The sequence below is a fragment of the Ipomoea nil genome, unplaced genomic scaffold (genome assembly GCF_001879475.1).
Source record: "Ipomoea nil cultivar Tokyo-kokei standard unplaced genomic scaffold, Asagao_1.1 scaffold0480, whole genome shotgun sequence".
Classification (NCBI taxonomy): Eukaryota; Viridiplantae; Streptophyta; class Magnoliopsida; order Solanales; family Convolvulaceae; genus Ipomoea; species Ipomoea nil.
The window spans coordinates 3,017,583-3,089,671 of record NW_017616908.1 but is presented as its reverse complement, the minus strand read 5'-3'; the positions used below and the strand labels follow the sequence as shown (position 1 = coordinate 3,089,671).

Below are 72,089 nucleotides of genomic sequence, written 5' to 3'. Positions count from 1 at the left end.
AACAAGAAAACAGTCAAGGTCCCCACAATCCTCGCAGAAAGAATCCGAACCTTCAACAAAATCCTCGGGTTAATGGAATGCCCAGGGGAGCACCACGTAGAGATAGCCTCGTTCAAAGACACGAGGCTGATCTTTGATAAATCCAAAAGGACCCACTTATGGGTAACAACCGGGGGTCCAACTAGGAGTGCCTAGGGGCACGACTACAAGGACGATCCCACCCCGCGCCTGCGTGGGCAACCAAGTACAAGAAATCCCCCACCGCCTCCTTCGAACGCAAAACGCAGACTTCGCCCGACAAGTCTCTAACCATCGACCACCCACATCCTCAGGAGAAGAGGATCCCGTAATCCTGGGAGAATGGATCCGAACCCTCGACAAAATCCTCGAGTTAGTAGGACGCCCAGAGGAACGCCGCATGGAGGTAGCCTCGTTCTACTTCGGACACGAGGCCGATCTCTGGTAGATCCACGAGGGTCCCACTTACCAACAAGAACCGGGGTTCAACTGGGAACACCTCAAGGCGCGACTTCGAGAGCGGTTTTATCCAACACACGTAAAAGCATCCATATACGAAGAGTTCCTCCATCTAAGACAAGGGACAACTACCATCACGGAATACCAACAAACGATTCCTTGAACTAGCACCCTTCACACTAGAACTAGTCCCACCGAGGTAACCGGAGTAGAGAGATTCGTATAGGGCCTCAACTTTGAAGCCCGAAAAGCACTAGTGGTAAGCAGACTTCGGACTCTCGACGAGGCTTACTCCAGTGCCTCTAATCTCTACCAAATCCAACTACTCCAAACACGGAATCCAGGAACAAACCCGAAAGAAGAAGTAACAGAAGTGGGAAGCCGCTCCCTCCAGCATGAGCGAACCCCTTCGGAACTAGTCACGAATGGGCGCAACTATCCCAGCCCGGAGACTGGGAACGCCAATTAGAATGCAAGGAAGAAATGTAGTACGACAACGACACCCATTCCTAATTGTTGGCACGAATCGCCGAAAGGAGCTCGATATGACAAGAAGAGGCAACGAACACATGGAAGGTATCATACAACTAGAACCTCCCAGCAATAAGGATCTTACCCTGAAACAAGGACCTTGATGGTTTTAAGGCACCATGAGAAGTACGTGAGACACGCAAAGTCGCCATTACACCATGCGACGTCAAGAGCAGTCAATCAAATGCATCCCAAGGAAGGGAAATGCATCACCGAGCACTCGGTCACCAAAGGATTGAACAAAGAGTGGGCGACAAGCCGAACTCCAAGAAGAACCAAGAGGGCTTACCCTTAATCAAGCAAGGAGAAGACGAAGTTGGGTTATAACCAAACTACCCAGTGAAGATGACGAGGTTGCTGATTGGAAATCGGACCCGACCTACTAAGCGGAACGAACATGCAAGAGTCTTGACTCATCTAGAACTCGTGCTTAAGGATCAATAAACATTGTACAATGGGTCATCCTATGTATTCAAACCCCTTTTAGTGCACAAGGACATGGGACTTGTCAGGACATGAATCGGTGCCTTTTTGGGGTCTTTCCCGAGGGAATTGACTCTTCCTAGTCATTTTCCCGCGGGTCCCCAACAGGTCCTTGACAGGACCTTGGCGGGTCCTTGGCAGGAGCTTGGCAGGCGGACGACCGCCCACCCCGCGCCCACTGGTACAATGTGCTGATTTCTTAACCCTCATTTTATTGATTTGCGGCGCACTTGTGTGCCTCGATTGATGAATGTGAGTCTCGGATAAGAAACCATGGACCACCCAAACATAGTATCCTACGTAAAAGACCTTGACGCACGAGGCACCATCGGAAATCAAAATCAATTACTTTGCACGAGTAATTGAAGTTGGATCCTACAATACAACCGACTAGGGATGTTTGGCATAAAGGATTGCGCAAACCAAGGAGGCGAGTTGGGAACTCGTGCCAAGAACCCACGAAGACCTTAAAAGTCAAAATGCTAAACCGGGACTCCTCCAAACCATGGACGTCGTTCGAGCAAATCAGAGGACTTCTTACAAGTTGTATGGAATCAAGAACTACGTAGTCCATGGTGCTAAGCAAAAGGGGAAAGAGCACATTCGTGCCAAGACTTCAAGGGTCATTAAGGACCCACAAGGAAATGAGATGACTCGTAAGGTCACCGAGTCATCCCACAACGAGATTTGGTAACCGACTGCGCTTTAAAAAGAAAAAAGGGGCACGCAAGGACACCTTCATCATTAAAAATAACACAAAAGGGCACAACAAGCCGAACCCCGGGTAAGACATGAAGTCTTACTAAGAATTTCATCCACTAAAGAGGAGATGAGATTCAATGGAAAGAGAAATTCAACCCAAAGTCCAACGACTCCCAAGAGACTTTGGGAAAAATTTGGGAAATACGCCTTAAGAAATTGGCTTGGTTGACCCAACGTGGTCAAGACCTTGGGCGCATTAAAGAAGTAAGTGTTAAATCACCACGGGAAGCTCCCTCAAGATAGAAGAAAGGGATGAAACCTTAGCCTGGGAAGCAAGGTCTAACAAGGATCTTAAAGTCAAGCAAGCGCCAACACCAAGGAAGGAGGATCAACGGCTCGTCGACGCATCGTGATCAAAGTATCAAACCAGATTATTCACTTGCGACCAAGAACCCTTAACCCATCCTAGCCGAATTCCTTTCCTCCCTCGGAAAATCGGCCCCCTCCTTATTTCAAAACCCTTTCTACCCTTCAAACCACATACTTGATTCCATGTTTTAACGACTCCGCACCAGGCGACAACCTCACAACCTAAGTTGCGACCTTGAAAACCTTGATCCTAATCATTGAATTCAATTTGTCCTCGAGTTGAAACCCGCCCTCTTAGTCTTGTAAACCTAATCGCTCCCAAAAACCCAACACAGATAGACATACAATACTACAGTTTCCCCGTAGAATACCTTCTCTATAGGACCACCGTTCTACTCTTGACTCGTTAACCCTGCAATGATTTCTAAGCTTCGGGGACGAAGCTTCTCGTAAGGGGGGGAGAGTGTAACACCCCGTGTTACGGCCTTCAATCCTGGATTAATTATTTAATTAATCCCGCTAATAATAATTAAATATGATTTAATTATGTTAGGTTCCCCTTTAATTAATTAACATGGTCCACCATGAACCGTGGACCCTTGCCTAAATTAGAGGCTTAAGCCTATTAGGAATAAAGAAAGTAAACCTTTTATTATTCGAATTCTAACCAGGAATCCTAGACCTAGTCATCTATTAGGAATAAAAGAAGTAGGCCTCTTACTATTTAGATTACGATTAGGACCCGCTTTAATTAATATGGTCCAATGAGGATCATGGACTCTTAGTCCTATAAGAATTAATAAACCCATATTATTCAGACCCTAATTAGGAGTCTTAAATATATAAATAGGGAACTTAGAAGGCACCTAGAATTCCCACCACAATAATCTCTCACCACCGAAAGAGCTCCAAGAATTCCCCTAGGAGAAATCAAGAAATCAAGAAAGCTTAAAGAAAGATCCTTCATAGCTAAGGAATTAATTAAGGCTAAGAGGTAACCCATGTCTCAACAAAACCTATTTTCATAGTTATGATTTCCCCTTAGGGTTTCCCTCGTTTATGATGAATGGCGTGATTATGATGTTTATTACTATTGGTGTTGAATTGATGATTCCATGGGGAATCTTGATAATCTTGATATTGGGAGTTTCTTGATAATTATGAGGTTCTTGATAATTAATTGGTATTCTTGATGATTGTGTGTTGTTCTTGATGATTATGATGTTCTTGATGATTGATTGGCATCCTTGACGATTATGTGTTGTTCTTACCGAATCTTGCAATTAGAAGACGAATCGTATTCTTGTTAACATAAAAGTGATTAGAACCCTAGGTTATATCGTATGATGTTATTCTTGGATTATCGGGTGGGAAATCGCATGTTTGGGAGTTGATTGTGTTTAGAAAAGCATGATAGGATAAGTGTTGCTCGTTTCTCGTATTCGATCCGTTTATTGTCTACGTGTTGCCGTTAATTACGTTGTAAAGTGTCTAAGCATGGTTTCGGGTTCCACATCGGTTCCCGGGACGGAAAAATTGTGAAAGGAGTCAGTGGGGGGTAGGGGACCCGCCACCTACCCACGGCCGGTTTTACTGTTCCGGCAGCGGGCAGCCGGCGGGCGGGCAGCTGCCCACCGGCAACCCGCTGCCCGGAAACACTGTTCCGGCGGGCAGCCGGCGGGTGACCCCCACCCACCGGCTACCCGCTGGAGTACCCCCCCCCCCCTCGGGACCCCGGCTACCCCGTTTGATGTTTCCCCGATCCCCGTGGTGTCCCATCGGACCCCGTTTGTCGTGCCGATGTCTAGTTTGATATTTCGGGTACCGTTCGTAGGTTTGTGAGTCGAGTATAATGCATGCTAGTGAATTGGTACCCCGTTGACCTAGGTGGAAGAAGTATGAACCCCGTAAGGCAATTCCTAGTTAGTGATGGATCACGCATAGGTTTATTTTATACGTCGTATTCCCCTCCCAACGTGTAATGTGGGTTGCATGTGCTTGCTATGTGTTATGTGTGTGTGTTGCCAATTCGGTAAAGGATCGGATTGGTTGTCCCGAACAGAGGGTTCGGAGGCTGGCTGTAGTCATATGGGTTTCCTGGCTGCAGTCAGATGACGTTATCCTGGGCAGCGGCCCAGAAGCTGGTTGTAGTCAGATGGGAATTCCTGGCTGCAATCAGACGACACCTCCTGAACAGAGGGTTCGGAGGCCGGCTGTAGTCAGATGGGTTTCCTGGCTACAGTCAGAGTGCACGTTCTTATGGGCTTTGGTTCATTGGGAGCCAAAGCGATGATTCCTCCGTGTGGATACGGGGCAGGGTGCTGCGGGGCCGTGTCAGAGCTATATGCGCTGACCCTCATGTATGGGCATGCGATTGGTCCTGTGGCGCCAACAAAGTGTGCTACGTGTTGAGAGGTGGAAGAGTTGTGGTTATGGCTATCTTGACAGATGTGACTGGGAGATTTATGTTAAGACTGTTTATGTTGAGTTATGATCATCGGTTATGCTTGCCTTAATTGCCTTATCTATTGTAAACTGCTTATGACTGTTATAACAATGCTTGCGTCTGGCTTTAACTGTCGAGTCGTCCCCGGTTTTAAAGCTAGAGTTCGTAGGATATATCTTCATGCTCAAATGGTTTCTTTATATATCTATATATATTTGCTATATGTATTGTATTTCAACGCGTTGGAGTGGGTTACCAGCATCTCTCGCTGAACAGATATATTTGGCTTTCAGGCACAGGAGATTAAGGCACTGGAGCGCGCTAGAACTCGGAGTGTAGAAATAGATAGTTTCCCTTTCGGCCTGCGTGCCATGTTTATACATTTATGCTTTTGAGGATATTAGTTAGTTAGCCTGTGCATCTGGGTTCTCTAGCCCAGGTGTGGCATAGCACCCCGAACACTTGTATTATATTCTGGGATTTAATAAGATTCTACCTTTATTATAAGCTTTAAAAAGTCTTAAAAATCTGGGGTGTTACAAAGCACATGCAACCCACGTTACACATTGGGAAGGGGGTAAAGCGTGTAACAAACCTATGCGTGATCCGTCACATACTAAGAATAGTCCTAAGGGGTTCATACTTCTTTCACTTAGGTCAACGGGATACCAATTCAACTAGCATGCGATATAACAGACTCATAAACCTACGAACGGTACCCGAAACACCAAACTAGACATAGGCACGACAAACGGGGTCCGTTGGGACACCACGGGGGTCGGGGAAACATCAAACGGGGAAGCCGGGATCCCGAGTGGGGTGAGATTCCAGCGGGTAGCCGGTGGGTGGGGGCCACCCGCCGGCTGCCCGCCGGAGTTACTGTTCCGGGCAGCGGGTCGCCGGCGGGCAGCTGCCCGCCCGCCGGCCGCCCGCTGCCGGAACACTGTTCCGGCAGTGGGTAGGTGGCGGGTCCCCTACCCCCCCACCTACCCCCCACTGACTCCTTTATCACATTTACGTCTCGGGAACCACCGTGGAACCCGAAACCATGCTTAGACACTTTGCAACGTAATTAACGACAACGCGTAGGCGATAAACGGATCAAATACGAGAAACGAACGACACATAACCTATCATGCTTTTCTAAACATAATCAACACCCAAACATGCGATTTCCCGCCCGATGATCCAAGAATCAAGGCATACGGTACAACCTAGGATTCTAATCACTTTTATATTAACAAGAATACGATTCGTCTTCTAATTGCAAGATTCGGTAGGAACAACACATAATCATCAAGGATACCAATTAATCATCAAGAACATCATAATCATCAAGAACAACACATAATCATCAAGAATCCCAATTAATCATCAAGGACATCATATTTATCAAGAAACTCCCCATATCAAGATTATCAAGATTCCTCATGGAATCATTATATCAATATCAACAATAATCATCATAAATCGCCATTTACAACAATATGGGGGAAACCCTAAGGGGAAACCATAGCTATGAAAATAGGTTTTGTTGAGACATTGGTTACCTCTTAGCCTTAATTAAATTCCTTGGCTATGAAGGATCTTTCTTTAAGCTTTCTTGATTTCTTGATTTCTCCTAGGGGAATTCTTGGAGCTCCTTGGGTGGTGGGAGATTATTGTGGTGGGGGTTCTAAATGCCTTCTAAGTTCCCTATTTATATGCTATGGGGTTTAATCTTCCTAGGATTAGGTATTGGGCTTTAGGGATGGGGGTCCACGGACTATGGTGGGCCTTTATCCCAACTTAATCATAATAACTTATTCTTTCTCATGGGTTATAGATTAATTAATTAAGTGGTCTTAAGGGGCCGTAACACGGGGTGTTACACTACCCTATGGGATGATCCTAAGTTGGATCATGGAGAAAAAGGGGGTAGACCTAAGCCACACCGAGGTCAAAACCGCCAATGGCATGGTTTTCAATGTCCAAAACCTCCGCCGCAACGGCATCTACTACACCGAGGGAGGGCACTATCTCACTCTCGAAGAAATTTGCCAAAAACCCGAGGAGGAACGTAGGGAGTTGGTTGATAGGTTGGACATCTCCAACAAAAAGCTCAAGCGAGCCATGCAAGATTGCGGAGGTGCGGAGGAAAATGAGGGACAAGAAGAGGAGGACAAACCTAACCCGTCAGTACACCCACAGCCAGGAGGGAACCCGAGGGGACAAGGCGAGGATTCGGTCAACGAACTCATACTCGCACAGCTCAACTGGCAGAATCAAATCATGGAAGAAGGGTTCTCATCCTTGATACGCACCACGCGCGCCCTCGATCAAAGGGTGGAAGCGATCGAGGCCGCCCTGGGCACTCGCGGTGCATCCAGTTCCAGCACAGGAAACCGAGGTACAACCGAAAACTTCTCTATCACAACACCATCAAAAGTCCAGCCTACCCCAAGCCAAAACAAATGTGAGGCCACAACCCTAATCAGGAGGCCGAGCTACGAGGTGTCTAGGGGTGAAAGGATGGACTATAACACCGGGCTTCGGGGACGAAGCCCCTTGTAAGGGGGGGAGAGTGTAACACCCCGTGTTACGGCCCCTAAAACCAATTAGTTAATTAATCAATAGCCCAAGAGAAAGAATAAATTATAATGATCAATTAGGGAAAAAGGCCCACCATAGTCCGTGGGCCCTCATGTCTAAACCCAACCCCCAATCCCAATAGGATTAGACTCTAAATAAGATCCCTAGATCTATAAATAGGGAACTTGGGAGGCACCTAGAATCCCCACCACAATAATCTCTCACCACCCAAAGAGTTCCAAGAATTCCCCTAGGAGAAATCAAGAAATCAAGAAAGCTTAAAGAAAGATCCTTCATAGCCAAGGAATTAATTAAGGCTAAGAGGTAACCCATGTCTCAACAAAATCTATTTTTATAGTTATGAATTCCCCTTAGGGTTTACCCCCATGTTATTGTGATTGGCGAGATTGAGGATGGATATTGATGTTGATGTGATGATCCCATGAGGGATCTTGATAATCTTGATATTGGGAGTTTCTTGATAATTATGATGTTCTTGATGATTATTTGGGATTCTTGATAATTATGTGTTGTTCTAGATAATTGGGTGATGTTCTTGATGCTTATGTGTTATTCTTACCGAATCTTGTAATTAGAAGGCGAATCGTATTCTCGTTGATATAAAAACGATTAGAACCCTAGGTTGTATCGTGTGCTATGATTCTTGGATTATCGGGTGGGAAATCGCATGTTTGGGTGTTGATTATGTTTAGAAAAGCATGATAGGTTATGTGCCGTTCGTTTCTCGTATTTGATCCGTTAATTGTCTACGTGATGTCGTTAATTGCGTTGTGAAGTGTCTAAGCATGGTTTCGGGTTCCACACTGGTTCCCGGGGCGTAAAAGTGATGAAAAGAGTCAGTGGGGGGTAGGTGGGGGGTAGGGGACCCGCCACCTACCACGGCCGTACAGTGTTTCCGGCAGCGGGCAGCCGGCGGGCGGGCAGCTGCCCGCCGGTGACCCGCTGCCCGGAATAGTGAAATCCGGCGGGCAGCCGGCGGGTGACCCCCCACCCACCGGCTACCCGCTGGAAACTTGTCCCACCCGGGACCCCGGCTTCCCCGTTTTATGTTTCCCCGACCCCCGTGGTGTCCCGACGGACTCCGTTTATCGCGCCTATGTCTAGTTTGATATTTCGGGTACCGTTCGTAGGTTTATGAGTCTATTATATTGCATGCTAGTTGAATTGGGATCCCGTCGACCTAGGTGGAAGGAGTATGAACCCCTTAGGACTATTCTTAGTATGTGATGGATCACGCATAGGTTATGATATACGCTTTCTCCCCCTTCCCAATGTGTAATGTGGGTTGCATGTGCTTGCTATGTGTTATGTGTGTGTGTTACCCCAATTCGGTTGCGATCGGATTGGTTATCCTGAGCTGCGGTTCAGAAGCTGGCTGCGGTCAGATTGATATCCTTGGGCTGCGGTCCACCGTTTGGTTGCGATCAAACGTTTCTATACGAGCTGCGATTCGTCCTCTTTCCTGGCTGCGGTCAGATGACATTCTCTTGGGCTGCGGTCCACTGTTTGGTTGCGATCAAACACTATGATGAGCTGCGGTTCATCGGTCGGTTGCGATCGACCCCTCCGTGTTGCGATACGGGGCAGGGTGCTGCGGGGCCGTGTCAGAGCTATATGCGCTGACCCTCATGTATGGGCATGCGATTGGTCCTGTGGCGCCAACAAAGTGTGTTATGTGTTGTGTTATGGATGAATTGCGATTATGAGTATCTTTGGGGATGTGACTATGGGATTTATGTTGGGGATTGTTTATGTTGGGTTATAATTATTGTTTATGCTTTGCCTTATCTGGTTGCCCGTTGTGAACTGCATACGCTTGTTATAACTATTGCTTGTGTCTAGCCTTATCTGTCGAGTCATTCTCGGTTTTACAAGCTAGAGTTCGTAGGATATATCTTCATGCTCAAAATGGTTTTCGTATATCTATATATATCTCTATATGTATTGTATTTCAACGCGTTGGAGTGGGTTACCGGCATCTCTCGCTGAACAGATATATTTGTCTTTCAGGCACAGAGGATTAGAGCACTGGAGCGCGCTAGGACTGGAGCTTAGCAGTAGATTAGTTTCTCCTTTCGGCCTGCGTGCCATCTTATGCATTATATTCCAGTGGATATTAGTTAGACAGCCTGTGCACCTGGGTTCTCTAGCTCAGGTGTGGCATAGCACCCCGTACTCTTATGAAATACTTTGGGATGTAATGAGAAACTACCTTTAATATATAAGTTTTAAATGTCTTGAAAATCTGGGGTGTTACAGCAAATCCTATTCGGCGAAAAAGTGGTCTTACGCGGACCCCACGGCAAGCGGGTATCTTACCACGGGACCCACAAGGATCCAGACATCAAAGTGGTGAACATGATGAAAATGAAGAAATACCTCACACATGGAACGAGGCCTTCCTATGCTCAGTCAAAGATCTCAACACTAAGGTAGCCGAGCCCCAAACCATTCCAGTAGTAAATGAATTCACCGATGTCTTCCCGGACGAGATCCCCGGGGCACCCTCAGCCAGAGAAGTCGAATTCACTATAGATCTAATGCCTGGCGCCGCCCCCATTTCAAAACCACCCTACAGACGGGCACCAAAGGAAATGAAGGAACTAAAAACACAACTCTATGAATTACTAGAAAAAGGATACATATGCCCCAGCACCTCCCCGTGGGGAGCACCAGTACTATTTGTCAAGAAAAATGACGGAAGCATGCGACTATGCATCGACTACAGAGAATTAAACCAAGTCACAATAAAGAATAAGTACCCTCTTCCCCGAATCGATGATTTGTTCGACCAACTCAAAGGAGCAGGGGTATTCTCAAAAATCGATCTAAGGTCCGGGTACCATCAGATAAAGGTAGCCAATCCAGATATCCAGAAAACATCATTTCGTACGTGCTACGGTCACTACGAGTTCACAATAATGCCCTTCGGACTCACCAACGCACCCGCAATATTCATGGACCTCATGAACCGAGTATTCCGACCTTACCTCGATGACTTCGTCATCGTGTTCATTGACGACATTCTAGTCTACTCCCAAAACAAAGAAGAACGCGAAAGACACCTCCGCACAACCTTGCAAACTCTAAGGGAACACCAACTATACGCCAAATTCTCTAAGTGCGAGTTTTGGAAAGACAACGTGACATTCCTAGGCCACGTGATCACCAAAGAAGGAATCAGGGTGGACCCAACCAAAATCCATACTGTCATGGAGTGGCCCACACCAAAATCACTCTCGGAAGTTAGAAGCTTCCTAGGGTTAGCAGGCTACTATTGAAGGTTCGTACCGGATTTCACCAAAATAGCTCAACCCCTCACCAGACTCACGAGAAAGGAAGCCCCCTTTCATTGGGACGACAGCTGCATCGCCGCCTTTCAAGGACTAAAGGAAAATCTAACCACAGCACCCATACTAGCCCTTCCCTCTGGAGTGGAAGGATTCGAGGTTTTCAGCGACGCCTCCAAGAAAGGACTAGGATGCGTACTAATGAAAAAAGGCAAAGTAATAGCATATGCATCCAGACAGCTCAAAACTCACGAGGAAAACTACCCCACCCATGACCTCGAGCTAGCAGCCATTGTGTTCGCCCTAAAAATATGGAGACATTATCTATACGGAGTACAATGCAAAATTTATACGGATCATAAAAGTTTGAAATACATCTTCACCCAAAAAGACCTCAACATGCGATAACAAAGATGGTTGGAACTTATTAAGGATTACGACCTAGACATCCAATACCACGAAGGAAGAGCTAACGTGGTGGCAGACGCCCTAAGCCGGAAGACCAACCATTCCCTCAACACCACTTGGATCTTGTCAAACGAGATATGCAGGGAATTCCAAAGGTTAAACCTGGAGGTAGTAAAACAAGGACAGACAGATTCTGAGATCCATCTATTCAATATCAAGATCCTACCCACACTACTCGAGGAAATCAAGCTCGGGCAACGACGAGACCCGGAACTGGAGAAAATACGACTCCACCTAACTCCATGAAAAGACGGACCTTTCAAGATATGGGAAGATGATAGCCCCCACTACCAAGGGAGGTGGTGCATACCCTCAACGCACCCCCACCTAAAACAACAAATCCTGGAAGAGGGACACAATTCACCATACTCAGTACACCCTGGAGGCGACAAATTATACCAAGACACGAAGAAGATGTTTTGGTGGCCCAACATGAAGAAGGAAATCGCAGACTTCGTAAGCAAATGCCTAAACTGCCAAAGAGTGAAGGCCGAACGGTGCAAGCCTAAAGGACTCGTACAGCCCCTCGAGATACAACAAGGAAAATGGGACTCTATATCCATGGATTTCGTTGGAGGATTACCCACAACACCAACAGGCAAGGATAAAATCTGGGTAATAGTAGACCGGTTAACCAAGACAGCACGATTCATTGCCATGAAGGAAACGTGGACAATGACTCAGTTAGCCAAGGCATACATGAAGCAAGTAGTGAAGTACCATGGGGTTCCCCGAAACATCGTGTCCGATAGGGATTCCAGATTCCTCTCCCAATTTTGGAAGTCCCTCCAAAAAGCCTTGGGAACACGACTAAGCCTGAGCATGGCCTTCCACCCCACCACCAACGGGCAGACTGAGATAACCATCCAAACACTCGAAGACATGCTAAGGGCCTACATGATAGACTTCCGAGGGAGCTGGGAAGAACACTTAGACCTCATCGAATTCTCATACAACAATAGCTATCACGCAAGCATCCACATGGCACCCTACGAAGCACTATACGGCCAAAAATGCAGAACCCCTTTATGTTGGGAAGATATGGTTAACCCAATGACACTTGGACCTCAGTATCTACAAGACACCATAACCAAGGTCAAACACATACAAGAGAAAATGAAGGCCGCCCAAGACCGTCAGAAATCTTACGCCGACCTAGGGAGGAAACAAGTCAAATTCTCCGCGGGGGAGAAGGTATGGCTAAAAATCTCACCCACACGAGGGGTGATGCGTTTCGGGAGAAAAGGGAAGCTTAACCCCCGGTTCATCGGCCCCTACGAAATCGCGGAAAGAGTCGGGAACCTAGCCTACTGCCTCGCCCTACCCATTGAACTAGAACGAGTACATAACGTGTTCCACGTGTCCCAACTAAAGAAATATATACATGATCCAAGCCACGTACTACAACCCGAGGTCGTGGACCTAGACGACACCTTAACTTACGAAGAAAAACCAGTGAGGATCCTGGACACCAAGGCCAGAGTCACCCAGCAACGAACCATAGAAATGGTGAAAGTCCTCTGGACCAACCACGGGGCCGAAGAGGCCACATGGGAACTCAAGGACACAATAAAGGAACGCTACCCCCAGCTCTTCACGCAAGGTAACCAAGACGAGAGCATGGGATAAGGAAGGGAGCCAATACAAACAAACCAAAGCTTCGGGGATGAAGCTTCCCGTTAAGGGGGGAGTGTGTAACACCCCGTGTTACGATCCCTAACTATTTAAGACATTTACCCAAAAAGAAAGAATTAAATCCTACTAATTAATTAAGAAAGGTGCACCATGAGCCATGAACCCTATCCCTAGAACCAATTCCCCAATTCCATAGGAAATAGGAGTAAACTAATCCATACTATTTAGACCCCAATTAGGACTCTTGGAATAGATATATAAATATATAGGATTTTAGGAGGCACCTAGATCTTACACCACAATAATCTCTCACCACGCAAGGAGTTCCAAGAATCCCCTTAGGAGAAATCAAGAAAGAGGAAAGCTTAAAGAAAAACCCTTCATAGCCAAGGAAATTAATTAAGGCTAAGAGGTAACCCATGTCTCAACAAAACCTATTTTCTTAGCTATGATTTCCCTTTTAGGCCTCCCTCTATATTCTCGTGTCTTGATGAATTCTTCTATGATATTTTGTTATGATCTTGATGATGGATAAGATGATTTATATGCTTTCTTGATAATCTTGGTGATCTTGATGTTGGAAAGAAGTTCTTGATTTTGATGTGATGATTCGTGACGAATCTTGATATGTCGTGATGTTTAAGATGAAATATGTTCTTGATGATTTGGGTGGGATTAGAGCCCTAGGATGGATTGGGAATTTGTATTGTGATGTTCTTGATTAATATTTGGGTGGGATTAGAGCCCTAGGATGGATTGGGAATTTGTATTGTGATGTTCTTGATTAATATTTGGGTGGGAATTCGCATGTTCGGGTGTTGTTTATATTTAGAAGTCGTGATAGGACGAGGCATATGTGATACTTGCTTTTGATCCATTATTTGACTATGTGGTGTCGTTAATTGCGTTTAAAAGTGTCCAAACATGGTTTCAGGTTCCACGAAGGTTCCCGGGACGAATTATGGTTGAATGAGTTAGTGGGGGGTAGGTGGGGGTAGGGGTACCCGCCACCTACCCGCTGCCCAAAGATCGCCGCCGGGCAGCGGGCAGGTGCCGGGCAGGCGTCCGCCCACCGGCAACCCGCTACCGGGCAGCGATCTCCGGCGGGTAGCCGGCGGGTGATCCCTCACCCACCAGCCACCCGCTGGTTTGTAACCCACCCCGGGTCCCCGACTTCCCCGTTTGATGTTCCCCATTCCCCGTGGCGTCCCAACGGACCCCGTTTATCGTGTCTGAGTCTAGTTTGATGTTTTGGGTACCGTTCGTAGGTTAGGTAAATCTTAAGACTTGCGTGCTAGTTGAATCGGTAGCCCGTTGGCCTAGGTGGAAGTTGAATGAACCCTTACGACTATTCTTAGTATGTGTATGATCACACGTAAGTTTATTTATATGTCTTTCCCCTCCGAATGTGTTACTACGTGCTCCTATGTGTTATGTGTTGCATGATCCCCCATTTTGGCTATAGGCCAATTGCGTGGTTCCCGGACTGAGGTTCGGAAGTCGGTTGAAGACCGAATGGATATTTTCCGGACTAAGGTTCGGAAGTCGGTTGAAGACCGAATGGATTGTTCCCGGACTGAAGGTTCGGAAGTGGCTAAAGGCCAATGGATTGTCCTGGGTTAAGATCCAGAAGTGGCTAAGGCCAAATTGATTTACTTCTTGGACTACAGGTCCAACTATGGGCCTCGGTGCTATGACCCACCAGACCTGAACGCGCCAGGACGGTGTGTAGGGCCAATAAGCCGAGGAAGGCTGTAGTCAACCGACCTGAGTAATCAGGCGGTGTGTAGGGCTACGGCTGGCTGCGATCCACCAAACGATGGGACAGCGGTGTGTAGGGCCATAGTCTCCGTGGATCTTCGCCCACCTGCTGAGTACAGCTCAGGGGTGAGCCGGGCTTAGATCCGCTATGGTCCACCGACTGTGCGCATCGACGGTGTGTAGGGTCGTAAGTCCCCCCTTGTATAGGGGATCGCGGTCCACCGACTGGGTGCGTCAGCGGTGAGCCGGATCGTGATCCGACGTTGAGTTCGTCAACAGTTTTCAAAGGGTTGGTTGCGATCAACTCCCCTCATACCGCGGTATTGAGGTAGGGTGTTGCGGGGCCGTGTTAATGCTATACGCATTAACCCTCATGTTCGGGGCATGCGATTGGTCCCGTGGTGCCATCAATGATTATGTGTTGAGAATGATGATTGAATGATGATGTGATGGAATTGAAAAGTGAATTGTGACCTCTGATGCATATTCCTTATAATGTTATCTCTGCTTAACTACCTATTACTGTTTGATGTGTTTATCCCTACTTGTTGAGTCTATTCCCGGTTTTGAAAGCTAGTGTCTCCTAAGTATAACTTCTTGCTTCAAAATGAGTTTTCCTATATCTATAACTATATCTTATCTATATGGTATTTCAATGCGGTTGAGTGGGTTACCAGCATCTCTCGCTGAACATATATATTTGGCTTTCAGGCACAAACGAGTAGACACTGGAGCGCGCTAGAGACGTGAAGCGTAGAGTAGATAGTTTCCCTTCGACCTGCGTGCCATATTTATGTATTGACATCATTGAGGATCTTAGTTAGTTTGCCTGTGCACCTGGGTTCTCTAGCCCAGGTGTGGCATAGCACCACATACTCTTATGTTATGTTTCCAGGATGTAATGAGGATTACCTTTATTATATAAGTTTTAAATGTTCTAAAATTTTGGGGTGTTACAGGTTATACCTCTTGTAGTCTAGACTTCTTGTTGGATCTCTTCTTCCTCTTGGGCTAGCTTGAGCCTCCTTCACCACTTACACTTCCCAACACACCTTCTATCGTTTTGCCTAAAACCTTAAAGACTAGAGAAAACTAGAAGAGAAATGATGCTAGAAAGGAGGATGAACAAGCTTACTAGGTTGAAGCTTTTCTCCTTGGATGTTGGCAGACAAATGTGAGGAAGAGGCAATGAAAATGAGATCAGGAAAATGTGATGGAATGAAGGGTTTATATAGGGTCCAAAACCCTAGGATTATTCACAATGATTGGTTGAGGGCAAAGGGGTAATTTCCCCAAGCTAAAAGATGACTTTATAAGGGATTTTTGGATGTCTTGTGGTCCACCATGTATTATGAACCATGGGCTAAAAATGTTATTTCTTTATTACTTTGGGGTTCAAAATGAATTTTCCCAAAAGCTATATGGATGAACACTTGTTCAAAATTCCCTTTTAAATTCTCCCGGTCTCACTCGGATAAAATTCTCGATTTAAATCTTGGTACGCGAAGTACCCGATAACTTTGGAATTTTCGAAAGAAATACTCTTCTTCGGTGTCGAATTGTTTTCAAAATGTGATGAAAATTATTTTATTCACACACCGATTGATCGTAAAAAATTTTAATGGAGTCAGAAAACTATTTTGAAATTTCTTAATACCGGGTTTATAGTTTTGAAATTTTGGGTTGTTACAATCACACAGTTTAAAAGTTTGAAAAATTTTCAGCAATAAGCGTTTCTTCAATATTAATTTCTTAGCTTTCACGGCTATTGGCTAATAATCTTAAAAGAGTTCATTACCGAAATGGTCCTTGAATATAGCGATATTATTAATTTGGTTCTTGACTATTTTTTTGATCAATTAAATCCTTCAACTTTAAAATTTTTAACCAATTTGGTCTTCTGTTTGTTTTGTCGTTAAACATCCGTTAACTCGAGACAAAATTGGTAATTTTACTATAGTCAAGGGGCCATTTCGGTAAATAAATTTTCAGATGAAATGGTGCATGTGATGACCAAAATGATCCTTTAATTATAACAAAATTATCAATTTAGTTCCCCTTAATTTTGATCTATTGATTATCTCAAATAGACTGATATATATATATATATATATATATATATATATATATATATATATATATATATATATATATATATATATATATATATATATATAGAAAAGCGCTCAAATGTGGCAGTGTAGTTAGGTGTGGGAGTGTGGTTATATTTGAACCATTGGATCAAGGCAATCTAACGGCAGAGGCGTATTTTTTAAAATAAGGAAGAGTTGCTCGCGTTTTGGTAAGTGGGGGTAGTTATGTAATTTCGTTTACATGGTTACGGGAATGTATATAAGGTAATTTCTATTCTGTTCTGTTCTATATATGCAAAATCGGAGAGAATCGGCAACTTGGTGAAGAGAAGATCAAGATAGCGATCACATCGCAATTTCGGGAAGTTCAAGACCGCGATCGGTTCGCAAGTCGGAGAAGGTCGCCGGAGATCAGTTGGTAGGGCAATCTGAGTATACCGGGCAGTGTGTGCGATGGAGAATGGTATGTATTGATTTATTGGCGTTTGTAGTTTTATTTTGATCATAATAATATGCGTTTGTTATGTCATGGATGTGTTATATCGGTTTTATATGGATTGATATTGTTCTTGGGGGTGAGATAAGTCGATGTTGATGCACGACGTTGCGTGTTAATGCGTGAACACAGTGCGAAATTTGAATCAGTGTGGTGCATATTAATGTAGTATAGCGTTTTTTTATCTGGTTTGATATTTTTCTGGTGGTGAGATAAGTCACTGTTGTTGTTACGACGTTGTGTGTTATTATATTAGTATAGTGTGTAAGTTGAATGATTGTGGTGTATATTAAGTAGTATAGTATTTTATGTGTTTTGTAGTTACCAAATGTCATGCATTGGTTATTTTAGTGTGTTATTATATATACATGGTGTGCAGCTATTATTATGGACCCGATGGGCTTCGTTTGTGATAAAGATACGTCAATTGATGCTGGTGTAGAAGGCAGTGGTGGTGTATGCAATACAGAGCATTCCACTGATGGTGGTCATGTTGATGGTTGCGTAGAAGGAAGTGGGAGTCAGTGTGATGAAGGGAATTCAACTGATGTTGTTGTAGAGACTAGTGGGCAGGGTGGCAGTGAACATTATTTGACTGACGTTGAGGCGGAAGACAATGCATGTGTTTTGGAAACGTCTCCTGGGTTGACTAAGTATTGGCGTCCAGTTTGCACTGATAGTTTGAAGCCTGTGGTGGGGCAAACATTTGATTCATTGGATTGTGCTATTGCTTTTTATAAACAGTATGCTGGGTATGTTGGTTTTGATTGTAGACAGGGTACAATTCGGAGGAGGAGGGATGGTGTTGTTGTGGAGAGACAGGTTTTTTGTAGTCGAGAGGGGTTTAAACAGAGTAGTTATAGTACCCAATCTACGTGTGTTGGTGATGGTAAGCCTGTTGTTGTGAAGAGACGGAGGGTGACAAATAGGGTTGGCTGCAAGGCTAGAGTGGTGTTTAAGCGTAAGTCTAATGGACTGTTTGTTGTGCATTTTTTGGAGGAACGACACACTCATGTGATGTGTTCAATTATTGCTAAGCAGTTTTTAAAGGTGAATCGTAGTCTTGATACTGGCCATCAAATGTTCATTGCAAGTTGTGTTCGGGCAAATATTGGGTATGTTCGGTCGTATAAGCTGTTTAAGGAGATTGTTGGTGAGTATTCCAATGTTGGTGCTACTGGGGTGGATTTTAAGAATTTCAAGTGTGATTTGATGGCATACATATTGAATGGTGATGCTCAACTATTCATAGATACTCTTTTTAAAAGGCGTGAATTGTGTGAGGCTTTCGAGTTTGAATACGACGTTGATGACGTTGATCAGCTTACAAGGGTTTTTTGGGCAGATGCAGTATCAAGGAAGAACTTTGCATTGTTTGGTGATGTTGTTTTATTCGATGCTACATACCGATCTAACAGGTTAGTAATTTATAGTTATTGTGTATTCTGTATAATATATTGGTGCATATTTTGATTTCAAATAGTGTGTTTTGTTATATCTAGTATATTTAGTAGTTATCTGGGTTGTGCATTATGTAGGTATAATTTGGTGTTTGTCCCATTTACTGGAATTGATAACCATAAGAGATCCATCACATTTGGTGCTGGATTACTTACGAGGGAAGACGTAGACTCATACGTTTGGCTTTTGGAGAGATTTAAGAAAACCATGCGTCATGAACCTATATGTGTCGTTACTAACCAAGATCCAGCTGTCAAGATTGCAGTTGCTCGTGTGTTTGGTACATCAAAACATAGATTCTGCATGTGGCATATAATGTGCAAGGTTGGCGAGAAGGTTGGACCGGTTTTAGCTAAGGACGAGGTGTTTAGGAGGAAGTTGAATGGCATTGTTTGGAACAAATCTATAGATTCCAAAACTTTTGAGGATTTATGGAGTTGTATTATAGAGGAATATGGTTTGGGTGATAATGGTTGGTTTCGTTACTTGTTTGAGTCTCGTACATTTTGGGCATCTCCATACTTTCATGATGAGTTTATGTCGGGATTTGTTAGGACAACATCTCGATCAGAGTCTCAAAATAGTTTTTTTTGGCAGTTTCTCCAATGGTCATTCCAGTTTGGTTGAGTTTTTGGTGCATTTTGATAGTGCTATTAGTGCACAACGACATGCACAAGCAAAATTGACTGCTGATTCTGAATCATGCTTTCCTGTTTTGAAGACTCCATTGGCACTGGAGAAACATGCAATGGATGTCTATACCATTTCTGTATTTTATGATGTGCAAGTAGAGATTTGTGAAGGTTGTTTTTCTTGTCGAGTGGTGTCTTTGTGTGAGTGCGAGGGTAAGGTGTGCTATGGGATAAAATATGGTGATAAGAAGGCATGGTCTGTGGAGTTTTTGTTGGCTGACTGTAGTGCTATATGTTCATGCAAGATGTTTGAGCGGATAGGGTTGGTGTTTAGGCATATGTTTTTTGTGTTTAAAGATCGTGGACTTGAGAGAATTCCTTCTATGTATTTGGTGTCTCGGTGGACAAAAGGTGCTAGTTTGAAGCCAATATTTGATATTGATGATACGGTTGTTGACCAATCGGCTAAAGTGGACAATGTTAGGGTGCTTACTAATCTATTGTGGTCTGAAATTTATGCTTGCGTGGGATTGGCTGATGGTAATGTAGAACGGTTGGAAAAACTAAGACGTGTTATTTGTGAGCAAAGGGAGTTTTTTATCAAAGACGGGCGTGAGGATAACAATGGGGTAGCTGGTAGTAGCAAAGAAAGTGTGATTAAATCATTTTGTGGTGATGTGTCTCAGGGGTCAACAGTGGAGGTGCGTGATCCAATTAAAGCTAAGAACAAGGGCGGCGGGAAGCGGATGAAGAGTGCAAGGGAGAAAGCTGTGAACAAGTGCGTAAAGCAATCAAGGAAATGTCATACTTGTGATGAATATGGCCATAATAGTAGGACGTGCCCATTAAATGGCTAGAGTTTTGTGTTGTTTTCTTAGTTGGTTTGTATTGTTGAATTTGATGTTTTTTACAGTTGTGTAGAGATTTTATAACACAAAGAATTCGGATTTTGTAGACATTGTGGAATTATGCGGTTTACAATACATAACGGTGCGTTTTGACACACAATTTGGTGTATTTTATAGTGTATTATGAATTACATGTGTGATTGTGGTGTGTTTTATATGTGTGAGTGGTGTATTTAAAGGTATGCAGATGATTCATAACACAGAATCAGATTGTGGAGTGTGGTTGGTATTGTGCATTTTATAATAGACAGTGGTGCGTTTTCAGTCATATAATGGTGCATATTTAAATATATTCAACCATGTATTATGGTTTTGAATGTAGTGTATATTACAGTTAGAATAGTGTATACTGAATCATGTAAATTGATTATAATAAATATCAATGGTGTGTGTTTACTTGTGCGGTTGGTGTATTTTACAGGTATGCAGACGTTTTATAACACAGAAATATTTGTGCATGTTAGAATATATCATGGTGCGTTTTACTATAGCATATGGTGCATTGTTATAGCGCAAAAAAGAGCACATGTAGTTGTCAGATTAGATGTCTGGCATCACAAAAATTAACTGCTGGTCATCAAAAACCACAAAAAAACATGTCAAGTCAGAGAGATTCACAGTGTCTTTCTTCCACACCAATGTCATCCTCAAAGCCGGAACTCTACTGCCTGCTGAATGTTTCTATGTTTGTGTTCATTTAAGTCTGACATGATTAGGGCAGCCATGTATCGAACTCGTAGCTTGTTCAACTGATCCTTGTTGTCCTTCTGAAGTCCACACTGTCACTGATCATATGTCTGCCCTCGGAAAGTCTCCAAATGTCGCATGAGAAAGATCCCACAATCTACCTTGTTGTGTGCATCTCTCCAAGGCATTTTCATTATCTTAGATTTCACCTTGTTCACTTTCTCAGCCTTGTATGAGGATTTCAGGTCAGACAAGAACCTTGACAAGAATTTTTGTTGCATCAAGTAATACAATCTGAGCATTTTTTGTTGTAGTTGTGCAGTAATTATATGTAATGAGACAGGGTTTAGTGCGTTACCATATTTGAAAGCACAGTCCCATACTTGTTTTCTTTCTTCACAGTGACAGAAGAGTTGTCAATAATGTCAAATCTTTCCATTAGTGGGCAAATGGAAAGCAGGTAGTAGTGGTTGCATGATACAATTGGAAACAAAAACTTTTATAGAAAAAAGATATGTTTTTTACGGGGGTTAGTACGAATCTTGGTAATGCACCACAAATAGATAAACAGTAGGATGCATCAAATGTATATTAACATCTTACGTATAGAATGTTGTTCCACCTAACGTCGCCAGCGATGACTTTGTCTTCAAGGTACTTTGATTTGAATCTTGCAAATCTAACGTCCTCATCTCCCTGTGGGTCCACAACGGTGTACAACTGCAAATTGTAAGGGTATTTTTGTTAGAACTGTAAGCTGGTTAAAGTTGAAGCTAGGTTCATATGTTCAACTCACTGTTGTCCACAACGAAGCAATGAACTTCGTACATCCTCTTTCTGACTCACGGATGTTGATTATGGCTGCCCAAGCATCAATTATAGAGACTGGGATCTGTGAATCTGGCTTCATTGACAGCATATCTTCCCAATGGATTACCCTTCCTTCATACTTGAACAGTTCTTGGGTTCTATTGAGAACAAAAGAAATATGTTAGGTATAAAACACAATCAGTCACTAATCATTTAGTATAAACACACCATTAGTTAACATAGTATACACTAATATCACATAGAATAACACATCAATGTGTAACACCCCGTGTTACGAGTCCTAAAACCAATTAATTAATTAGACATCTAACCAGGGAGAATAGAAATAAATCACAATGATTAATTAGTATTAAGCCCACCATGGTCCGTGGACCCCCATCCCTTAAGCCCAATACCTAATCCTAGGAGAATTAAACCCCATAGCATATAAATAGGGAACTTAAAAGGCATTTAGAATTCCCACCACAATAATCTCCCACCACCCAAGGAGCTCCAAGAATCCCCCTAGGAGGAATCAAGAAAGCTTAAAGAAAGATCCTTCATAGCCAAGGAATTAATTAAGGCTAAGAGGTAACCCATGTCTCAACAAAACCTATTTTTATAGTTATGATTTCCCCTTAGGGTTTCCCCCATGAGCTTGTGAATGGCGAGATTTTGGATTATTATTATTGATGTTGATTTGATGATTCTACGGTGAATCTTGATAATCTTGATATTGGGAGTTTCTTGATAATTATGATGTTCTTGATGATTAATTGGTATTCTTGATGATTATGTGTCGTTCTTGATGATTATGATGTTCTTGATGAATAATTGGTATCCTTGATGATTATGTGTTGTTCTTACCGAATCTTGCAATTAGAAGACGAATCGTATTCTTGTTAACATAAAAGTGATTAGAACCCTAGGTTTTATCGTATGATATTATTCTTGGATTATCGGGCGGGAAATCGCATGTTTGGGAGTTGATTATGTTTAGAAAAGCATGATAGGATAAGTGTCGTTCGTTTCTCGTATTTGATCCGTTAATTGTCTACGTGTTGCCGTAAATTACGTTGTAAGGTGTCTAAGCATGGTTTCGGGTTCCACAACGATTCCCGGGGCGAAAAGCGATGAAAAGAGTCAGTGGGGGTAGGTGGGGGTAGGGGACCCACCACCTACCCGCGGCAAATTTCGGGCAGCTCCGGCAGCGGGCAGCCGGCGGGCGGGCAGCTGCCCGCCGGCGACCCGCTGCCCGGAACAGTGTTTCCTGCGGGCAGCCGGCGGGTGACCCCCCCACCCACCGGCTACCCGCTGGAATATTCCCCCCCCCTCGGGACCCCGGCTTCCCCGTTTGATGTTTTCCCGATCCCCGTGGTGTCCCAACGGACCCCGTTTGTCGTGCCTATGTCTAGTTTGATATTTCGGGTACCGTTCGTAGGTTTGTGAGTCGATTGTATTGCATGCTAGTTGAATTGGTACCCCGTTGACCTAGGTGGAAGAAGTATGAACCCCGTAGGGCTACTCCTAGTTGGTGATGGATCACGCATAGGTTTATTTATACGTTGTATTCCCCTCCCAACGTGTAATGTGGGTTGCATGTGCTTGCTATGTGTTATGTGTGTGTGTTGCCCAATTCGGTTGCGATCGGATTGGTTTCCTGAGCTGCGGTTCAGAAGCCGGCTACAGTCAGATGGGAATTCCTGGCTGCAGTCGGATGACGGTATCCTGGGCTGCGGTCCAGAAGCTGGTTGTAGTCAGATGGGAATTCTTGGCTGCAATCAGATGACATTCTCCCGAGCTGCGGTTCGGAGGCTGGCTGTAGTCAAATGGGAATTCCTGGCTACAGTCAGATCACACATTCTTTTGAGCTGCGGTTCATTGGTCGGTTGCGATCGACCCCTCCGTGTGGCGATACGGGGCAGGGTGCTGCGGGGCCGTGTCAGAGCTATATGCGCTGACCCTCATGTATGGGCATGCGATTGGTCCTGTGGCGCCAACAAAATGTGCTATGTGTTGAGATATGGAAGAGTTGTGGTTATGAATATCTTGGTGGATGTGACTGCGAGATTTATGTTGGGGACTGTTTATGTTGAGCTATGATTGCTGTTTATGCCTTGCCTTATCTATTGTGAACTGCTTATGACTGTTATAACTATTGCTTGTGTCTGGCTTTATCTGTCGAGTCATTCCCGGTTTTAAAACTAGAGTTCGTAGGATATATCTTCATGCTCAAAATGGTTTTTATATATCTATATATATTGCTATATGTATTGTATTTCAACGCGTTGGAGTGGGTTACCAGCATCTCTCGCTGAACAGATATATTTGGCTTTCAGGCACAGAAGATTTAGTCACTGGAGCGCGCTAGAACTCGGAATGTAGAAGTAGATAGCTTTCCTTTTGGCCTGCGTGCCACGTTTATGTATTTACTCTTCGAGGATATTAGTTAGTTAGCCTGTGCACTTGGGTTCTCTAGCCCAGGTGTGGCATAGCACCCCGTACGCTTGTATTTACATCTTGGGTTTTAATAAGATTCTTCCTTTACTATAAGTTTAAAAAAAGTCTTAAAATTCTGGGGTGTTACACAATGTGCATAGGATATTTATACACCAACATCATTATATAATGCACCATATATATATAAACATCACACCATTGTTTCTAGAATGTGTTGTGCTTACAGATTTGGATTAGGATTTTCCAACACCCACTACCTGATAGCTTCCTCTGTCGCAGATAATGGTGTGTCAATGTCAAGCACGTATGTGATCGGTCTTCGTGCAATTGGGCTGTGCAGTCTAGCTGGGCATTTTCCCTTGTCTGCTGGTTGGGGTGGGGGGGTGGACTCGATGCAGGGGCTGGCTGCCCTTGGCATTCTGGTGTGACCTGTAATATTTAAAGGTGAGAGCATCAGGTTTTATAGTGTGTTAATTTTGGATTTATTACAGTTTATTACCTCAGTATTAGTGTCAGCTGCGCGAGTCTCATGCAAGGCCTGTTTATGGTGGTCAGAGAGGGGTTCTTGTTGAGCTGTCTCAGGGCATTCTTGGTGCCTGTCTACTTCTTGATCATCATCCACACCCAACTGAACTTCAGCAGGCTCATCAGCTTCATTTACATCCTGGTAGTCACGTGCAATTTCACTCACATCTGCCCAGCTTTTATTTGGTTTATCCTGTGACAACCCCAGGCTGAAAGAGGGTATATCATTTAGGAAGTTCCTTTTGTTCACCGCACGTACAATCTCATCAACTGCTTTCAGAAACTCAGGATCACTCCAGTAGGCGTCTTCGCTTTGGGTAAATGTCATTTGTCCATCTTCCTGTGCTTTGAATCCTAGCATTTGTCTAGCAGACTCAAAAACTTGCTTGAATGTATGATGTTCCAAAACAGCAGCAGGTGCATTTTCAATCAGTCTGGATATTCTCAGCAAACTTGTTGCAATTGTCCTTGTGTTGCTAGTAATCTCATCAACAAACTCCTGCATATGCACATCAAGGATATAATTAAACACACCAATGTATATCAAAATATACACTAAATACTATTAAGAAACACACCATTAGAGTACAGTATCTTATTCACACAAACTGATTAAGGTACCGTATTGTAAGATGCACAAAAGTCAATAGGTTTAAAAACAGTAAAAGAGATATAAGGGAGTACACCATGAATGTGACTCAAGTGGTCTGTTTTACCTGTAACGCAGTGGGAAGTGGTGCATTACTTTCAATAGCCAGTGGTTGGGGTCGAACATCAGATTGTATCAATGGGGGGGGGGGGGGACTTCCTTCTTTGAACTGTGTGTTGTCCAATGGCAAGGCATCTTCAAGACGGCCATATCCAAAGCCACCAGATTTTATTTCTGCTTGTTCTCGTTGATTGAGCAGCTTAAATGTCCAGCTCTTCATGGCAGGGAAGCTTCTCGGGACTGTCCTCCGGTAGAGCACCACACGGTCAACATAGAATATCTGCATTTTGCATTTTAGAGTATTAATTGATCAGTGGGTAATAAATTAGATGCATCTTGCTGGTAGTATATTTACCATCAGGAAAATAATTGGTCCTCCGTATCTCCCATCAACACTGTCCAGCCATGACTGCTTGCTGGTGATGAGCGAATTGATGACCATTCTACACCAATTTAGATTCTTGATGTTGTCAACATTTTGGAAGTTGTCAATGTAGCTTTGGTTGACATAACCATTGACTTGGGGCTCAACCAATACACTCATTACAAGCATTGCAAACTGTCTTTTGAACCAAGGATCAGTAGCATCTAATGTCAACATATGCTCAGACATAACATGGGGGGTGATGTAGCCGTTACTCTTTCCCAACATTTCTCTCCAGCCAGCCAGTAGTGTAGACACTTCCTTGGATGCCCTTTTAACAATTTCAATGCCTCCCATCGGCAGCCCCATTGTGGCAGCAACATCATGTTCTGTGATGGTTAGTCGTTCACCAGTTGGCAGGTTTAACGTGTTGCTCCTAGCGTCATAGTGTTGAACAAGCCAGAGCCCCAACTTCCTCGGGACATTGGTAATATTCAGGTCAAGAAGTCTCCCTAGTCCAATATCTTGTACACTTCTGCGTTGGGGATCAGTTAGGTCTGCAATTGGGTTCATTAATTGGGTGGGAAGGGGTCGTATCTTCAGGCCAGCTTCTGTGTCTTCAACTTCCAGTACATCTTCCTCATCACTTGAGCTGGACTCATCTTGATTTTGTTGCTCGGAATCTTCATTTTGCAGCTCAGACTCGATTCTTTCAATGAGGTCAAGGGCTTGTTGCCTCTTTATTTGTTTTGCTGTCCGGGGGTCTTCTAGTTCTAATGTTTTCCTCTTTGTGTCTGCATGATATAAGCTCAATGTTGAAAAATACACCAATATCAAACTAAAACACACAACAATGTTTTTCAATATATTCAAGTAATGTAGTCCAGAATACACTATTATTTATTGAAATATACACTACAATCAACAACACAAACACAAGAAATAATACACCAATATAAAACTAAAACACACAACAATGTTTTTTATTATATTCAAGTGATGTAATCCAGAATACACTATTACTTAGTGAAATATACACTATTACTTAGTGAAATATACACCAATATCAAAATAAAACACACAACAATGTTGGTTACCATACTCAACTTAGGTAGGTCAAAATACACCAGTAGGTATTCAAATGTACACTACAGTCAACACACAAGCACAATGAAAAAATACACCAACATCAAAGAAAAACACACAACAATGTTGGCTACAATACTCAACTGAGGTATGTCAGAATACACACAGTAGGTATTGAAATGTACACTACAGTCAACACACAAGCACAATGAAAAAATACACCATTACACCAGTATTTATTGAAATATATTACACGATGCCATTGCTAATGCACAGAACAAAAACGATATGGATGAGTGGAAGCATGTAGGGCACTGAAAATACTCTAATTACATATTTAGTATACACCGATCATCAATCAAAACACAAAAAAAGGTCTATTTCGAGTATATATTACAGAATGCAGTGAGTTCATACCCATGCGCGCCGGTTCCTTGCCTTTTTTGACCATTATTCGCCGTCTTCCGTGGAGTAAGGAGAGCACGTCGTCGCCGGGAGAGTGAGAGAAGTGGAGCGGTTCTCTTGTGCTTTGGGATTGTGAATCAATACGACTTGTAGAAGGAACCTTTTACACAGTGTTTGAATTGAATGAAATGACAGATCTACCCCTCTCTGCTACGCTAAACATAAATAGGCGCGCCATAAAATTATACTCTTGTCCGTTGGATTGAAATGATCATACGGCTCTTATTTGACCACACTGCCACACCTAAGGTATATGCCATACGTGATCACGCCTATATATATATATATATATATATATATATATATATATATATATATATATATATATATATATATATATATAATTAGGTTCTGGTGCGGTTAGGGTGCCCAGGTGCGGTTGTTCGGTTTCCTGGACCATTCATCTCGCTTAAATCAACGTCCAGGATTGTCAAAATTTTAAAATAAAATAAAAAACGCGGTGACAATTTTGTAATTTTTGCATCTAGGCCAAAATTAAGGTGAGCGGATCTGTGATTAATGTGCGTGAGTTTTGTATATAAGATGCGTGAGGTTTGTGTGTAAAATGCGTGAGTTTTGTGCTTAATGTGCGTGTGGTTGTGCTTAACGTGAGTAGTTGTTAAAACTTAAAGTGTGGACTTTGGTGCTTAAGTGCGTGAGATTTGTTCTTAATGTGAGTGGAGTTTGTGCTTAATGTGCGTAGGGTTTGTGCTTAATGTGCATGAGGTTGTGCTTAATGTGCGTGAGTTTTGTACTTAATGTTCGTGAGATTTGTTCTTAATGTGAGTGGAGTTAATACTTAAAGTGCATAGGATTTGTGCTTAATGTGCGTGGGTTTTGTACTTAATGTGGGTGAGTTTGTGCTTAATGCCAGTAGATGTTGAAACTTAAAGTCTGTGAGTTAATATTTAAAGTGCGTGAGGTTGTGCTTAATGTGTGTGAGTTTTGTATTTAATGTGCGTGAGTTTGTGCTTAAGATCTAACACTTAAGGTGCGTGTTTCTATCACTTAAGGTGCGCCATTTTTAGCTTATGCTTCTTTCTTCCAGACACGCGTGGGTTTTTTTTTTTTATTATTATTTTCATTGATTTGAGTCGTTGATCTAAATTTGATCAACTGCTCAGATCTAACCGTTATACCCGTACCTGAACCCTTCCATATATATATATATATATATATATATATATATATATATATATATATATATATATATAAGTTTCTAATTTAGAAACAAGTTAAGAAATTAAAGTAAGAGGTATGAAAGAATTTTATTATTTAATGAAGAGGTATCAAAGAATTTTGTCAAATATTATGTGTACATAAAATATTATTCAGTAATCGAAATAAGAATGACGCTATTTATATGAGGATGTACACTGGATCGGATAAATTCTGTTTTGTGACTCTTGAATATAAAAAATTTTATTGCCACATCAAGATGTAAAGTTGAAGAGAATTAGGAGTAACTTTAACCAAGTTGGTAAAGTTACATTGTTAGCTCGGTAATTACAATGTTCTAAGTTTAGTTTCTAGTAGAGCAACATATTAACTTTCTTGGTTTGAGCCGAGTCAATTATGGATAATTTATGTTAATTTGTCTTCTTATAAGTCATTTGTTAGCTAGGGTCACAAAGTGTAGGAAAAAATAATATATATTTCTTGGAATAATTATGATCCACTTCCATTTTCCTAACAGTTTGGTCTAAATATATGCACGTTAGGCATTAACTTTTAACATGTGTGCGTAGAATGTTACGTGGTAATATGGAAATTGTCCCTAAATTCCTTAATTTTTAAGAGGGGATTTCATTTTATAATTATTACAAATTTAAAAGTTTAATAATAGTAAGATCATAGCGTTTGACTTTTCAAAATAGAAATAAATAAATATATATATATATATATATATATATATATATATATATATATATATATTAAAAACTTCAGTTAACCGTTCGGTTAATTCGGTTAATCGACCCTTCTGAACCGAATTAACCGTTAACTGAAGTTTTGAAATTCATTTAACCATTAAACGAACTGAAAAAGTTCGGTTACCATATATATATATATATATATATATATATATATATATATATATATATATATATATATAGTAATTGTGTAATACTAATACAAATATATAATGGACTATGGATGTTATGGATGAATTTATTATGATATGTATTGTATTTTAATTGGATTTATTATTTTAGGTGATTTTTAAGATTTTAAATTTTAGCTTTAAAAAGTTCGGTCAATAGGTTAACTGATCGATTAACCGAAAAAAATTTCTGTTCGGTTAATTCGGTAACACAAAATTTGGTTCGGTTAATGGTTAAATGTTTAAAAAAATCGATTAATTTGGTTTGGTTAAAACGATTCGGTTAACCGATTAAACACCCCTAGTCCTTCCCATTTGGCTGCAAATTTGCTCCCGTCTGGGGCTGGCTTGCTTCTCTGTTCCTCAATACATAATCGCCCGCCTGAAAATAGCGGGGTCAAACACGTTTGTCGTGGTAGGCCTTTGTTTGTCTCTGGTAGTTTTCAACTCGGATTGCCGCCGCCTTTCTCTTATCATCCACCAGGTGGAGGCAGGCTCGGTGGTGCTCGTCGTTGGTGTCGGGGTCGTACTCCTCTGTTCTAGGGGAGGGTATGACTGCCTCGGCGAGAGCTCGAGCTCATCATCTTAACTTGAATTTACTTTTTATGTTTTTGGCTTGTAATATTAACAAACAGTTTGTGTATTTTTTTTAATCTTGTTTTTTATTATTTTTATTATATATACTTATTTTGTTTATTTCAATTATTTGGTTATTGTTTGTGAACGTGTTCATGTTTGTTAACGTTAATAAATATGTTCGTGAACGTGTCATGTTCATGAACATATTCATTAACGTTATTGAACATGTTCACGAACGTGATCGTTAACGAACATGTTCGCGAACATTAACGAATACTAATAAACGATTAACAAACGAACACGAATAGGATTTTCAAAAATCTTAACAAACAAACACGAACACCCCAAAAAACTTAACAAACGAGCACGAACAGCCTCTATTCATTTATATTCGATTCGTTAACAGCTTTAATTTCAGGTGAAGAGTGAATTACTATATTTTGTTCTTAGATCTACATCATCTCCCTACACATCTCCAAAGTCCAAAGTCCGTCCCACTAATCTCAACAATATGCTCTTAACTTTTTTAACCAATTCACTACATCAAATCTGTCTCAACTTCAACTCATTGGAAGCCACCCTCCCCAAGCAAATTGTAATCCTTCCAAGAATTTTAGGTGTTTTGTTCTAAAGTTATCTTTATTGTTGCAATCCTCTCTCTTTTCCAAAAAAGAAAAAAAAAAAAAAAAAAAAAAAAGACTTCACCGCCATATCAACATATTTGCAATACTCTATTATTTTATTCTCTCTATTTTTTCCTTTGCAAAATCCCAATAAAAAAAAAATGCGATTGCACTTAGGAGATGAAAAATAATAAAGATCAACATTTACCGTTTAAAGTCAATAGGAGACAAGAACTTCTCCAAACTTGAGCATTGACCAATTAGGTGCTATTTAGTTCGCGGAAAATATTTGAAGGGATATAGAATTGAAATTCAATAGAAAAGAAATTACTGCAAAAATTAATTACATTGTTTGGTTGGTGAAAAATAAATTACTCGAATATCGATTCTATTGTTTGGTTGAGTTTGAAATTGTAAGGAATCTACAAATCTAATAAGAGCTTAAGCCCTTAACTGGAACCAAAAAAAAAAAAATGTCCGTAGTAGTTGTTTCTTAAAATGAATGGTTCATATTATTTTGATTTTAGTATTTTTTTAAAAATAATTTTCTTTATTTACCCTCTATTATATTATTTTCTTCCATTAAATAACCTTAAATTCCGTTAGTATAAACTTTAGTAACGGGATATTCCGTTAACTATTTATTATTCTTAACATACTCATTAATTTATATATGAAAGGTTTTAGGTTCGAACCCCATCCCACTTAAAGTTGGCATAATTGTTAAACATATATTATGAATATGTTAAAATGTATTAAAAATATATATAATATAAAATTTAACATAAACTTTGGTCAAATAATTAGTCCGACTAAATACATAGTATCCAAAGTTGAGCATCACAGATTATAAATTAGGAACTTTAAAAATCATTTGATTTTCTTGAAGAAAAATTAGGTTAAGGTTTTTTTTTAATGTTTAATTAATCTTCCTTTAATTATTTAGAACAAAACTTAATATTTCAATTATGCTTTTGCATTATTGGAATGATTTAGGTCATTATGGTATTAATATTTTTTTTATAATGGTACAATTGTACATTACTTTACAAATATTATACTATTATTTTTTTTATTGAACAAAATTGTTCTTATATCGTTTTCAGACCTGTGCGGCCTAACTACAAAGTTGTTGATCATAAATACAATTACACATGGACTCTAAAACGGCAGGACCATTTTTCAAATAATTGACAATGTTACCATCCTACTAGCTCCAATTAAACAAGTTTACACATCGAAATTTTATTAATGCATGAAAACTTCTAAAGAAATTTGTAAGTTAATTTTTACTATATCATTATAACAATATCTATTGTAACCATATATATTTTGAATTATTTATTATCATCCTCTATTGACAGCAATTGTAACAATTGTCATTGACAAACTCTCAAAACAATTTGTCTCAACAAGGAATGGAAATTAAAAAAGAAAAAAATCATTGATTTCAATGTTGTAAATAAAAAGTATGTAAATTAAATAAATTAGTAGTTACAACAAAAAATAATGCATATGCATTTAAATAATTTAGAATTAGATATCTATAATGCTTTATTTAAAAAAATTATTCATTATTAAAAATTTTAGAAGCGATATAATTTCATTAGTTATATTATCTTTATTTTCTAGAATTCAAAGATTTCTTACCTTCAAATTTATTAATTTATTATTTTTTTTTTTGAAGGATAAGTGGTACTTTCATTAGAAATAAGCCACAATAATGTCAGGAGGGATTAAATCTCAATACATAGTAGTATGAAACGTTGTAGATACTAAAGCATGTGCTAAGTAATTGTTTAATCTAAGAATAAAATTAAATGAGCAAAAAACAAACTCAGTTGTAGCTGCTCGACAACTATCGATAGCATAGCCAACGTACGACCGGAACACAGATGGTGGCGAAGTGAGATAATGCTGTAGTGTGAGGCAATCTGTATAAAGCTTTACAGACACATCTCCCAGATTCTTTAGCCATGACAGAACTTCCTTGCATGCAATTGCCTCGGCCATGAGCTGTGAGAAACAATTCTGAAGGGGCATACCGAATATAGCAATATATTCTCTGTTCGCATAGAGGAGGACTGCACTTGTTGTTGCCCTGCCTGACTCGTGGAGATAACCTGCATCAAAGCGGCAAATCCTCGGTTGTGGGGTGGCTATCGCCGCTGCCACGGTGGTGAACTGCCCTGTAGCATCGGCGGTGCATTGGTTGGATCGGCAAGCTGATCTACCGACGCCGCTGCTACGGTGTGGACGTGATGAGCTCGCTGCCATGCTTGCATGGTTGCGATGGCTGCCGCAATCAGACTCCTTGGGCGTGGAAGACAGGCATCCCACACCGCTCCATTCCTTGCTCGCCATATGTGATATAGTATAGTTGTTGCATATAATATCTATATACATATAAAGGTCACTAATTTTCAGCCAATCAAATGGCTTCATTTTCCCACCCATGGAAAATTACACCGTTTTGGTGTTTTGTTTTTTTTGTTTTTTTGTTTTTTTGTTTTTTTTTTTTTTTTTTGCTGATTCAAATCTAAGAATGTCCTACCTACTTTGGATTTATTTTTTATTATTTAATAATCAGATCATATCAGATTTTGCGTGAGATTTTTAGCCTAATTTTTAGGTTGTTGGCCTATTGTAGAGTTAGTATTGGTATGGGCATGGGCTTCTTCATACTATGCGTGAAGTCTCAGTTTTTAGGGGTATGGGATTGCTGTCAAGCCTATATATTTTCCAATATAATAATACGTATAGGAGGTGATTTCCGGGGCCATATATACATACACAATGAGACATAATTTTACAAGTACGCGAAGAGAGTAGTGAAACCCAAAACAATACAATTTACAGTAAGCTTTGCAGTGACCATCTCTGAAACATCTCGGATGTCTGGGCAATTCATCCTTGGTGCAAACCTTCATCCACAGCTTACTACGAAGGCAATTAAGCTGCGTTGTGTAAGGAATTATGTGGTCACTGAAACAAAGGGAGAAAACAACATAAGAAGCCAAGAGTGCGTGTTCGTAGATGAACATGTGTTATTCCTACATTACCTTATAATTTTTACTCTAACTATGTTATTTTGGTTCTTTGAAATATAGGGTATGTTCATCCATGTGCATACACTTTTAGAACCATTTGCCTATCATGATTAGGTAATATCATAGCAAAACATGTAAACAGTGGCAACAAAAAAAAAAAAAAAAAAACAAAAAAAAAAACAAAAAAAAAAAAAAAAAAAACTAACAAATGAGGAAGTTGCCTCTAAGTTACAGATTGAAAACCACACCTCATTTTGTTATTTTACACTTAGACTTTGCCCTATTAGTTTGATCTACAATTTGATATAGATGATAGAAAGACATTACTCAACAAATGATAATACCACAAGAAATTATGGGAAAAAAATTAGCACCTAAATTTTCATATTCTATCAAACCAAATAGACATTATGCCTAGCTACTTAGATCGATAATAACACATACACATATTAATCAACAAATCAATCATATAGTAACCACTAGCACATTGGTTTTCATTTTTTCTTGACCAAATAGACACTAGAATCACCACTCAAAATTAGAACTTGAAAAATGTATGTAATTTCATGGCATCAGAACTTGAAGTGAATTGAAAAAGAAAAAAGGTGTGTGAAAAAAATTAGAACTTGAAAAGGGGAAATAGTGCAAAAAACAAAGGAGTTGTACTTAGATAAACTCAAAGGTTTAGTAAAAAATAGAGATGTTGGACTGATTTGAGTTGCAAGAGACTGGAATTTGATGTGCAGCAGCTTGAGACTTACAGTGGAGGGCTGTTGTTCTTAAAAAAAAAAAAAAAAAAAAAAAAAAAAAAAAAAAAAAAAAAGAGAGAGAAAGGGAAAAGTTGATGGAGGAATAAGGAAGACCATCTACATGGTGGTCTCTTCATGCTTAAACAATTTTGCAATGCAGTATGGTGCTGAATACAGAGGTACACTCTGAACCTATGGGATAAATTTGGATCTGGATTTCTGGGAAAATGAGAGAACGGAAGGAATAAGGAGGTCCACCCAATAAGGTGGTGGGTTATAAATGAAATCTGAGCTGCTAAAACAGGTCAAGATGATGAAGATGGGTTGATGATGGCTTCTAATCTGCAGCAGCAACCTGAAGGTTCTAAAAGTTAAGGGTTGCTACTGCCATGAGAATGATTCCACATTGGAAGAGGATTTCTCATATGAAATGGAATGTTATGAAGGTGGAGGGCTGTGAGATGATCTAAACTGCAACAGATGCTGCAAATCTGAGTGCAGATGTTGAAAAAAAAAAAACAAATCTGATATGATTTTGAAATGATTTTTTTGTTATTTCAATTCCTAAAAATAGCTATCAACTTAATTGAGTATAATCAAGTTACACAAAATCCAATACATACTATATTTCTACTATTTATAGACATAGTCATACTATAAGTATCAAGCATTAATTGCTGATGGTAAGTTTTGACTTTGTAAAACTAATGTGTGATAGTGACTTTTCAATTCTCTACAATTTGATATCTATATATACAACTCATTTAAGACTAACAAAGAATCATCTATATTCTCCACTAATCATCTATATACAACTCATTTAAGACTAACAAAGAATCTACCATTAATGTGATTGCATAGTGAATAATTGTAGTAAGAATGAAGAAATTGACGGGATCAACTACGATATGTGGAAAAAGAAAATATGCTATGTATTAATTTTTATTTTTGTGTTGCTAGCTATAAATTTTTTCAGTCGAAAAAGGAAATATGCTATGTATTAAAATAGTCAAAAAAAATCTAACTATAGTCTCTATAGCTTTACAAAAATCCAGGGAATCTGAAACCCTAAGGATGCATATTAATATAGGAAATAATTTTTTTTTTTTAAACAATAGGTTTAAGGCATAATGAAATACATAAATTTGTGACAGAAATTAAAATTATATATTCTAAAGCTTATATATACAAATTTATAAATATTTATATCCTGCATGTTGAATAATCATAAAAAATGTAAGAAAAAAATTTAAGTCGAAAGGGTTTTTAGACTTACGTTTTTGTGGATTTTCTGTAGTTTCTCCGGTTGAGATTGTAGATGGTCCGAACTGCTTCTTTGATTTCCTTGAGAGTGAATTTAGCGTTGAAGGGGTTTTGTGTTTGTGCGTGTAATCCGTGAATCGCAGTGAAATGATGTGTAATTTGTGTCTGTCAGAGTGTGTGCTTGTAGATGTTTAGAGAGATGGCGGGTGTTTTAGAGTTGAGGGTTGTGGATGGAGAACTGAGTGAAATAAACTGAAATTTTTGTAGTTGAGGTTGTGTGTTTGTAGGATTGTAGATAGAGTGTAGAGATTTGAGCGATTTGAGCTCATCGGGTTTTCGTCGAAGATGTGAGTGAAATGAGTTGTGAGGTTTGAGTGCGGAGGTTTGAGGGCGGAGGGCAGAATGTTGTGGTCGGCGAGGTGAGTGAAATTTTTCTTCATTTCCGGCGGGTAGCGGAGGGCCACGGCAGAGCTGTGGTCTAATTGTAGAGAGATGGCGGAGTGTTTAGGGCGGATGTATCGTCGGTGATCTGAGAGAAGACGGTGGGTGGATTTGTTTTGTTTATCTTGTAAGCGGGTTGGGGATGCGGTTCGGGTAGAGTGGGTCGGGTTTGGATCAAAGGTATGTTTTTGTTGGGCTGTTGCTTTTTAGACTATAATATAATTGTTGGGCTTTAAGTTGTTATTTGTTTATTTTAAGACATTGCATTGTTAAATTTTTTTTTTTTTTTTTTTGAAAATTGCATTGTTAATTTAATTTAACTATTTTTATAAAATGTTTATGAATTAATAATTTTATTTTAACTATGTTTGTTAAGTACATAATTAGTAATGAAATGTTATTTATGTTTAATTGATATAGATAATGGTGACTATAAGTATTGGCCTATTATTTTTATTTTGGTAGTTTTAACATATTGTATTTTTAATTTAATTATCCAATTTTTCTGAAAGGTTTATAAATTACTAATTTTATTTTAATTATATCGTTTGATTACATACTTAATGATTAAATGTCCCATATATTTAATTGATTTAGAAAATTGTGATGACCAAGTGGGTTCCGATGTTCGTTGTGAATATCGTGTTGTGCATAGGTCAAATTTTCATGGACAATTATTTGCCGGAGTTTTTAGGTCTGCGTTTTCTATGAGTAATATGAACGTGGCAGAATGTCGAACATATTTTAGCTCTGACTCAATAAGCACTCATGATTCAATCGCCGCTCATCACACCCCGAAGTTCTTAAACGGGTTGAAGTGCTCCGGTGTGCCTAACCATTCGTTGGCTTTAAAAATTGGGTCTCCAGTTATGTTACTTCGAAATATAGATCATTCCACTGGTTTGTGCAATGGCACGAGGTTAATGATTTATAAACTAGGAGACCACGTTGTCGAAGCAAAAATTCTATTCGGAAGTAATGCAGGAACAAAGGTGTTGATTCCAAGATTGTCATTGACTCCATCAGATCCAAAGTTACCGTTTAAATTTCAGCGGAGGCAATTTCCCTTAATGTTGTCGTATGCTAACAAGAGCAAAGGTCAAACAATGTCTACAGTTGGGCTATTACTGAAAAAATCTATTTTTGTTCATGGACAACTTTACGTGACTTTGTCCAGAGTTAGCAATCCAAATGGCCAAGTTACGTATTTGCAATGACAATGGAGAATATGTTTCTTCAACGTCAATGTTGTATATAAAGAAGTATTTAATAATATATAAGTTTTGTATGTTCTTTCTTTTTTTGCAACATACATTTTATATAGAGTAAAAGACATTTTTGGTCCTAGACTTATAGTGGCACGGACAATTTTAGTCCTTTATAAAAAAATCAGACAATTTGTAGACACTCTTATTGTGACGAGGACAATTTTGGTCCTCCGTCACTTTTCACGTTAGATGTCCCGTTAAGGAAGGGGTATTTGCGTCTTTTCGTCATACCTCCTCTTTATTCCCTCACTGAGTTTTGTGTTCTTCATTGCAGATTCACGAAGAAGAAATTGAAGTTGCCGACCACACTGCTAATACCACATACCACACACCACTATAGTTGTTGCAATTGCAGTAAAATTAGCCAGTGGTCTTCACAATTTCAATCCTGCTCCGTTTCTCGAATCTCGAGCACTCCACACACTGAGCACCTTAAACCACTCGCATAGAAAATGTTGGTTTCGCCGCCGATTCAAATCGGAATCATCGGGTGTGTCGAAATCGCCGTCGGCAGCCGCAGTCTATCACAGAGTGCCACCCTTCACGCCGTCGGCAGTCGCAGTCTCGAAAAGGCCAAGAAATTTGCCGCCGATGATGGTTTCCCGGCTTTCGCTAAGGTCTACGGCAGTTACGAAGCCGTTCTTGATGGTCCGGATGTCGACGCCGTCTATATGCCCCTCCCGACGGCTTTGCATTCCAAGTGGGCTGTCTTGGCTGCCCAGAAGCAGAAACACTTGTTGCTCGAGAAGCTTGTGGCGCTGAATTCCAAGGAATTCGATACGATTTTGGAAGCATTCGAATCCAATGGGTTGCAACTTATGGACGCTACCATGTTGATGCACCACCCTCGCGCCGCTAAGATGAAGGAATTCATCTCCAACCCGGACCTGTTCGGTGAACTCAAATCGGTACAGAGATTAAAAAAATGAACTTTGTACTACTTGATTATTTCATTTTTCAATCAATCCTTAAAAAGATCTCTCTCTCTCTCTCTCAATTATTCAAACTCTCAGATTCCAACCAGAAAGCAAAAATATATTTGTATTGAGATTTCACCCAAAACAAAATTTTCAAGGTGAAAATTAAACCTGTTCTAATCTTCAGACCTACAAAGGGGAAGAAATCGTGTGCGATTTTAGATGAACTTGAACCCATATCTGATCTGCTAGCTAATTTAATACCCATGTTCTTTCAGGCACTTATTATAAGTTCTCTAAACGCCGACTTCAATTTCTTCTTCGTGAATCTGCAATGAAGAACACAAAACTCAGTGAGGGAATAAAGAGGAGGTATGACGAAAAGACGCAAATACCCCCTCTTTAACGGGACATCTAACGTGAAAAGTGACGGAGGACTAAAATTGTCCTCGTCACAATAAGAGTGTCTATAAATTGTCTGATTTTTTTATAAAGGACTAAAATCGTCCGTGTCACTATAAGTCTAGGACCAAAAATGTCTTTTACTCTTTTATATATATATATATATATATATATATATATATATATATATATATATATATATATATATATATATATATATATATATATATATATATATATATATATATATATATATATATATATATATACACTTTATTTTTTGTCCGTGCATCGCACGGGTTGATAACTAGTTCCATTAGAGTCAAGAACATCTAGAAGATCACCAAACCAATAATGAAAAATATTTCTCACAAAATTGGGTATTGGAAGGTTGGATAGTCCCCAAATGGCTTTTGCATAATCACATAACACCAAGGCATGCATAGTGTTTTCATGAAATATTCCACACATAGCACACCTTGGATCCACATCCACTCTCTTTATAAGTAAATTTGTAGTAGTGGGGAGAATATCACTAATAGCTCTCCAAAGAAATGTCTTCCACTTGGGGGGATTTTGAGCTTCCATAGAGCAAACATTTATTCAAACCCCCCTCCCTATCTTCATAATTTCCCACAATACGCTTATATCCACTTTTTACCGAATACATTCCTTTCTGGTCTCCGTGCCAATACCAAGTATCATTATAATCAGGGGAGATAGGTATTCTCATAATATTTGTAACATCGACAGGTTGGAATAAATCAGTTAGTATGGAATGATCCCATGAACCAGTTTCTTGATCAATCAATCCTACCACCTTGGGCTCTACCAGTTGCATAGGCATCTCAGTATCATAGGTTCCTGGTCATCCTGTAACCATTGATGATCCCATATCAGCGTATTTTCTCCATTCCCAATCCTACGTCTCACACCGCTACAGATTAGACCTTTGGCTGCCATTATACTACGCCAACAGAAACACACCACTACAAATTAGACCTTTGGCTGCCATTATACTACGCCAACAGAAACTGGGGTTATTTCTTATTTGGGCATCAAAAAGTGAACCATTGGGGTAATACCTTTCTTTATAAACTCGGGCTACCAATGATTCATGCTTAGTAAGCATCTTCCATGCCTGTATACCTAACATAGCTAGGTTAAAGGCACGCAACTCCTTGAAACCCAGGCCTCCATGTTTCTTTGGAATACATAATTTGTCCCAAGCCTTCCAGTGTATTCCATGGTCAATACCCGATCTCCACCAGTAACGGTTCATGGTCCGCTCAATGGCTGTGTGGACAGATATAGGCAACAGAAAGACACTCATTGAAAATGTAGGCATAGATTGTGCTACACTTTTCAATAAAATCTCCTTGCCTGCCTGTGATAATAACTTTTTACTCCATGATCCAATTCTTTGCCTTATTTTATCCTCAATATACGAGAAAGCCGCCCTTTTATTTCTCCCCACAAACGATGGGAGCCCAAAATATTTCCCAAAGTTAGGTGCATGTACCACCCCTAGAATTTGAGCTACCTCCATTCTATCCATTACACCCGTATTTCTGTTGTAACATATACTTGACTTATGATAATTAACCACCTGCCCAAACATTTTTTCATACACAGCTAGACAATCCTTTATCTTACTAGCCTCTTGTGCATTGGCCTTAAAAACTAAAAAACTATCATCTGCAAAAAACAAGTGAGAGATGGGGGGGAGGTGTGGGTCCCCTTGCCACTCTGCAACCATGCATAGAACCATCATTCTGCGCTTGCTGCAATAACAGAGAAAGACCCTCTGCACAGATAATGAAGAGATAAGGATAGAAGGTCACCCTATCTCAAGCCACGAGTGGGTAGAACTGGGGCGCTACGCGTGCCATTTATCAGAAAATTGTAGGACACTGTAGTTACACACAGCATAATCAAATCCACCCAACTAGGATCAAAACCTAGTGCCAAGAGCATGCCACGCAGGAAGGACGACTCCATCGGTCATATGCTTTCGCCATATCCAGCTTGAGAGCACTCCATCCTGCAACCCCACACTACTTTCTGTTCAAAAAATGACCCACTACTGTTGCTAGGAAGATATTATCAGTTATAAGTCTGTCCGGGATAAAGACACTTTGTGAGTCAGATATAATTTCCTCCATCATAGGCTCCATCCTATTCGTTATCATTTTAGCCATAACCCTATACACAACATTACTTAGAGCTATCGGTCTAAGATCAGTAACTATTTGAGGGATATCTTTTTTTTGGGGGGGGATCAAGACCACATCCGTATCATTTAACCCCTCAGGGAATTGGCGTGAATGCAGGCAGTTAATCACAAAATTGGCAACATCCCCCTACTACACCCCAGAAATGTTGATAGAATCCCGGATTCATTCCATCCGGACATGGTGCCTTATCATGAAACATTGCAAACAGCGCAGATTTTACTTCTTCCAATTCAAAGGATCGTAACAAATAATCATTATGTGCTTGGGTGACTCATTGAGATATCCCAGCAAAGAGACTATCCCCATTCTCAGGGTGACTAGAACATAAAATATGATTAAAATAATCCAAAATAACAGTGTTCATAGCCTCCTTTTCCACCCAAACCCCACCATCATTCATGAGTCTAGATAAAGTATTCTTTTTCTTACGATGAGAGGCATACCCGTGATAATACTTTGTATTGGCATTAGCATTCCTGAGCCAATGCTACTTGGATCTCTGTCTCCAATAGATATCCTCCTGAGCCTCAAGACGACCCAGCTGCTCCTCCAGGCGCTGAAATTCAGCTAGCGAGACCGAATCAGTGTGGCCACGCAGACGCTGTTGGTCCTTTCGCAGGGTGTTAATCTGGTCACCAAACTTGTGATGTAGATCACCACCCCACCGGGTCAATTTGTCTCCACAGTATAAAATACAATCCTGCAAGCCCATGCTCCTACCTTCCTCCCATGACCTTTCCACAACACCCCTACATCCGTCATCATGCAGCCATGCCATCTCAAACGGAAACCCCTCTTGCTAGTTCCACCCCTCCCTACGGAGTCATGGATCCCCAGGAAGAGAGTCGTGTGATCAGATCTTCGTGTTGGCAAATTCGTGAGCCTAGCCCCCACCACAACATTTCGCCAAGCATCCGTAGTGAGCACTTTATCCAATCTTTCATCAATCCAGTTAGGCGTTCCTTGTCCCTTTTCCAAGGTTGCAGTAGGCGCTAGTCGGGCGACCGAGCAGCGCCTAGCTCCTAGGCGGGGCCTAGGCGAAATCTAGGCGGCGCTAGGCAGACTCTAAAAAAAATTAAAAAAACAGTAACAGACTTGCAGTTTGACAATTTTAATGAAACTATTTTCAACATTCAATCAAATAGCACGTCCAAATAATAAAAATATCATACATTCCTTGATTTCCTTCAAACAACTAAACAAGTCAAACACTCAATTACTCAAACAACAATACCACATTTAATCACCCAACTAATGAAACAAGTGAAACAACATCCAAGTATCATTGTTTAAAGTTTAAACTTACAAGTTACAACATAATTAACATTCAACAAAAATTCAACATTAAGTCTAAATTTTAAAGTTTTGAAATCCAAAGTGATTCGTGAATCATGATTGAATAGGATCATTGCCAATTTCTTCATATTGTCCATATTGCTCAATAACATGTAGCCCATCATCTTCAAACTCCACTTCATTTATTTCCTCCTCACTTTCCCCTTCCGATTCAAAGTTATCTTCATCAAGATCCCCCAATCTAGCACTTCTACGGGGTTGTAATGCTTCATCCACTTCCATAGCATTATTGTTGCAATCCAATCCCGGCTCAGTATCATCATTCTCAAGATTTTCCACAATCCAATCTTGTACTAAACTTGCATCACTACCAACCAACTTTTCAATATTTTTATCTTGCTTGCTCTTGTTCATCAAAGTAGCATTAAATTGGACAAAAACTAAATTGTTGAGACGATTTGATTCAAGTCTATTTCTCTTCTTTGTATGTATTTACAATTCAAGTAATAAATATATTCAAAAGTTTAAATAATGATTAATAAAGTATTAACTATCATAATTCATATTTATATTAACATACCAAGTTGATAACAAACTAAATAAAATATCATATTAAGTTACTAACCTCTTCAAACGTGCTCCAATTTCTTTCACACCCCGAAGAACTAGATGTTAAAGAAAGAATCTTCATGGCTATTCTTCTCAATAAAAGGGCTGAGGTACCAAAATTTGACCACCAATTTGCTACAAAACAAAGTTCATAACAATTAATAACTATAAGTCTATAAATAAATAAATATAATTAAGTAAACAATAAAGTATTAAAAAATAAAGAATGACTTACCTAGATTAAAGTTGTCATCATTCACCTCACATGCTTTGATTGCGATACTTCTTCCAAACATCCCCTCCTTCTTCTTATATTTTGACAATTCTTCACTTAAAATCTTATTTTGCATTCAAAATCATTGACGAATAGAATATTACAAAAATCAACAACTCCAACAGCTACAACTTCGTCCAAATGAAGTTGTGGATCCTTATCTAAAAACATAATAAGTCTCAATCAAAGTTATATCCCTCATTTTTGTCCATGTTTTTAATGTTAACCATTTTGTACATTGTGCTTTTAGAGTTGTACTATACAATTTTTTGGACAAACATACCTTTACCGTTATAACTTCTGTTATCTTTTCCATCACTTTTACCATGCACATGCATCTACCATATATTTTCTTATATTCTTTAATGATAACAATATTTGTAAAACATTATATATTCATTATATATTGGATTAATATAATATATTAAATTTTATTTCACTTAGATTTTAATTAGTAAAAATTTGTTAGTTATTTTTAAAAATATAAATATTGGGCAGATGTTTTTGCGCATTGCGCATAGAAAAGACTAGTAATGGTAATAAGGATTAATATTAAACAAATATGCCATCAAATGAAGAGGAGAGTCAAGCCTATCTTTCATTTTTTCTTCAATAATGTCAATAATCGATTTATAGTTCCTTGGGACATCGGATAAAGCATGTTTGATTTCCTCTTTTGCTCTCATAAGCTCACCATATACAAACCCCATTGATGGCTTGCTATCACAATCAACAAGTCGAAGTACTCTCACCAATGGTGCAAAAACCTTCAAACATGCCGTTACACCTTGCCAAAATCCCAAACTTGTTACGGTTGTGTGTGCTACCTTCCCTTTAGCTATCTTGGAAAATTTACATGCCTCCCATTCATTGCTAGAAAACATTGCCCTTAGTTCAATCTTCTTCTCGGCTAAACTTTGCAAAGTAAGGAATGAAAATGCAAATCTAGTCACACCGGGTCTCACTATATCTCTCTTGTTTGTGAAAGTTCTCATCATTGCCAAAGTCTTGTGATGAGCATAAATAAAGATCGTTAAAGCCTTTGCTTGATCAAGGACTTTCTTGTACCTTGGGATATTTCCAATGCTTTGAAGCATTAGATTTATCGTGTGGGTGGCACAAGAAGTCCAAAAGATGGTTGGTCTTTTCTCTTTCAACAACTTTGAAGCTCCCATGTTGTTTGAGGCATTATCCGTGACAACTTGAACAACATTTTCAACTCCAACTTGTTCAATACCATACTCAACAAACTCATAAATATATTCACTTGTGTGTGAATCAAGTGAACATTCTTTAGAAGTAAGGAAAACGATACCTAAAGTTGAATTCACACACAAATTCATTACACTTCTTCTCTTTCTATCGGTCCAAGCATCCGTCATGATTGAGCATCCATTTTGCTTCCACTCCTCTTCATGTATCTTCAAAGACTCTTTCACTTTATCAACTTCTTTCTTCAAGAATGTTTCACTCATCTCATATCTACTTGGTGATTCAACTCCGGGACCAAATTGTGCAGTTGCTTCTAACATCATCTTAAAGCTATCTTTTTCAAATGCATGAAAAGGAATAGCGGCCTCATATGCACATCTACATATATATCCTTTCACTTTATTTGACCTTTCCTTCCATATTGCACCATCAATACGCTGTTATTGCAATGTTTTTCCTAAATTCATGAAAGGTTCGGGATTGATGCCACTTGCAAACTTATCCATTGGGCCAAGTGAACGTGGTGGCTTCATAGATCTAAGAGACCCTTGCAAGTCCTCAACATCAATTGACTCACTTCTACCATCAATATTCACCACGGCTCTTAAATAATCTTCATTCACTTTTTTATTTTTCCTTCTCATCTTGGCTTCATTGAGTGCATTTCTACACTAAAGTTGATCATCTTTAGTAGCTTTAGAGGACTAACATTTCCTTGTATATGAGCAATATGCTCTTTTATTCGATGCACTCCACCGGATAAAACTTTCCCGCACAACAAGCATTTTACTTCATCCAACTTTTTCCCATCAACTAAAATACCATATTCCCACCCTACATCATTTGATCTCCTTTTAAGTGTGGTTGCTTCAGAAGATCCAACACTTTGAGTAGCCGAAACACTTGATGAAGCCATTATAACTAAAAATCATACACAATAACTAAAAATCATACACAAAATAAAAGCAATTAAAAAACACACCAATTTGAACTCCCAAAAATTTGCATATACAAAATCAAATTTAAAATGATAGTCACTGACACTTAACAAACATTGAATAAAATATTTGATAAAAAAGTTTAGTCAAAATAAAAATTTCCTTATTCATTTGACCTCAAATACTATCTATTACTTCTACAAAGATGAAGTTACAGGAATAATCAAGCATTCAAGCATTATATGTATATTAATATTTGATAATCAAGCATTCAACCAAATGTTATTTGATTAAAAAATAATAAAACTTATACAGAGGATTTACAGAGGATATATATACAGAATTACAGATTACAGAGGATATATAGTATATACAGAGTTACAGACAGACAGACAGTAGGACAGTAGAGTGTATATTCAGAAAAATCAAGAATGGGTGAATTTAGTGATTTACTGTGGGAAGTGTTGTTTGTCTCAAGAATGGCCACTATACTTTCTTTGTCTCTTGAGTCAAGAATGACTTAGCCAGTAGGAAATGGTTGGCAACCAAATTCAACAATGATACAACTCATACAAGTAATACAAATATACAACACGTCAACACAAGTCACAAGCACATAAACATCAATGACCTCGACGGCGAGCTGGAAACTTACAAAAATGAAAGCCAAAAATGAATGGAAACTTACAGACGACGCCACGACGGTGACGGGCCGACAGCGACGCACAGCTGGAGTTGGAGCTTCGACGGCGACGGACGGCGCTTCGATGGAGGTCCAGACGGCGACGGCGCTTCGATCAATCCGATGGGGTGTCGACTCGAAGATGGAGGTCTCCCGAGTCCCGTCTCGCAAGAGTGAAACGACAAATAGAAGTTAGTGACTTAGGGTTAGGAGTCAAAATTAGAAATTAGAAATCAAAATTAGAATTCATTTTTTTATTTGGGTTTTTCGCTCAAAACGACGTCGTTTTGAGCGAAAAACCCAAATAAAAAAACTGAATTAACTCGGCCGACTGGGCCAAACTCGGCCGAGTCGGTCGCCCAGGCGGCCGCTTACTCGGCCGGCCAAGTTTTGGCAGCCTTTAGGCCAAAACGGCAAGGTTTTGGGCCGTCTAACCGCCTAGGCGGCTAGGCGGCCGAGTTTTGCATCCTTGCCCTTTTCCCATGTAAACTGATATCCCTCCATAGGCATCTACGACAATCCGCAATCCTCAATAGTGTCCTCAAAATCGCGAAGAAGACTAATCGAATGCTGGTTGCCCCTGCGTTTTTCATGCTGATAGAGTAAATCATTAAAGTCCCCCACGACAACCCAGGGGAGATCAGATCTGCCTACTAGCGATCTCAATAAATCCCAGGACTCGTTACGCATGTTCCTCTGAGGGAAGCCATAATAACATGTCATACGCCAGTTAGGGAAACCAGGAATAGTTACCTCAATATCAATATGGGTTTTCGAGTAACTCAACAGGCTCGCCGTATTATTTTTCCTCCATAGTAATGCTAGGCCGTCACTCAAACCATTGTTATCCACATAAAACATACCATCAAAACCAAGGGTGACACGTCCCACCATAGTCTCCATTAAAAATACAAAATCGGGTTTCTTACGAGACACAAGGTCCACAACTTCTCGAACTGTCCGTGGATTACCCAAGCCACGGCAATTCCCGCTTAAAGTACTCATTGGGTCCGGCGGGACTGGGCACCAGTTCCCGCCATATGCAAGTTTTTTGAACCACCATCCATACTCGTTTCTTCACTTACCGGCAGCTCAAGCTGGCCACCACCACCCACCGCCACACGCCGGCGTTTCGAGGAGGCCACCACCCCATCCTCCACATCATCACATGGCTGGACCATCTTGACATCGCCCTGCCCATCCTCCGAGTCGGCCGTCTGTTCCGAACTGCTTCGTTGGGCGGTCGGCGGTCCGGCTGCCTCAAGCTGCGGTAACAACTAGGACGCACCAACCGACCGGGGGCCTCTAGATTGGCCTGCCCTCATCCACGCTCCATACGGATAAAACTCAGGGGTGAGTTCGGAGACTCGTGCCTTCAGACAGAACTTATCCATATGCCCGAGCATTCCGTAGTAAAAACAAAAATTATGTTGCCGTTCATATGTCTTGTCCCTACGGATCAACTTCATATGCCGCTTCAAGGGTTTTTCCACCGGCACTGCCATGCGAACACGGTAAAAAACTTTGATCGGTCCGCCAACTTGCCGGTTATCACAATGGATAAATGTTCCGATGTAATTTCCGACTTGTTCTAAGACCACATTGGAAGTATAACCTACCGGCAAATCATAGGCCTATACCCACATATCAACAGTGTCCAACTTAACTTCCCCTGGAAGCATCCCATCACGTACCTGCCGGCATACGAGCGTATGGTTTTCAAATAACCATGGCCCATCCTCAAGCATCCGATCCATGTCCGTCTCATGGTAGAAGGCAAAGAGGAATAGATTAGAGTGTATCTTCGTCACACGCATCCCCATCACAGGCATCCAAACCGAAGCCAGAACCTGCCGCATATACTCAACTTTAATTAGCTTGGCCGTCAAGAACCTTCCAACGACAGAGTAGACCGTCGCACCATCCTCCGCCGTTGGCTGACCAAACCCTCCGACCTCGACTCTTTCTTCCTCATCCTCAAGGGCCATATCAGCCCACCGCTCTGCCACCCTAGCTACCCGCTCATCACACTGTTGCTACGCCGGAGAAGCCATGCGAAACCTGCTTTGACGATCAGCTTTCGTTTTCTGCTATCGCTGAAGACTTTCGATCGGAAAACTTAGAAACCCTAGGAAGGGAGAGATGGAGAGAAACCCAGAGCGGGAGAGAAGGTACATTAATTTATTATATTCACTACATTGTCCATTGTCTTATTTTTACATTATCTTATAATTAAATATCAAAGTTATAATACAAAACATGTTATATATATATATATATACCAAGTATTTTATACAAATATAATAAATATTAATATTTTGTTCAATATTTTTACATGATAATCTACGACACACATCTCACAACACATGATACATGTAGGGGAAAAATTACCACTACTAAATATCAATGGGTGTTTGTAAGATAAAGAGTTTATATTACAACTAAAATCTAGTCATATACACAACAATGCAAATCTAAAGCTTCCTACACCATAATCCTATTGCATGATGAATCCTTCTATGCTGCCACCAGTAACCTAATTGCACATGACACACTACCAATAAAAAGACAAAAGAAAAAAGAAAAAAAAAAGAGAGGACATGTACTGAAGATGGAAACAATGACAACCCAAAAGAGAATTAAGAAGAATTAGAGAAATTTAAACCAAAAGTAATATTTATTTAGACTATCACTTTAAGACTAAGTATTTAGACTAGCGTTATTACAAAATTGCAAACATTTATTTTAGTGACAATTATAATCAATCTATCATATATTATCTTGAATTTATATACTTTAAATTACCGATTTAAATAAACAAATCCAACATTTATTTACCAATGCAGAAACATCTCCTATATAATATTACATCGATATACTTTGAAATACTTATTTAAAAATAATCATTGGGCATTATCTCATTCGCGCAAAACGTGTAAAAAACTAGTAACGAGTATAAAGACAATTATACCCCTACATAATAACAACAAGAACAACAACAACAACAACAACAACAACAACAACAACAACAACAATAATAATAATAATAATAATAATAATAATAATAATAATAATAATAATAATGGTAATTAAGAAAAATTGGTGAGAGTATAATTGTCCTACTTGTTTTCCATGGAAAACACAATACCAGGGGGACCATTGAAAATATTTTCCTCATTTTTTAGGAAAATGTTTTTCAATGGAAAATGGAAAATGGAAAATGAAAAATGTTTTTCAATGGAAAATGTTTTGCATAAACCAAATAAAGGAATACCCACTTTTTCCTCAAATTTAAAGAAAACATTTTCCTTTGGAAAACATTTTTCATGAACAGAATATGCCCTTGTGGAAAGTGAAACATCTAGAGGTGAGCAAAATACCAGTTAATCTCAGAATAACATCAAGACACCATGTAACGATATAACAATTTTATTTTTAAACAAATTTACTATTTTTACATCATAAAGTTTTCAAGGGAAAAAAATTGAAAATATGAAATAAATTCATATATTAGTATTTTTTTTGAACCACAACTTTCAGTTTAGTTCCTCAATTAGACCGGAAAAGAAATATGTGAATTGGCTTAAGAACTGTGATTTTACACCCAAATATATCTCACTTTCTCAATTCTCAACGTCTCTCTTGCTCTATCGTATCTCCAGTGAACAGCAAAAATAATGCAGAGCCCTTCTTCTCCATATCTGCTCGTTTCCCCCAATTCTCTCACTGTCTCACCGTCTCTCTACACCTCTCTGCGCTTCGCACTACCCTTCAGAAATCGAAGCCCTGCTTCTGTTCGCACCTCTTCATTCCCTGCTCGATTATCTCTCACTTTTTCCCGCGTTCACCACCGCTCTATTCCTTCACTACACTGCAATGGTAATTTCTTCTTTTCCTTTAAGCTTTTAATCTTTTCATTTATTTTTTAAAGTTTTATTTTCTTTGTTAGTTTAATTTCTTCAGTCTGTGTTCTTTTCGGTAACTTTTTTCATCCTTTTCCTTTTTCTTTTTCTTTTCCTATGAAATTCATGAGGCAACGTGAATCTTGTGGAAATTGAGAATATTAATGTGAAATAATGGTTTTTTTTTTTTTCTTATAGAAGTTTCATTTATTTATCTAGAGTTCAGTCAGCTCCTTCCATGCTTCATTTTAGAACGGAGTTGTCTGAGTTATGTATACTAATAAAACATCCTATTACATGTAGAAACATGTTTTGTGCAGATACAATCTGTATATGCCTGTATTTTTGTGGCTTGGTGATTTAGCATCACTAATTGTATTAATACCGGAATTTAATGGTATAATTGTGGGAGTTTCTATCCTTTTTAATTGTTTGAAGGTTTTATTTTTTGGAATTAGGTCCTTTTGGGTATATATTACTGTAAGAAGTAAGTAAATGCGATGTGTTGTTCATTTAGTTAAACTTATGAAAATATTGAAACCTGTGGAGTCCACACTGTTCGACTATCCAATTTGGGTGTGGTTTATGAGCTAGCTTTTGAGATTGAAAATGGATTTCTAACATGGTTTCAGAAAAATCCCAGCCAAGTTTATTAGAACTTGCTTCTACTTTTTGTCTGTTGAGGTCATTTTGTTTCTGTTGAGCTTCTGTAGACGGGGAGAGGGGGGAGGGGGGGGAGGATTGAGTCCTGCGTATCCAAACTACCCAAGTCAGGTGCAGTTTATGAGTACCAGTACCTCTATACAAGTTAGCTTTTGAAATTGAAAATGGGTTTCTAACCAATCCTATAATAAAAATATTCATTCTTGTGTGATAATTATTTGCACTATTTAAAAAAAAAATTATTATATTTATTTTATTTTTATATTTATCTAATTAGTATCACTACTTGAATGAGATTGAAATTTAACTTACTGTTTGGTTTTCTTATTGACTGTTTTCTAAATCATTCTTCCAACACTAGGGGAGGCTCCATATTTATAATCCAATGCAATGAAGAGATTAAGTAAATAGCATAAATTGTGTAATTTTTCTTCCCCTGATTGTCTGCTCCAATCCCATGAGTTATGCTCCATTAGTGACCTGCAAAGTTGTTGCTTGATTGATTGGTTACTTTCCATTTTCATTTTTTGTCTTGATTTAGTACCTACCTTATCAGATCCATGTTATAGTTCATATATGGAAACTTTTGTAATTTATATATATTCACTTACAGTTGTCTAAGTGCTTGAACTAACAGAGTTTTTCTGTTGTTTACTTTTGTAATTTTTAGCTGTACAAGAGATTGTAGAAACCAGTGTTGTGCCTGAGCCGGAATTTGTAGAGACTGGATATATATGCAGTGTTCATGGGCTTCAAGGTGAGGTTAGGGTAAGGACTGCCACGGATTTTCCTGAACTGCGATTTTGTAAGGTAGACAGAATTAAACAGGTGAATAACAATGCTTATACTATCATATTCTATCTGAACCTTTTCTTAATCTAGATTTCTACAATCTTTTTCAGCCAGGAAGACGGTGGCTGAGGCAACAAATTTTAGGGAGGCAGATGATTCAAGAAATTGAACTGGTTGAGGGTAGGGGGCATCCTGGGCAGAAGAGTTGGATAGTTAAATTTAATGAAATCAACACAGTAGAACAGGTTCTCTTAAACTTGCTATCTAGTGCTTAATTGGATATGCTTTAGCACCTTTTCTTTTACTGGATGTGCTGTGGACTGCTTTTATTCTGTCCCATTCCTTGAGCTTGGTCTGCCCTTTTGTTGAACATTTGAACTAGTAATGATTGATTGTTGATACATATAAAAAATTAGAAAATTGAGACCTTGTCATGCTAGTAGAAGGTAAGAAGGGTGTGGCTTAATTTATAATTGAAATAAACCCCATACTTTGTTCAGCCCGTAATAATTCTTTATTCTAAAATTTAGTTGCATTTTTATGAAGATATATCCTAGTCACGAGTTTTTTTAAAATATTTTATTATTATTATTATTATTATTATTATTATAATATTTGGATATTATTATTGGGGATACATTTGGACACAGGTAGACATTTTCTATCATTTTATAAGTCCTTGATGATCTATGGCTGTTAATCCTGCTGCTATGGACCATTTTGATTTCGTATACTTGCTGAACTCTCCATCTTTGAATAAGTATTTATATTTAAATACACCTAATGAACTGAACATATCCTGAATGGTCTATTGTCTTATATGTTGAACTCTAAATAGTGAAGTGTATATTGAGATAGAGAAATACAGTGAATGTCTGAGTACAGGGAAACCTACACTTATATACAAGCTAATAGGAAACCCCAACGACTTATTTCAAATTTCAAATGCATAGCTAGGAGAACTCCTCTAACAACCTTCTAACAATATTTGATATATTTGATTTTGTGTATAGACTATATATATATATATATATATATATATATATATATATATATATATATATATATATATATATATATATATATATATATATATATATATATATATTAAATAACTTTTTAATAGTTTGTAATTTTGATTAGTTTTTTAATAATTTATTTACAAATAAAGTTAGGTAAAGTAAAATTAAGTAGGGAAAAAAGTTTCCCGCCTAAGTGTGAATGCATATTAATAGATTTGTAAGATCATTATTTTCTTTTTTTGTGTAAATCACGAGGTGGTCCGGGTCTTTCTCTGCCCGTTTAACTTTGTAAGATCATTATTTCAAATGACATTAGCAATATGAATGCATTTTTTGTCATATATTGTCTTAACATTTAAATATTATAATGTATAACTATACTTACATTTTTAATAAAATTAATTCTGCTTTGTATATTAACATTACAACAATACTTATAAATTTTTGTCCGTGACACCGCACGGGGCAAATACTAGTATATAAATAAATAAATAAATAAATAAATATATATATATATATATATATATATATATATATATATATATATATATATATATAGACACACACACACACACTTTTTTCTTTTCTAAAAAGCCAGCACCTATTTACGTCTTTCACCACGGGAATATTGTTATTTGTGCATTCAACTTGATGTTTGCTACAATTCCTACCCCCATGGGCCATGGGGGTATTCTGTACGTGAAGCTAGCCAAGAATTATTCTTGGTGTTGGTAAAAGTGTGATTGGAGGAATAAAATATATTCTGCTAACTTCTCCCTCGTAAAAATGGGAAAATAAATGATGATTTCCTTTCCTCTCTCAGGCACAAAAACTGGTTGGATCAACCATCCTTGTAGCTGAAGATGATAGACCAATTTTGCAGGAAGGTGAATTTTATACCTGTGATCTTGTTGGTATGAGAGTTATTCTTAAGGTTTGTGTTTCTTGCATACATAACTAGTATCTTGTTTTCTTCTTTGTTTTTAGTTTCTTCAATTAAAAATATGATATGATCTTTCATTTGATTCTTCTTTTAACTACCTTGCACTTTTTGAAATCAAGTGATTTAGACATCAGATTATTCACTTGGACATAGTAATGATTCTGGACACTTTTTTCTTCTGAAATGATGTGTAAAGAGTGAGCAATAAAAATTGATAAATGATCAGATAAATTGTTGATGTTATACTTTTTTCTCAGTTCTTGAAGAGTTGACGTTCTCTAACCATATTGATGGATTTAATTAACCCGGGGTAGCCCGAATTACTAAACCCGATAACAACGAGACTAAGATAATGCAATAATAAAGGTGATAAATGTGTGTCGCGGGGACAACTTTCGTATTGATAGTACTTTTGTAGGAGAATTACAAGGAATATATAATATTCAGACAAGGTAGTAATAGATGTCCTAAACAAGACAAGGATGCCTCCTTATATACTAAGCTCCTGCCCAACTGCCCCTTGAGAATAGGGTGGGCGGTTGGATCACCTTTGACTGGGTCCACTTGCACACCTGAGGCTTAGGACGCCTCCACCAGGGCCACCTTCCGCCACTAGCTCCCGGGTCGTGGTCACCCTAGCTGAGGTCGGCCCCCAACCGGGGTCGGGCTGAGGCCGAGGTCGACCCCAACCGAGGTCGATGCCGACCTCTAGCCAGGGTCGACCTTGACCGAGGTCGACCTGTGCCGGGGCCCCCCTTGGCCCCTCATGCCGCACCAACTCCTCTCCGGGTCAGTTCGCCTTGAGCCCATTGCTAATATATCCATCATCAGTCCCCCACTCTCCGAGTTGCGAGTCTTCGTCAATGAAGGAGAGTAGCCCGAGTCGAAGGTCGATCCCAAGCCCGCGAGGGTGGCGTCCGCCTCTAGCCGGGGTCGACGCCGACCTCTAGCCGAGGTCAACCCGTGCCGGGGCCCCCCTTGGCCCCTCGTGCCGCGCCAACTCCTCTCCGGGTCGTTTTGCCCCGAGCCCATTGCTAATATATCCATCACATATATTTGCCAACTTACTGTTGTTTTCATCTTTTTTGAATATTTGTTGGGTTATGACTGGAAACTTGCTCATTTGTTTCCCTCATTTTATTTCATGTTTTCATCTCTTTCAGGAAACTGGAGAGCCAGTGGGAACTGTTATTAATGTTTTCAATACTGGAGCAAGTGATCTTCTTCATGTCGAACTTGATTCATCTTTTCATCCACCTGGTCAACCTGGAAAGCCAAAGAGGGAAGCAGGTGCTTATGGTCCCCTTGTTTGGGTTCCATTTGTTGAAGAAATTGTTCCAAATGTTGACTTAAGTAAAAAGGAAATGTTGATCACGCCTCCAAAGGGACTCCTAGAGTTAAATATCCGCACTGATGAAAGATCTAAGAAAGAAAGGCGCCAGCTTGTGAGGCATACTTTTGTTCATTTTTCTTCTAGTTTGCTTATTTGAAACTATTGTTGTGTATCCTGATAACATTATGAAAATAATTTTCTAAAGTAATTGGCTTTACATAAGGGCGAAAAACTCTAGGCCTTCCTGTTAATTGAAGCTTGAAGCAGGCTTTACCATCTTCTATTTGTTATCTGTTCCAAACATCTGAATTTCAATACGCAGAAAAAAGTGGTTCTGAATGAATTTGCTTATTGATAGTTTTGCTGACTTTACTACTCATGTTTCACCTGGCATTTCAGGAATGGAAAGAAAGAAAAAAGTTCCAAAGATGCCTTATACAAGCCAAGAAGAAACTGCATGAAATGGAGCAGCATCATGTGTTTCATGGGTTCAGATATGGAGAAAAAAGCCAAAGAAGCATACTTGCAAATGAGATAGTCACTGTAAATTCTAAATTGCTTGATCATGTATTGAAGAATATGGAGATTCCATCAAGGAGGTGAAGTTTTTCTTCCATGCACAATTGCCCAATTTTGTTCTTTTCTTATTTTTGTTGCTTCTGGGTGTCATGATAGCTTGTTGATTGATAAAATCAAAGTTTCTCAGTTTTGAATCTGTAGACAAAATTATGCAGGTGGTGGGGTTCACACACACTTTGTATAGACTACACAGTGTGACTTTAGTATGTTAGAGGTGCAAACAATTACCATAGTGGGCCAAATGCATTGAAGAACACAACTATAATTTTAAGAACCTAAGTTTAGTGAGTGTTGAAATTGAGGGATTGATAGGTCTGGCGGGTGGATAATAACTACCACCCGCCAGTTAGGCGGAAGCAAAATATGTGAGAACCAAAGAACAAGAGAATATAGAGAATATATTGTAATGAAAGATTACAATAGATTGTCTCTTTGTATCTATATGTTCTATACTTCAATGGACCTCTCTATATACTAAACTAGATACTAAATTAGTCTAGGAAACTACTAATAAGAATAGGAAACTAAGACAACTTTCCTAATATTCAACACTCCCCCTCAAGCTGGAACATCTGAAGTTCCAAGCTTGGATTAAAACAAGCATTCTACCTCACTCAAAATTACAAGTGAAAATTAAATGCAACTAGAGGATAACAATGCGAGATGGCTTCGGAGGGACAATGCAACCCTTGGGAATGAACACGCCAGGGGCAAAGCTTGTCACGAACATCCTTGGGAATGGAGGCACCAAGGGAAAACACGAACACCATCACAGCAACATAAGCACTCTGATACAATACAGATCCTGGGCTGCCAATCTGCTAAAATCTGCTAAAATTAATTTAGTTATCTTATTTCCTAGTTTATTAGTTGCCTTTTTACTTTAAGTAACCATATTTTAGAATATATCGTTTCCTTATGTCTTAAGCTTTTAACTCCCATATATAGGGAGAATATTATATTGTCTTAGTAAGTTGGAAATTGAATAAAATCAAAAGGAAGTTTCTTCCTCCAGCTTCTCTCTCTTACTATCATCAGCCCCCATAGGTAAACCATCTTCTTCTTCTTCTATTAGCCATAGACCCGTGACGTGTAGTCAAACTACTAAAACATAACATTTGGTTCCCGTTGCCGGCGTCATGGGTACTGAATTGAACGTCAAATCCGCCATCAAAGCTTTAAAGAAATCTGTCAAAGCCTTGGAATTGCATCACGAAAAAATTGACAATTTGTCCGCTAGTGTTGCTTCCTTATCCATATCCTCTCACACCCAGGCAGCTGCTCTTGCTAGATTGGAGAAACTAGTCCAACAACTACTCACCAGCCAAGGGAAACAACCTGTCCAGGAGGAGGTCTCCGTTACTGCTGCTCAAACCGAAGGGGTCTCCGCTGCTACAGACATAGGGGATCACCACCTCTGTTTTTCTTCGTATCATAAGGTCTCTGCTCTGTCCACTGCATCCCATAACCATGACATTGCTCTTGCCAATCAAGCAGGGGCAAACACAAATACCCCACCTAGTACCCCTACTAATGCTCTTGCTGCTGAGATTTCATTTGTTGGTACCCAATCCCATACTCATCTGGGTCAGCAACAAGACTCTACAAAGGTGGCACAGAATCCAGGAGCACTAGGACCTTCAAAAGCACGAGTGCCCTCAAAACAGCCACCAACAAAGACAACCCTCAGCCCAGATTCAATGGTCAAAGCACATAGCGTTGCTGCTGGGACTTGCATTGCTACCCCTTCAGATGTTGCATCACTACTTAAGGTTGCTCAGTCTATGAATGTTGCCCTTATAATGCCTGGAGGAGGAGGGCCTATGGTTAAACCCCTTGCTGCTGTTGGTGCAAATACATTACCCAGACATAAATGCCGCCACTTTTTTATGTTGTGGACATTACAGGATGGTGACAAACTGCCTGCTTGGCTTGCATCCACAGAGAACTTCCCTGAATTCAGCCTGAACGTACGCGATGGAATCACTTGAATCAACCTGAACATTGTCACTTACTTCAAGCTTGAGGACAAGCTTGATCTCCCGGACTCAAGCTTGATCTCCAGGAAGGGTGTAATGATACAATATAGATCCTGGGCTGCCAATCTGCTAAAATCTGCTAAAATCAATTTAGTTATCTTATTTCCTAGTTTATTAGTAGTTGCCTTTTTACTTTAAGTAACCATATTTAGGATATATTGTTTCCTTATGTCTTAAGCTTTTAACTCCTATATATAGGGAGAATATTATATTGTCTTAGTAAGTTGGAAATTGAATAAAATCAAAAGGAAGTTTCTTCCTCCAACTTCTCCTCTCTCTTACTATCATCAGCCCCCATAGGTAAACCATCTTCTTCTTCTTCTATTAGCCATAGACCCGTGATGTGTAGTCAAACTACTAAAACATAACACACTCTAGGATTGATGACTTCAAAAGAGATTGCGCCATGTCTGACCCTTCCTTGGGAATGAAGACGAAGGCACCAAGAACGGAGCTGAACACAATCCTTGGGAATAAAGGCGAAGACACCAAGGACCCTTGACGAAGACACCAAGGACGAAGCTAAACACGATCTTGGGAATGAACACACCGAGGACGGAATTGAACATGAACCTCGGAATGAAGATGAACACACCAAGGATAGAGTTAAACATGAACAACCTCCCGATAACACAAGAGAACGGTAGAGGCAAAAAGGGAGCAAAGAATAGCAAAGGACGCAGTAGAGCCCATAGTAGATAAAATAGCAAATGATAGTAAAGGATAGCACACCGATTGTAGATAGTCACGCTCCCCCTTACTTGAAACATGGGAAATAATCTAAGGCCTTTATAGTAGTGCTGAAACTGAATATCCATGGGATAAGGCATACCAGAGATAAAGAAACAAACACGGTTATACCAAAACACAAACACCATGGGAAAAGTTCGGCAACAAACCCAAAGAAGCCTTCAAATTTCAACAACAAGTCGAAAGAAGGGCAAAACAATCTGAAAAATCTCGCCGGAGGCAGACTCACGCGCCGGCGTGTGAGGAAGGTCGCCGGCGCGTGAGGACGACGGCGGTGGAGGAAAGCGAGAAAATTTTCCAGATAAGGTCGCAAGGGGGAGAGGAATCCATTGGTGTAGGAGGTGTGATCACAAAATCACTGGAGAAGAGGAGATCTGACCGGAAAAACTAAAGTAGTCCGTCGGCGATGGTGGGGCGTGACAGCGCGTGCGGCGGCGGATGGTGATGAGATTCCAGGCGTAGGCTCGCGACGATGATCCGAGAGGTCCTGTGGTGAAAGATTTGGAGAACAACCACAAGACACGTCGAAACAGGAGAAAACAGTCATTGGTTCGCCGGAAAATAAGTGCTGCTGGAAATATTGGAAGAAAAATAGCCTAGGAAAGTAGGCTCTGATACCATGTTCAAATTGAGGGATTGATAGGTCTGGCGGGTGGAGAATAACCACCTACCGCCAGTTAGGTGGAAGCAAAATATGTGAGAATCAAAGAACAAGAGAATATATTATAATGAAAGATTACAATAGATTGTCTCTCTGTATCTATATGTTCTATACTTCAATGGACCTCTATATATACTAAACTAGATACTAAATTAGTCTAGGAAATTAAGACAACTTTCCTAATATTCAACAGTGAGTAATGTTTTTGGTTAGGGCACGAGGTATCCTGACCTAATTATTAGGAGGCACCTTTAAGCCCGTACCATACTCAAACTAATCCACGTTCGCATCGGGCCGGTCCAATTAAGGGGCAAAGTGTTTTCATATTGGTTTTTTTATACGAGAGGGGGTTTGAACTCCCGACCTCTCTTAAGGGATGAGAGTGCACAACCACTCACGGCAACCAAGCTGGTTAAGTTTAGTAAGTGTGATCATCTGCTAGTGGTAATGATATGAGTCTTGAGTTGTAGATCAGTTTCTAAATAGGCTGATCTTCTGATGATACTATTTTTTATTAGTAGATCGGTTTCTTTAACAGCACGTTTGGTTCACGGAATGAATTTTGAGGTAATAGGAATGCTATTCCATAAGGAATGGAATAGGCAAGGAATAGAATAGGAATTGTATTCTATTGTTTGGTTCGCGAAAGGAATACACTTTAGGAATTATATTACAGTGTTTGGTTGATTTAAGGAATAGAAATGAAATATGTGTTAAAAGACATAAATACCCTTATAAAAATATGTGATGGTGGCGATGGTGATGGTGGTGGTGGTGGTGGTGGCGTTGGTGGTGATGGTAGTGGTGGCGGTGGTGGTGGTGCTGGGGTGGTAGTGGTGGTGGTGGCGGTGGCAGTGGTGGGGGCGACGGTGGTGGTGGGGCGGCGACGGTTGTGGCGGTGGTGGTGGTGGTGGTGGCGGCGGTGGTGCTGCTGGGTGGTGGTTCTGGTGGTGGTGGTGGCGGCGGTGGTGGTGATAGTGGCGGCGGTGGTGGTGGTGGTGATGGTGGCGGTGGCGATGGTGGCGGTTGTGGTGGCGATTGTGGTGGCGTTGGTGGTGATGGTAGTGGTGGCGGTGGTGGTGTTGCTGGGGTGGTAGTGGTGGTGGTGACGGTGGCAGTGGTGGTGATGGCGGTGGCGCTGCTGGGTGGTGGTTCTGGTGGCGGTGGTGGTGCTGGGGCAGTAGTGGTGGTGGTGGCGGTGGCAGTGGTGGTGATGGTGGTGGTGGTGGCGGTGGTGCTGCTGGGTGGTGGTTCTGGTGGCGGTGGTGGTGGTGGCGGTGGTGGTGGTGGTGGCGGCAGCGATGGTGGTGATGGTGGCGGCGGTGATGGTGGTGGTGATGGTGGTGGCGGTAGTGGTGATGGTGGTGGTGGCGGTGGTGGTGGTGGCGGTGGCGGTGGCAGTGTTGGCGGTGGCGACGATGGTGGTGGTGGTGGTGGTGGCGGCAGCGGCAGTGATGGTGGTGGTGGCGACGACGGTGGTAAAATAGAATAAATTTGTATATAGGAAAAAAAAATTAGGTTAAAGAAATGGGTAAAAAAGGAAATAGATTCTAAAATCTATTTCTGAGCGTTCAGTAATAGGCTAATACCAGGGGGCCCTAGTAATAGCTATTACCTTATTTGAGGTAATAGGCTATTACCAGGAATATTATTCCTGGTAATAGAAATGGTTACCAAACAAAGGAATAGGCCTATTACTGGGAATGCTATGCCATTCCCGGCCTATTCCGTGAACCAAACGGACCATAAAAGAAAAATAATTTGGTGCTAAATATATTGACATAAACGTTTTGGTACCAGGTGGAGCTTTCCAGACTTCATAAGAAGAGCTACTAAAGTAGAACATACTCTAAAAGTGTCGGAAGAATTCTATCATAACGGAAAAGGGGAGCATTCTGAGAGAGGTCAGCATCTCGTGTCATGTGGGAAGGTTGCTGTTGTTTTGTCTTTGGAAGGAAAGCGGGAGCTGGAGATGTCTACGCCTCAAATCAACTTGAACAACGATATGGAAGAAACATATCAACTTCTAAAAGCATTGCTAGATGATGACAATAGATTGCTCAAGGTTGTCTCAAAAATCATCTTTATTCTATACTTGCAAAAGAATGAAAGTCAATTTCATTGCCACAGGCATATTTCTTTGCATCTCTATCTGATTAGTTTAATGTTAATTGTAGGCAGAAGATCGGTCATCTGTACCTTTGGTATTGATCTGCCCTGCTCATTCTGTTGATTCTCTAAAAGAGCTGTTTATGAATCATGACTTCTTCTCTTTCGACTCGGAGAAGGTAAGATGCGTGTATTATTCAAATCATAATCTGCTTCAATGCTGTTTATGGATCCATCTTTAAGTCTTTTCACTCATTCAAACTATTATAGGTCTGGTTCTTGGAAGAAGATATGCTTCCGGTTGTTAGTAGTTCACAGGAAGAAGAAAACAAACACAAGATCTTGATGAAATCACCGTGGGAGATTCTCCAAAGACCAGTTGGATCTGGAGGCATTGTTGGCATGCTTTCATCCCACAACCTATTAGAAAATCTACATGAGATGAATGTGGAGTATATTCAGGTGATAATATACTAAAATGTGAATTCCCGCAAGCCATTCTATTTGACAGCTTCTTATGTACATCAAACATAATTCAGAAACTGCTGTTACTTTTTTTTTCTTTGGGGGTGGGGGTGGGGGCGGGGGTGCCCGCAGCCACTACTGAAGGGTGTGCACTGGGTAAAACCCTGCCTTGTAACCCTAGTCGGCAAAGGATCACAAGGAGGTAAACCAACTTAGGTTGTCTATAGCTGACTGGTTCAAACTAAGAAGGTCAATAGGTTGCTCCCGTTGGAAGTCGAGCTCGTGACCTTGTGGTTACAAGTCAACAACCTAACTAACTTGGCTGGGTTGCCCCCAAACAGCTGTTACTTTCATCGTCTTAATGCTTGCAAGGCAAGCAGTCGAACCTTGAACGAATAACAATTTGGACACGGTTTTTTTTTGCTGCCCGCATTTCAGATTTGTTCTGTCAATCAAGGGTACACAAACCAGCAAATGCTGCTTGGTTTAACTGATTCATGCAAAGCAAACGTTGGGATACAATTCAAGGACGTGAACAACGTCGAGGATGATTTGAACTTGGTGTTTTCCATCAACTTCATGAAGAAGTTGGCAAATCAGACAGACAGACTTCACTTCCATGCCGTCGTGAAGCCAAATCAACATTCCGAGTTGGTGAACAAAGAGTGGGTTGACGTTATCCCCTCGTCGCCTAACTCGTATGAGTTTCATTGTTCACTTCACAGTTGCTTGAATGCTTGTAGTCCTGGTAAGGTTTGTCTGTTAGAGGTTGCAGAGTAGTATATGTGATGTAAGTGCATGACTTGGTCTTCTTGTAAGTTGTAACATATCTTCAATACTAGTTTCTATACGCATTACGTGTGTAGAATAGTGCCCAACGTTATGTAATGAATGAAGTATAAATAAAATGTTTGTTGTGTAATTTAGGAAAAATGTCACTTTTTTCTCCTGAGTTGTTTACTTATAGCACATTTTCACCAATCGTTATATCCTACACCACGACGCACATAGCATTGTGCGCCGCGCGCCTCCCAAAACGACGTCGTTTTGGGGTCGTGTTGGGAGGCGCGGTAGGAAGTTGCTGAGATTATGTGTATTCGTTCACAACGTTATGTGTATTCGTTCACAACGTTATGTGTATTGGTTCATACAGTTATGTGTATTTTCTATACAATTATGTACATTGTTTTTATACAATTATGTACATCCGAATCAGAAAATTTGTGTGTATTATGTTAAGAGTTGATGTGTATTATGTTAAAAGTTTATGTTTATTATGTATTATGTTAGATTATGTGTATTATCTTTTAAAAAGAGTATGTATATTTTGTTATAACATTATGTGTATTCATGTATAACATTATGTGTATTCAAGTATAACGTTATGTACATTCTTGAACAGCGGGTTTTTTTTTTAAAGAAAAGCCTACTGCCATTCACTGGGGCGGGAAACTTTAAAAAAAATAATAATAATAATTAAAACGATGTCGTTTTGCCCATTTTCACTGTGTTGTTTAGGTAACTATTTTATCCCCTCAATTGTTTTTAAAATTGTTATTTCTCACCTCTACGTTAAATAAGTGTTTGGGCGGTTAAAAATGGGAGTAAAAATGGCATTTCTATTATTATTATTATTATTATTATTATTATTATTATTATTATTATTATTATTATTATTATTATTATTATTATTATTATTATTATTATTATTATTATTATTATTATCATTATTATCATTATTATCATTATTATCATTATTATTATTATTATTATTTTTTTTTTTTAATAGTGAGTGCCATTTTGCCTATTTGTTTATTTAATTTAATAATGATTTTTCAACACTTTTCAACCCTATCTACTATATATTATACTAATAAGAGCCCAAGAGAGTTAGGCCTATAATGGGTAGACAAAATGGCGGTCAAATTTTTTAATCAAATAAATGGCTCAGATTGATCATATTTTAATTTTTCCTTGAGATTTCTTAATTTATCCTTAATGTATATGATTATTCGTTAACTTTTCCGTTAAATATTATCTTTTCTGTTAATTTCTGTTAGTTCACCGTTAACTTACTCGTTGATTTCAATAAGAAAGGTCTTAGGTTCGAACTACATCCCAATCAAAGTTGGCATAATTAGTACTCTATTTTACTCTTATTAAATTAAATTATAATAATTTAATAGCTACAAAAAAAATACATATGTATTTCTTTAATTTAGAATTATGTGTCTACAATGCCTTTATTCAAAAAAAAAATTATTCATTATAAATAAATTAAATAAGAGAAATAATTTCATTAGTTATATTGTCTTTATTTTTCTCCAATATAATTTTTCAAATTCATCAATTGATTATATTCGTTACATTGTCTCTACAATGTCTTTATTAAAAAAAAAATTATTCATTATCAATAAATTAATTAAGAAAAATAATTTCATTAGTTATATTGTCTTTATTTTTGTCCAATGTAAAAAAAAAAAATTACATTCAAATTTATCAATTGATTATATTCACTACATTGTCTATTATATTTTTTTGTGCACTATTTTTTAATTAAATATCAGTCATAATACAAAATAATGATATATATTTATTTACCAAGTATTTTATTAAACCATGAAATTTTTTAAAAAATTTAAATTAATAAAACCAATTATATTAACTACTTAAGGGATTTGTTGACAAAGAGAGTATTCAAATCACACAATAAATTGAAGTGAGAAACTACATCGCAATGTCCTTGTTTGACAATCAGCAGTTAGCGGTTAGCGTTAGTGGATTATATTAGTGGATTTGACCAGCGAATTATATCAACGGTTGGTAGAAAGATATTTGAAAAAATTAGTTGTTTAAATTAACATTTAAAATGACCTAAGGGTATACATATAATAATAATAATAATAATAATAATAATAATAATAATAATAATAATAATAATAATAATAATAACAACAACAACAACAACAACAACAACAACAACAATAATAATAATAATAATAATAATTGTTTTAATAATTTTTTTTTTTAAATATAGATTGTCTTGGGGAAATCATTCTAAAAAACGTTAAGTGAAAATATTGTAAATTGCAATGTTTGTATTTTCAGTGGTTTGGAACAAATTGTTGCTTCAAACTGTTGAATAACCAAAACACTTTCTTTAGCATTTTGATCTTTGGGTTACAACATATTTACCAATCGTCCAATATCTTTGGGTTACATTATAATTAAATTTTTTTAATTTTTACTACATCAAAATTCCTTAAATTAGGAATTTGTTTATCCATAATAATTTATTCAATAATAATGGTTGAATTAAATGAACACTGAGCAAAACACCTAAAGGACTGGTACAATTGATTTATTCATTGATCTTGTATATTTGTGCATTCATTAAATATATTAGAACCCTTTGCAACAAAAATACTTGGTTACTATTTAAAAAAAGTTTAGTAACAATTATAATGAATCTCCTATATTACATTGTATTCATATGCTATGAATTACATATTTAAATAAACAAATTGGACATTAAAGTACTTATGTTGAACTTCTCATCATATATAATCTTGCATTTATATACTTTCAAATATTTATTTAATTATAAACATTGGGTAAAATAATGACCGTCAAATTATTAAATCAAATGAATAGTTCATATTGTTCAGATTTTAATTTTTCCTTGAGATTTTCTAATTTATCTTTAATTATATGATTATCCGATCCGTTAACTTTTCCATTAAGTACCATTAATTAACCGTTAGTCTAATTCTAATATTAAAGTCTAATATAGAATTATAACTACAACATTATTCTAATTCAATAGAACTCTAACCACCAGAATCTCCTCAAACAATATTAGTATATATTTAATATTTTATGTTTTAATTTTTATTTGCTCTCCCTTATGTCCCGTATTTGGTTTCAACCATACCCATACAATTATTTTATTGACAATTATAATCAATCTTGACTATATTATCTTGCATTTCAACATTCAATTATCTATGCATGAACAATTCTAATATAATCTTACCTTGATATACTTTAAAATACTCATTGGACAATATCTCAATCGCGCAATGCACGTAAAAAACTAGTTAAACAAATAAGCGAAGCATAAATTCCTAGAGACATAACAAACAATTTTGATCCCTGTTATGTTATTATTATGGCAACATGGCACTCCCATTTTTACTACTAGTATTTGCGCCCGTGCGATGCACGGAATGCATTTGTTGTAATATATTAAGAATAATTGGATCGATATATAATTATTTAAATTAGAACATCAAATATTATATAGTGCGATTGAATATACGGGTTGGATCATTTATGTGTTTTTATATTATCATTGTTTGAATTTAAGCAAATAATTACTCAAATTAATAGCTAATGTGTAGATGTATGCATGTAATGCTGTAACTTTGGAGATATTATTTATCATTGTTTAGTATTTTTTTTATAAATTAGACAAATGTGTTCATTCTCTAGCAACTCAGTTATATGAATGAATTGCTATCTTAATTCATTTGTATGGAGAATATTTTTTTTGTCTATATATATAGCAATTTTGTCATTTAAAAAAAAAACATAATATCAACAATTTTATTTACACATTATTGAAACCTCTCTGTAGACGGCATTGGTAGTAGCAATACAATCGTGTCCATCATCGTCTAGAGCTAACACCTTCAATTGATCAAGATGGGTGACTCGGTGAAAATATATAATGGTATAATAGTGCAATTGAGTTTCCAAAATAAATAAATAAATAAATACAATTTTAAATTAAGTCAATTATAATCTTTTTTTTTTTAATTTTCAAAAAATTATTAATATTCGTTTTCTTTTTCAATTAACCTAATGTTTGTTGCTAAGCACCTTGTGTTTAGATGACATGTAGTGACTTCTTTTATGTGGAAAGTCATGAGATCGAGCCTCAATGACGGTGTTATTGACTTTGGTTGTTTCATTATGTTGAGAAAATATGTTTTCGGTGTTGTTGACTTTGGTTGTTTCATTATGTTGAGAAAATATGTTTTTTCCTATTTAACTAATTATTATTAGTATTAATTATTCAGTGAATTCTATTTCCTTTTCTATTTTTCGTAAATTATGAATCATTTTTTTTCCCAATTTTTTGGTATGATTTTTGTTTTTACTGTTATTCTTATTATGACCCTTTTTTTTTTAACAATCTTTCATTTCCTTTTTTTTTTTTCATTTTCAATGAATTAAGAATTCTTTTTTATTTTCAATTTTACTGATTATTACTTATTAGTATTAATCAGCAAATTTCGTTTATCGTTTCATTTTTAATGAAGTAAGGATTTTTTTTCATATTTTACTGCTAATTTTTACTAATTATTATTAGTTTATTAATTAATCATTGAATTCTGTTTCATTTTCTATTTCTTGTGAATTAATAATTTTTTTTTATTTTAATTTTTGGTAGAATTTTCTTTTTTTACTGTTATCCTTGTTATGACCCTCTTTTTTTTCACACCCTTCCGTTTCTTTTTTCCATTTTCATTGAATTAAAAGTCGTTTTTTTATATTCCTATTTTACCAATTATTATTAGTCATAATCAGTAAATTCCGTTTATATTTTCATTTTTAGTAATTAAGAATCTTTTTTTACTGATTATTGTTAGTATTAATTAATTAGTGAATTATGTTTCCTTTTCCATTTTTTTTTGTGAATTAAGGATTTTTTTTTTCTATTTTACTACTAACTTTTTTACTAATTATTATTAGTATTATTAATTTGTAATTTTTTTCTTTTTTTATTGTTTGGTCGAAAAAGTAAGAAATGAAGATTTTGATGTTAATAATAATATAGAATTTTAGTGAATTAAGGATCCTTTTTATAGAATTCTCTTTCAATATTTAAATACATTAGCATAGTAATTACACGAAAGAAGGAAAGATAAATTATTAAAATAATAGTATTTTCACCCGTGCGATGCACGGAATGGATTTGTTGTAATATATTAAGAATATTTGGATCAATATATAATTATTTAAATTAGAACATCAAATATTATATAGTGCAATTGAACATAAGGTTCTGATTATTTATGTGTTTTGATGTTATCATTGCTAAAATTTGAACAAATGATTGCTCAAATTAATAGCTAATGTGTAGATGTACGCATGCGGTGCTGTAATTTTAGAGATTTTATTTATCATTGTTTAATATTTTTTTTTATTAATTAGGCAAATGTGTTGATTTTCAAGCAACTCAGTTATAGGAATAAATTACTATCTTAATTCATTTTTTGGCTAGATATATAGAAAATTTGTCATTTAAAAAATAATATCAATGATTGTATATATACATTATTAAAACCTTTTTGTAGACGACATTGGTAGTAGCAACACAATTTTGTCCATCATCGTCTATAGCTAATACCTTCAATCCATCATGATGGGTGACTCGGGTGAAAATATATAATGGTAGAATATTAGTTAATTAGGGATTCTTTTATATTTTAAGTCAGTTAGTAATATCATATTCATTTTCAGCCAATTATTCATTTTTATTTTTAATCAATTAGTCAATCAGAATATCATATGCAATGATATTTTTACCCAATTTTCATTCGAGTTTTAATTGATTATGTATAATATTATTATTGAAATATTTCCGTTGTATTTTTAATTTAACTTTATTATTGATTAAAATATGCCTTTATTATTTATGATGTAGAATATTATTATTGAAATATTTTCGTCCAGTTTTAGTTTCCATTAATTTTTAATTAAAATGCAATTATCTAACCATTTATTTTTTTAATATTTGTTAATTATAGATCATTTTTTATTTGCAGTGAACTATTAATATTCATTTCATTTTATATTTTCAATTAATTAGTAATATCATATTCATTTTAAGCCAGTTATTCTTTTTTATTTTCAGTCAATTAGTCAATTAGCCAATTAGAATATCAGATGTAGTGATATTTTTACCCAATTTTTGTTCCATTTTTAATTGATGATGTAGAATATTATTATTGAAATATTTCCGTTTCATTTTTAATTTTCGTTGCATTTTTAATTTAACTTTATTATTGTTTAAAATATGTCTTTACTATTTATGATGTAAAATATTACTCCCTCTGTCCCATTTTGCTTGTCCTGTTTACTATTCATTGGTCTATTCAACTCTTTCTTCATTGCTTATTTTCTTTAGTAATTTTTAATTATTTTTAAATTTAATTTTTTATGTTTAATAGTACTTTCAATGTAGTTTCTAAATATATAAATTTTATATACTAAAAATAAACATAATATTATGAAAAATTGAAGTAAAAATAGCTTAAGTTAAGTCTCGTTAACCGAATCAGACAAACAAAATGGAACAGAGGGAGTATTATTTAAATATTTCCTTTTCATTTTTAATTTACGTTTACTTGATGATATAAAATATTATTATTGAAATATTTCCGTTCCATTTTTAAAATTGTGAAAGATTTATGACATAATTATGATTTGATGTATTATATTATGTAATATTATTGTGAAAAATTAAAATGCAATAATATGACCATTTCCCTTTTCCATTTTAGTCAAATATGGATCGTTTTTTATTTTTAGTCAATTAATTATAAATATTCATTTCATTTTTCAATTAACCTAATTAATGTTCCTTTTTTTTTTTTCATTTTTAATTTTCAATCAATTATTAGTATTCATTTATTTTTTCAGTTTACCTAATTTTCATTCCATTTTTAATTCATGATGTAGAATATTATTGTGAAATATTTCTGTTCTTTTTTTCCATTGTTTTTTTTTTAATTTACCTTTACCATTCTTCCAAAAAAGGCTGAACCCCAACCCTAATTTACCTTTACCACTTACTATTGTTTGGGTGGGAAATCAAGTAAATAGGATTTTATTTTTAATTATAGTATAAATTGACTCATTTACGAATTGGTTCAATAAATCGTAAATATTACTAATTGTTTGGTTACAAAATAAGCTTTATCTAATTATATCTATATTAAATTATATGTAATATCAGTTAATATTACGGATTATTTGCTTAGAGGTATTGTTTACTGAAAAAAAAAAACTTTAGTGAATTCTTTTAGTATAAGTAGCAAAAAATTGTGTATATAAATTAATAAATTAGTTGTATAAATTAAAAATGAAAAAACCGGAAGTACATACTTAAAATTAGATTTCTAACTTATTTAATTTTCAGAATTTTAGAATAAATTTGTAATTGTAAATAGTAAGGTAAGAATAATTCTTATGCAATATACAATTTGGCAACTCAATTAATATTAAGATTCTGTGCAATGAACATGTATTTCATCTTGTGTACTCATTTGAACGGTAATTTATTTTTATACAATAATTATGTATAATAAATTAATATTATGATAATTAATAACTAATAAAATTTATTATTAATTTGACCATTAAAATTATTCTGGATGGAAAAATACATATATGGATTGGTTCAATAAATCATAAATATTACCAATTGTTTGGTTAGAAAATAATCATTGTCAATTGAGTTAATTGATTAAATTGATAAATTATACTTAAGATAAATATTAAGGATTAGTTACTTATATAAAACTTTTATTGATTTGTTTTTTAATAAGGAGCAAAAAATTATATATATATATATATATATATATATATATATATATATATATATATATATATATATATACCATATTGGTTATTGGTTATATACCATATTATGGATTTACGTCCATATGAGAATATGAAAAGAATAAATGTACAACCTAATTAATATTATGTATTACATAATACCATAATTATTATTTTAATACCATGTATACGATTACCATACATACATACTTGAATTAGTTATCAATATAGATTTCTTAAATTGGTTATAAATCATATTATGGTATTACGGCCATATGAAATAATATTAACATACATAACATTACCATACATACTTGTTAATATTTAGATTTATTAATTTGGTTACAATTCATATTATGGTAAAATAATTCTTATGCAATATACGATTTGAGAACTCAATTAATATTAAGATTCCGTGCAATGAATATATATTCCATCATTTGCACTCATTTGACCAAAAATATGAAGGTTGGTTCAATAAATCGTAAATATTACCAATTGTTTGGTTAGAGAATAATTTTTATCAAATAAAAAATAATTAAATTTCTATCATATTCATATGCTGCTACTTTAGGCTTTTTTCAAGGAGCACTACTCCTGATACTCAACACATTGCCATGACTCCAAATCCTCGTGTTACACCTATTAGTGTTAGAAGGGCTGTCACAGCACAAAAAAAGAAATATTAATAGTCCAAACTCATTCAATGATGTCCCCTCTCATGCAAATGAACCTGCAGATCTAGTGAGTCCACTAATAATCAGATCAGATGGTCAGTTTTTTTTCCTATCACTATGAATATTGTATTATTTAATCATACCAGAGTCCAATAATAAATAACTTTTAATGGATTGAGATAAGGTATTAGAGAAATACCTTTTAATGGGGTGAGCAAACTCGTCCAGATTGATGATGAAGAAGATGAAATGAAAAGTGCATTATCTACCCTCAAACACAAACCTTATGCACAAAAGGTTGATGATTATGGAAATCATGAGGTAAACATATATGTTTTGGGCTATTTTCATCAAAATTATTATAAAGATATATGTTATAGACTATATATATATATGTCATCATATAATTTATCGGGTCTTAAAAAAAACAGTAAAAATTGAAAGAAACAATATTAAACTCAATATTGATGTTTAATGAACTTACCCCTGGATTAGCTTATATATATGATCAATATATTCATAATTGTATATAATATATGTAGATATATTTTAAATTTCATCAATGGTATGCTTTTCTATTCTTTGGCTATGAATGTCTCTTGATCTCAATGGCTATGAATGAAATGAAAGAAATGTGTTAGGGATCAAGATGCATTTTAATGGAAGAAATATGTCTCTTGAAATTTAAAAGAAATGTTTAACGAAATATATATATATATATATATATATATATATATATATATATATATATATATATATATATATATAATCATAGTTTATATAATATATGTAGATAGATTTTAAATTTCACCAATTGTATGATTTTCTATTCTTTATAAAAAATAAAAAATAAAAAGAGTTGAAAAAGGATACAGAGATTTACCAAATGTGCAGGTGTAGTGCAACAGCTCTTCTGGATATGGAAGCTTCGGCGGCCACACCTCACGCAGAGAATATGGATCTTGTTCCTCTTCTTCTTGAAGCTCTGTTCTCTACACCATTGCTATACAGTTGCAAAGAATATTCCTTTTCGTTCTTGTAAGTTGGTATTGTTTGTATTGAAGAGAATGTGATGTATATATAGGTGTTTAGATATGATTAAGGGTAAAAGTTATGCTTTTTATTATATTACCAATTACCAATTACCAATTACCAATTACCAATTAAAATTAGGGTTACCATTTTACATTTGCTTACCAAAAAATTATATATAGATACCTAATTTGTATTTGAAGAATATATTTACCTAAGTTATAATGAATATATAATTTCTATATTTTGATAATTAATTAAATTAGAAAATTATAATATTATATAAATGCCCCTAAGTTTTTGGGAGAAAATTTGGGAAGAAGGATTTTATTTATATATATATATATATATATATATATATATATATATATATAGATATATAGATTTGATCCCTACT

The 72,089-nt window shown here is 37.8% G+C and overlaps 5 protein-coding genes across 6 annotated transcripts; 4 read left to right on the top strand and 1 right to left on the bottom strand.

The window, feature by feature from the left end:
- The first annotated feature begins 19,119 nt into the window (after positions 1–19,119).
- LOC109173396 (protein FAR1-RELATED SEQUENCE 5-like) lies at positions 19,120–20,293 on the top strand. Its single transcript, XM_019322624.1, has 2 exons — positions 19,120–19,276; positions 19,359–20,293. The coding sequence occupies exons 1-2, from the start codon at positions 19,120–19,122 to the stop codon at positions 20,291–20,293; spliced, it is 1,092 nt and encodes a 363-aa protein (XP_019178169.1).
- A 14,380-nt stretch (positions 20,294–34,673) lies between these two features.
- Positions 34,674–37,473, top strand: LOC109173395 (ATP-dependent DNA helicase PIF1-like). Its single transcript, XM_019322623.1, has 3 exons — positions 34,674–34,731; positions 34,857–34,913; positions 36,854–37,473. The coding sequence occupies exons 1-3, from the start codon at positions 34,674–34,676 to the stop codon at positions 37,471–37,473; spliced, it is 735 nt and encodes a 244-aa protein (XP_019178168.1).
- Positions 37,474–37,899: 426 nt separating this feature from the next.
- On the top strand, positions 37,900–38,779 carry LOC109173394 (uncharacterized oxidoreductase At4g09670-like). Its single transcript, XM_019322622.1, has 2 exons — positions 37,900–38,432; positions 38,720–38,779. Exons 1-2 carry the CDS (start codon positions 37,977–37,979, stop codon positions 38,777–38,779), a joined length of 516 nt encoding a protein of 171 aa, XP_019178167.1. The 5' UTR covers positions 37,900–37,976.
- Positions 38,780–42,469: 3,690 nt separating this feature from the next.
- On the bottom strand, positions 42,470–45,387 carry LOC109173393. The gene is made up of 5 exons (XM_019322621.1): positions 45,181–45,387; positions 43,826–44,908; positions 43,221–43,323; positions 43,002–43,120; positions 42,470–42,868 (listed from the first exon to the last, which is right to left on the bottom strand). Exons 1-5 carry the CDS (start codon positions 45,385–45,387, stop codon positions 42,470–42,472), a joined length of 1,911 nt encoding a protein of 636 aa, XP_019178166.1.
- Positions 45,388–49,645: 4,258 nt separating this feature from the next.
- LOC109173428 lies at positions 49,646–62,294 on the top strand. 2 transcript variants are annotated; one of them, XM_019322659.1, is made up of 10 exons: positions 49,646–49,970; positions 51,327–51,484; positions 51,559–51,693; positions 53,294–53,404; positions 54,577–54,858; positions 55,146–55,345; positions 60,576–60,840; positions 60,953–61,063; positions 61,155–61,346; positions 61,788–62,294. In XM_019322659.1, exons 1-10 carry the CDS (start codon positions 49,769–49,771, stop codon positions 62,127–62,129), a joined length of 1,998 nt encoding a protein of 665 aa, XP_019178204.1. In that variant the 5' UTR covers positions 49,646–49,768; the 3' UTR covers positions 62,130–62,294. The 2 variants fall into 2 exon arrangements, with proteins under 2 accessions (XP_019178204.1, XP_019178206.1); XM_019322661.1 differs by having other exon boundaries at positions 49,647–49,970; positions 51,327–51,466.
- The last annotated feature ends 9,795 nt before the right edge of the window (positions 62,295–72,089 follow it).

Bases quoted from the DNA above. Each gene is read 5' to 3' on its own strand.
- LOC109173396 (XM_019322624.1), top strand. From the start codon at position 19,120: ATGTGCAAGGTTGGCGAGAAGGTTGGACCGGTTTTAGCTAAGGACGAG. The intron at 19,277-19,358 runs GTTGGTTTCGTT...GGGATTTGTTAG, and splicing joins ATATGGTTTGGGTGATAATG to GACAACATCTCGATCAGAGT.
- LOC109173395 (XM_019322623.1), top strand. From the start codon at position 34,674: ATGGTGGTCTCTTCATGCTTAAACAATTTTGCAATGCAGTATGGTGCT. The intron at 34,732-34,856 runs GTACACTCTGAA...CTGCTAAAACAG, and splicing joins GTATGGTGCTGAATACAGAG to GTCAAGATGATGAAGATGGG. The intron at 34,914-36,853 runs GTTCTAAAAGTT...TAATTGATTTAG, and splicing joins TCTGCAGCAGCAACCTGAAG to AAAATTGTGATGACCAAGTG.
- LOC109173394 (XM_019322622.1), top strand. From the start codon at position 37,977: ATGTTGGTTTCGCCGCCGATTCAAATCGGAATCATCGGGTGTGTCGAA. The intron at 38,433-38,719 runs GTACAGAGATTA...ATGTTCTTTCAG, and splicing joins TGTTCGGTGAACTCAAATCG to GCACTTATTATAAGTTCTCT.
- LOC109173393 (XM_019322621.1), bottom strand. From the start codon at position 45,387: ATGGCTTCATCAAGTGTTTCGGCTACTCAAAGTGTTGGATCTTCTGAA. The intron at 43,324-43,825 runs GCATATTTGTTT...ATGCAAAATAAG, and splicing joins ACTCTCCTCTTCATTTGATG to ATTTTAAGTGAAGAATTGTC. The intron at 43,121-43,220 runs GTAAGTCATTCT...TTTGTTTTGTAG, and splicing joins TGATGACAACTTTAATCTAG to CAAATTGGTGGTCAAATTTT.
- LOC109173428 (XM_019322659.1), top strand. From the start codon at position 49,769: ATGCAGAGCCCTTCTTCTCCATATCTGCTCGTTTCCCCCAATTCTCTC. The intron at 51,485-51,558 runs GTGAATAACAAT...AATCTTTTTCAG, and splicing joins AGGTAGACAGAATTAAACAG to CCAGGAAGACGGTGGCTGAG. The intron at 61,347-61,787 runs GTGATAATATAC...CCCGCATTTCAG, and splicing joins TGAATGTGGAGTATATTCAG to ATTTGTTCTGTCAATCAAGG.